The sequence below is a fragment of the Macaca thibetana genome, chromosome 11 (assembly GCF_024542745.1).
Source record: "Macaca thibetana thibetana isolate TM-01 chromosome 11, ASM2454274v1, whole genome shotgun sequence".
Classification (NCBI taxonomy): Eukaryota; Metazoa; Chordata; class Mammalia; order Primates; family Cercopithecidae; genus Macaca; species Macaca thibetana.
In genome coordinates, this window is record NC_065588.1 from 129,512,723 (window position 1) to 129,583,324 (window position 70,602).

Here is a 70,602-nt window from a genome sequence, read left to right on the forward strand (position 1 = left end):
CAAAGCTCACTAAACTGATATTTTCCAACTGGGCAATGCATGATGTTATGAAATCATGCATGATAAAAGAATCCATTCAAAGTGCAATGTAGACCAATGGATTTTATGTAATAGAGTAGAAAAAGTTCATCTGCATGGCTTAAGATTGTACACTAACAAACCTATCTCTTGTTCGACTTGTGTCTTTATATACTTTAACAAAAACAACATATGCAACAGATTAAACATAGAAGCAGATATGAGAATCCAGCTTTCTAGTAAGTCAGAAAAGACTTAAACATAAAACGAAGCCACTCCTTACTAAATTTTTTCTTTTGTAAAATATATGTAATCTTCATTAAAATATTATTTATGTTAACATGTAATGGGAATTTTATGAATCTGTTATTAAAATGTGAAGCAAAATAAGACTTTTACCATTTCAGTAAAGCATGGGTTAGAATACTTGTAACCTAATTTACATCCCTCTAACCGTTGAGCAATTGGTGTCAAGTATTTTGATTCCCTTTATAATTTAAAACTCCCAAGTATGGGAGCTCAGGGACTGGGCCAGGAGGGCCTGAGCTTTCAGGTCACCTTAGCACGCCCCCTCCCGGTGGCCCTTGGCCGGGGCCCTCCGGTGACGGAGTAACTCCTCGCAGAGGCCTCTGGGAGTTGTAGTTTTTCGCCTTCGACTCTCAATGACGCAATTCCTGTGCGACACACGTAACGGCCGCCATTGCTCTGCGCCCACGGTGAGACCCTTGTTCCGCAGATAGCGTTCATCACCCGTCGTGGTCACCGGGTTACCCGAGTCTGGAGTGGTTGCGAACCCTTCTGGCTGCAGATTCGGAGGTGGAGGCAGTACCCCGGACTCTATCCTGCCGCCCCTTCAGGGTTTGGAGGAACCGGAGGCGCGGAATTCCTCCAGTTACAAGGCGGCGGGACGGGACAGAACTAATCTGCCTTAACTCTCCTGCTGCAGACCCGGGGCGGTTGCCTGACCCTAACCTGTGTGTTGGTGAGGGGGTGGAGATGGTGAATCCCGTGGCTGTGGGCGGGAAGGAGCCTCAGCTCCGAGAATGGCAGGCAGCCCTGGTGCCTCGGACCCGCCTGGGTTTGGGGACTGCTGGGAGACCGCTTTCTTCACTGTGCTCTCTCTTCTAGTATCCCTTGCGTCCTGTCACCTCCAGCGAAGCACACAAAAGTGACCGTAGGGATGGCCACCAGGGTCCGAACAGCCTCTATTTGGGTGAGTAGGGGTTTTCTTTCATTCTTTTTTTTTTTTCTTTTGAGACGGACTCTGTGGCCCAGGCTGGAGTGCAGTGGCGCGATCTCGGCTCACTGCAAGCTCCGCCTCCCGGGTTCACGCCATTCTCCTGCCTCAGCCTCCCGAGTAGCTGGGACTACAGGCGCCCGCCACTGCGCCCGGCTAATTTTTTTGTATTTTTAGTAGAGACGGGGTTTCACCGTGTTAGCCAGGATGGTCTCGATCTCCTGACCTTGTGATCCGCCCTCCTCGGCCTCCCAAAGTGCTGGGATTACAGGCGTGAGCCACCGCGCCCGGCCTTCTTTCATTCTTGAAAAGCTCTCCCTGAATGCCAACGTGCGCGCACTCCATCTACTCCAAAGTCTGAATGTGCGGGGAGCTTTCGCACCCTACCGCTCTTTTAGGCAACTGGATTGTCGTTTAGAGCATGTTAGACTTTTCAGAAATGCTTCTTGTCATCCGACTTCCTTTTTTCCTCCTTTCCTCAGTCTCTTTTCTGACAACTTTGTACGTTGAACGTTTGAGTTAAACAAGGGATACTAACCTATCTTTCAGTTTTTTCAGCCTGCATTTACTGAGGGTCTTCTGTATCTGGGATCTTTGAACCTTATTTTGGAAATTACAGACTTTTTTATTCACTTGTTCAACATTTTTGTTTATTTTATTTTGTTTGCTGGACCCTGGGGCAGGTGCTAAAAATGTAAAGATGGGTAGCTCATTATTCCTGTCTTGAAGAACAGTGGTCTAGGAATGGCGCATAAGAAAGACACAATGACAAGTTAATGAGTGTTCTGGGAGCAGGCTGTGGAAATACACGGGGGCATGCAGGAATGAATCAATTTTGGAAGTAAGGACACCCCCTAACCCCTTACTCCCAGATGCTTCAATGATTCAGAGAGTCTTAAACTTGGGTTTGAAAGATGACATACCTAAAGTAGACAAAGGATTAAAACTAGCCTGGGAAAAAGAAGTAACATGCAAATTAGGCTTGAAATGACCTCATATGGTGAACTTTGGGCACTTAAGGGTTGCTGAAATGTAGAGTTTAATGGTGATAGTAGAAGTGTATATTAAAAAATGAGGCTAGAGCCGTAGGCCTAAGATCATAGAGGGCTTTGAGGACCCCATTAAAAACTTGGATTTTATCATATAGGGCAGGCGGTCCCTAACCCTCAGGCTTCAGACTAGTACCAGTCTGTGGCCTGTTAGGAACTGGGGTGCATGTCAGGAGGCCAGTGGCGGGTTAGCATGATCGCCTGAGCCCCGCCTCCTATCAGAGGTGAGTGGCGGGTTAGTGAGCATGACTGCCGGAGCCCCGCCTCCTATCAGAGGCTGCATTAACTTCTCATAGCACAAACTCTGTTGTGAACTGCACATGCGAAAGATCTAGGTTGCGCACTCCTTATGGGACTCTTAACTAATGCCTGATGATCTGAAGTGTAACAGTTTCATCCAGAAGCCATTGCCACTCCCTACTCCCTGTCCATGGCAAAATTGTCCTCTACAAAACCGGTCCCTCGTTGGGGACTGATGGTATAGGGGAAGGAGTTTACTTATTTAAGTGTTTTCACAAAGAGTTTGAGGGTAGAACAGTCTAGTCTGCAGCAGGTAAGAGAATATAAGGGTTTAAGTAAATTAGTGGTTTTGAGAAAAGAGAGGAGGTAGCTGGGTGCAGTGACTCACACCTGTAATCCCAGTTACTCGGGAGGCTGAGACAGGAGAATCACTTGAACCCAGGAGGCAGAGGTTGCAATCGGCCGAGATTGTGCCACTGCACTCCAGCCTGGGCGACAGAACAAGACTCTGTCCCAAAAAAAAAAAAAAAAAAAAAAAAAAAAGAGGTAAAGAGGCAGAAGAAATTAGATTTCATAACTAGTTGGGTGCAGTGGTAACAGAGGCAGAAAAGCCAGGGATGACAACTAGAGTTGTACTCTGGGGGCCTGGTTGGGAATGTCACCATTTGCTGAGTAAGGGAAGACTATCAGAATTGTGATTGATAGAGGGGGGAGATTTCAGTTTTATATGGATTGGCTCCTCTAGGTAGAGGTTGCTAGTGGGCAGGTGGGCAGGCATGTGTTTCAAGAGAAAGGTCTGGATGAGGTTGCACCAATTAGGTGTGGCCAAAGTAGCTCAGGGAGAATGTGTACCATAAGAAGATAACTGAGGACAGTGGTCAGGGAAATGACAAGAGAAAGCAGGGGAAGAGGTGTTGGAGACTGAGATGGAATCCAAGAAAAGTGAGACAAAATAGATTACATGTAATTCACACTTAAAGAAAAGGAAACCTCAAAAATGCTTGTCAAGTGACATGTATGAGGGAGATCAAGTAATATTAGATCATTGTCTTAGTCTGTGCTGCTGTAACAAAATATCACAGACTGGGCAACTTATAACAGATACTACTTTCTCATGATTCTGGAGGCTGAGAAGTTGAAGATCAAGGTGCTGGTAAATATGGTATCTGATGAGGTCTGCTGTCTGTTTTCTTTTTTCTTTTTTTGAGACAGAGTCTCTCTCTGTCCCCAGGCTGGAGTGCAGTGGTGCAATCTTGGCTCACTGCAACCTCCGCCTCCCGGGTTCAAGTGATTCTCCTGCCTCAGCCTCCCAAATGGCTAGGACTACAGATGTGCGCCACCACCCAGCTAATTTTTTTTTTTTTTGTATTTTTAGTAGAGACGGAGTTTCACCATGTTGGCCACAATGGCCTCGATCTCCTGACCTTGTGATCCACCCGTCTTGGCCTCCCAAAGTGCTGGGATTACAAGCATGAGCCACCACACCTGGCTCTGCTCTCTTCTTTTTTTTTTTTTTTTTTTTTTTTTTTGAGACGGAGTCTCGCTCTGTCGCCCAGGCTGGAGTGCAGTGGCGCGATCTCGGCTCACTGCAAGCTCCGCCTCCCGGGTTCACGCCATTCTCCTGCCTCAGCCTCCGGAGTAGCTGGGACTACAGGCGCCGCCACCACGCCCGGCTAATTTCTTTTTGTATTTTTAGTAGAGACGGGGTTTCACTGTGTTAGCCAGGATGGTCTCGATCTCCTGACCTCGTGATCCGCCCGCCTCGGCCTCCCAAAGTGCTGGGATTACAGGCTTGAGCCACTGCGCCCGGCCTGCTCTCTTCTTTCAAGATGGCACTTTCTTGCTACATCCTTACATGATGGCAGGGGGCAAAAAGAGAAGACTGCTGTGTCCTCACATGGCCAAAGAGATGGAAGGGCCAGACGGCTCTCTGAAACCTCTTTTAAGGGGTATTAATCCCATTCCTGAAGGAGAGCCCTCATGATTTAATCACTATTAAAAGTCCCCACCCCCCCCCTTTTTTTTTTTTTTTTTTGAGGCTGAGTCACTCTGTCGCCCAGGCTGGTGTGCAATGGCAATCTCTGCTCACCACAACCTCTGCTTCCCGAGTTCAAGTGATTCTCTTGCTTCAGCCTCCTGAGGAGCTGGGATTACAGGCACATGCCACCACACCCAGCTACTTGGCCCCACCTCTTAATACCATCACAATGGGGCTTAAGTTTCAACATGAATTTTGGTGGGATGCAATCATTCAAACCATAGCAGTCATAAAAACCTAAATTGAATTTAGTGGTGATGGGCTGTGTGTGGTGGGTCACGCCTGTAATCCCAGCACTTTAGGAGGCCGAGGTGAGCAGATCACCTGAGGTCAGGAGTTCGAGACCAGCCTGACCAACATGGCGAAACCCCGTCTCTACTAAAAATATGAAAATTAGCTGGGTGTGGTGTTGGGCACCTGTAATCCCAGCTGCACGGGAGGCTGAGGCAGAAAAATCGCTTGAACCTTGGGAATCGGAGGTTGCAGTGAGCTGAGATTGCGCCACTGCACTCCAACCTGGTGTCAGAGCGAGACTACGTCTCAAAAACAACAAAAAAGGAAATGACTGGTAGCTACTTTAGCTTGGGTTCTCAGGGAAGGCCCCCACTAAGGAAGTGACATCTAAGTCTGAGTTACAATAGCAAGCCAGCCTTGTTAAGAGCAGGTAGAAGATCATCCAGGATGGGAACAGCCAGGGCCAAGGCTGTAAGGCAGGAGAAGTTTGACGCCTTTGTAACCTGGAAGGAAGGTCTTTGTGGCTGGGGGTAGGGAGTGAGAGAGAGGAGAGCAGATGAACACAGGTGGCCAGAGGCCAGATCAGGCTAGGAAACCATGGGGTCCAGGAGAGGGTGTGGTGCTAAGAAAGGGAGCAACATGATCTGCTTAGGATTTCCAAAGACCCTTCTGAGTGCTGAGTAGAGAACAGGTTGTAGGTGGACAAGAGTAGACACAGAAAGGGGGAAACGAGACTGATTAGGTGACTACAGTGGTTCAGACAAGAGGTAGTAGGGATTTTGTGTAGTGTGGTAGAAATGGAGACACTAGTTAGAGTTGGGGGATGTTTGAAGGTGGAGTCCTCTTTTCTAAGAACCAGCATATGCTTTTCATCTTGGTGATTGTCATTTTGTAGTGTGGTTTATTTTCATTAAGTATTCCTGGTTTTTGGTTTTGTTTTCTTTTGCCATTTCAACCAAATGTTAATGCTCAGTGTCTACTACGTATGAGGTTCTGTGCTAAATCTTTTATTAGGTATTACCACGTTAAAACCTCACAGTGGCCAGGCGCGGTGGCTCACGCCTGTAATCCTAGCACTTTGGGAGGCTGAGGCGGGTGGATCACCAGGTCAGGAGATCAAGACCATCCTGGCTAACACAGTGAAACCCCATCTCTACTAAAAATACAAAAAAATCAGCTGGGCGTGGTGGTGGGCGCCTGTAGTCCCAGCTACTTGGGAGGCTGAGGCAGGAGAATGGCGTGAACCTGGGAGGCGGAGCTTGCAGTGAGCTGAGATCGTGGCACTACGCTCCAGCCTGGGCAACAGAGCAAGACTCCATCTCCAAAAAAATAAATAAAAAACAAAACCTCACAGCAGTCCTAGCCCCAGGTGGTGGTGAATACTGTTATTCTCCTTTGATGAGTAAGGATACTGAGGCCCAGAAAGGGCTAGTTGGAGACCAGGTGGCACCCCTGGTCAGTGTAGAGCCAGGACTTAAAACCAGATAGTCTGGCTCTATGTGCATTTTCCTGGCCTGTGTACTCTATTTAGTCTCTGGATACAGGTTGAGGATTTCTTAAGAGGCAGAGATTCTAGAATCCTCGATCTTGAAATGTAGAGCAAAATGTAGAGTGGGTGGATAGTGTCCAGTGTACCCAGAGAAGGCTCTGAGAGATAAGCTGTTGGTTTCCAGGGAATAATCTTTTTTTTTTTTTTTGGAGACGGAGTCTTGCTCTGTTGCCTAGGCTGGAGTGCAGTGGCACTCACTGCAACCTCTGCTTCCCAGGTTCAAGCAATTCTCCTGCCTTAGCCTCCCAAGTAGCTGGGACTACAGGTGTATGCTGTCACGCCTGGCTAATTTTTTTTTTTTTTTTTGTATTTTAGTAGAGATGGGGTTTTACTGTGTTGCCCAGGCTGGTCTCGAACTCCTGAGTTCAGGCAACTCACCCGCCTCAGCCTCCCAAAGTTCTAGGATTACAGGCATGAGCCACCACGCCCAGCCTCCAGGGAATAATCTTAATGTCCATTAACGGTGAATGATGAAATGTGATGGAATACTATTCAGCAACAAAAGGAACAAACTATCGATATGTGCTATGACAAGTATACACCTCATTATGCGAAGTGAAAGAAACCAGACACAAAAGACTAGATACTATGTTATCCCATTTCTATGGCAAACACATGCATATACATATACTAGCAATGCCCCTTCTTTTTTTAACACAAAAGCCAGCTTTCTGTATGTGGTATTCTTCCCCTTGTCGTCATCCCTCAGAGTATGTATTGATCATTGTATTATACCAATACTGGTGCATAGAGGTTGTTCTCTCTTCCCTGTCTCTGTCACCGTTTACTGCTGTATAGATGGCCATAGCATTTTCAACCAGTTATGTAGTTATAGATATTTGGGTTATAAAAATGCCTCGGTGAACAGCCTTTTCATGTCGTTTCATTGTTTCTTTTTCTAATTTTTTATTCCCTTTTTTTAGGCTTTCCCTACTTTTCACCTCTGCTGCCTTCTAGGTCATTGCTACTTTTTTGTGTTCCTCCTAATTTAATCTTCATTTCTGAATTTTATTTCCTAATTTATTCTGATATTTCTCATTTCACATTTTCCAGATGTCTAAGCATCTACCTTCTAGGCTCTTTTATTTTTTGTAAATCTGTCCTCTCAAAGTTTCGTTTTTCTGATTTCTTTTTTTTTTTTTTTTTTTGAGGCGGAGTCTCGCTCTGTCGCCCAGGCTGGAGTGCAGTGGCGCGATCTCGGCTCACTGCAAGCTCCACCTCCCGGGTTCCCGCCATTCTCCTGCCTCAGCCTCCCGAGTAGCTGGGACTACAGGCGCCGCCACCACGCCCGGCTAATTTTTTTGTATTTTTAGTGGAGACGGGGTTTCATTGTGTTAGCCAGGATGGTCTCGATCTCCTGACCTCGTGATCCGCCCGTCTCGGCCTCCCAAAGTGCTGGGATTACAGGCTTGTGCCACCGCGCCCGGCCTCGTTTTTCTGATTTCTTTTACTTCATTGTGAAGTGTTGTGTAACAGTTTTTATGTGGTCAGATATTTTGGTTATGTTTTTATTGTCTGTCAGAGCCTCATTTGGTTCCTTTTTCCCTCATAATAATGTTATATTCCCGCTGCCCTCCCAAACCAGCCTATTAAGATGCCATTTGGTTTGTGGCAGGAAGTCCCTGTTTGGAGCTAGGATGAGCCAGGATCTTTCTGTAGCTTTGCTGTTTGAGGGCCCTGCTTCTGTTTTTGTCATGAAGGGCTCAAAACACGGCCTGAACTCTTGGTGCTAAGCCTTGTCAGGAAGCCATTTCTTTTCTACCTCTAACCCTGCATTTCCTGAAGTTAAACCTGCCTTGTTTTCTAATGTGTTTCTCTCACGTTTATGTGATGTGACCCCTATTTCCTTTTTCCAGAAGTAAATTATGCTCCCTAAAGTAAATTTGCTCTTGAGTCCACAGGTCCCACCTCTCCAAGAACGAAACAGTTCATGGGATAGGATCAGAAAGCTCCAAGGTCAGGAATCCGTCTTGGGCCTGCAACACCTCCCTGGAGCACCCAGGCAGAAGCGGAAGAGTCGCAGAACAGAGAAAGTCCTAGAGTGGCTGTTTATTTCCCAAGAGCAGCCAAAAATCACCACGTCCTGGGTGAGCTTCTCATTTGTTTATTCCTAGTGTTTTCTTTATTACTTTTTTTTTTTTTTTTTTTGGTGTGGAGAGGGATGGAGATCCTTAGGTCAAAGGGTTAAGTTAATCACTCCTCAGTTCAGGTCAAGCCCCCCCCCCCAACTTTTTTTTTTGTGACAGGGTCCTGCTCTGTCGCCCAGACTGGAGCGCAGTGGTGCAGTCATAACTCGCTGCAGCCTCCAACTCCAGGCTCAGGTGATCCTCCAGCCTCAGCCTCTTGAGTAGCTGGGACAGCAGGCAAGTGCCACCATGCCTGGCTGAGGTTTTTTATTTTTAGTAGAGAGAAGGTCTCCCTATATTGCTCAGGCTGGTCATCAACTCCTGAGCTCAAGCGGTCCCCCTGCCTCAGTCTCCCAAGGTGCTGTGATTACAGTCATGAGCCACTGTGCCTGGCCTGTGGCCCTTTTATCATTGGTTCATGTAAGGTCCTTTCTGCCTTTATTTATATATTCTCTTATTTCCTCATCATCAATGTCCATCTCCTTCCCCATCCCTAAAAAGTTATTTTGTGTTTTATTTGTATCCTGTTTTCAAAAAAATGTGTGTTTACAAAATATGTATTGTTCTGGAAGCTTGTTAGAAATGCAGAATATCAGAGTTCACCTCAATGCTGTTAATATAAGACTCTTCATTTTAACAAGATTAAGTGATTCATGCACATTAAAGTTTAAAACAAACTTTATATGAAGCCTATATTCAAATTTTTACCTGGGGTGCTTGTTTTACTTCCAATATTGGCTTGCTTTTTTACTCTCTTAATGCTTACTTTTGATGAACAGGTATTTCTAACTTTTACTGAGTCTGTATTGCACATTTTTTTCTTTTATTGCTAATGACTTTTGTGTCCTATTTTTTTCTTATCCTAAGCTCATAAAGATCTTTTTTTTTGTTACTTTATTACCTTACCTTTAACTTTTAGATTTACCGTACGTTTGGGATTGAGTTCAAATCCATGAACACAGGGTCCTCCCATTATTTAGATCTTTGATTTTTTTTTTTTTTTTTTTTTTTGAGACGGAGTCTCGCTCTGTCACCCAGGCTGGAGTGCAGTGGCCGGATCTCAGCTCACTGCAAGCTCCGCCTCCCGGGTTCACGCCATTCTCCTGCCTCAGCCTCCCAAGTAGCTGGACTACAGGCGCCCACAACCGCGCCCGGCTAGTTTTTTGTATTATTTTTTTAGTAGAGACGGGGTTTCACCGTGTTAGCCAGGATGGTCTTGATCTCCTGATCTCGTGATCCGCCCGTCTCGGCCTCCCAAAGTGCTGGGATTACAGGCTTGAGCCACCGCGCCCGGCCTAGATCTTTGATTTTTAAAAGTCAGTGTTTATAGTTTTGAGCATACAGATCCTACACAGATATTTTAGATTTATATGTAAGTTCTTTCTGTTTCGTTGTTCCTGTTGTAAACAGTATCAGTATCTTAAATTTTTTTTTTTTTTTTTTTTTGAGGAGTCTTGCTCTGTCACTCAGGCTGGAGTGCAGTGGCACGATCTGGGCTCACTGCACCCTCCACCTCCTGGGTTCAAGCAGTTCTCCCGCCTCAGCCTCCTGAGTAGCTGGGACTACAGGTGCGCACTACCACACACGGCTAATTTTTGTATTTTTAGTAGAGACGGGGTTTCGCCATGTTGGCCAGGCTGGTTTCAAACTCCTGACCTCAAGTGATCCACCTCCCTCGGCCTCCTAAAATGCTGGGATTACAGGTGTGAGCCATGGCACCAGCCAGTTTCTTAATTACAAAATAAAATGATTTATTGCTGTTATATAGACATATAGCCAACTTTTATGTATTGACCATGTATCCTGTGACCTTGCTACATTCACTAGTTAGTTCTAGGAACTTTCTTAGATTTTTTGATATTTTCTTTGTAAACAGTCATGTCATCTTAATCTTTTTGTTGACATCGTCAGTTTCCTTCTTACTCTCTCTGTAAAAAAGGACAGTTTTGTTTCTTTCCAATCTGTATGATGTTAACTGCAAATTTTATTTCTTTTTTTTTTCTTTTTTTTGAGATGGAGTCTCACTCTGTCACCCAGGCTGGAGTGCAGTGGCACCATCTTGGCTCACTGCAAGCTCCGCCTCCCAAATTCACGCCATTCTCCTGCCTCAGCCTCCTGAGTAGCTGGGACTACAGGTGCCCACCACCATGCCTGGCTAATTTTTTATATTTTTAGTAGAGATGGGGTTTCACTGTGTTAGCCAGGATGGTCTCGATCTCCTGACCTCGTGATGCACCCGCCTCGGCCTCCCAAAGTGCTGGGATTACAGGTGTGAGCCACTGCGCCTGGCCCAGATTTTATTCCTTTAATAGATATGTAATTATTAATTAAGCTTATCTATTTGTTTGTTTGTTTGTTGTTTTGAGATGGTGTCTCACTCTGTCGCCTAGGCTGGAATACAGTAGCACGATCTTGGCTGACTGTAACCTCTGCTTCCCGGGTTCAAGTGAGTCTCCTGCCTTAGCCTCCTGAGTAGCTAGGACTACAGGTGTGTGCCACCATGCCCAGCTACTTTTTTGTAGTTTTAGTAGAGACGGGGTTTTACTGTGTTAGCCAGGATAGTCTTGTTCTCCTGACTTCGTGATCTGCCTGCCTTGGCCTCCCAAAGTGCTGGGATTACCGGCGTGAGCCATCCTGGCCCGTTTATCTGTTCTTGAGTAAGTTTGGTAATTTGTGTCTTCCAAGTAATATGTCCTTTTCATCTAACTTACCAAATTTATGTGCATAGAGTAGTTTGTCTTTTCATGTCTGTGGGTTCAGTAATGATAACTTCTTTTCATATATGATACTTGCCATGTATGTCTTCTCTTTTTGTTTTAACGTAAGTTTTCATTTCATTTGTATAAATACCTAGGGCGTAGTTGCTGGATTATATGGTAAGACTGTTTAGATTTGTGAGAAGTTGCCAAACTGGCTTCCAAAGAGACTCTGCCACTTTTCATTCCCACCAGCAATGAATAAGAGTTCCTGTTGCTCCACATCCTCTCCAGCATTTGGTGGTCAGTTTTTTGGATTTTGTCCATTCTCGTAGATGTGTAGTGGTGTCTTACTTTTGTCTAGATTTGCAATTCCCTAATGACATATGGCATTGAGCATGCCTTGTATGCTCATTTACCATCTGTATATTTTCATGTCTAGGTCTTTTATCCCACAGAGTGGCTGCTACTTACGGCAGTTACCTTTTTAGTCCATAAAGTTTTAATGTGTCTTTTCTTCTAGGTACCTATAGTACTCTTTCACAGATTCCACCTGGCCCTGTCAAATAGCATTGCTTACTTCTTCCTTTGTGCCCATGTTGTAATCTGTGTTCTTTTATTTTAACTTCGTTGACTTCCAGTTGCATTTGCATATGTAGCTTTCCTTCCTTGTGCAGTGCTGAATGCTTCTTGGGGGCAGGACTCTATTTCATTCATTTTTATATTCCCGGCACCTAGAGGTCGGTAACTGTATTGCAGATGTAGGAGTGATCATTCGAACTTCTTTGTCTGACTGTCCTGCCTTTAGTACTGAATGTCCCATGTCTGAGGACCCTTGTATAGATGGGTTCTAGGATAGCTTAAAACTTTAAAGAGAGTTTATTGCATTTGTTAAAGAGAGTTTATCTAGTTGTCAAATGTTAAATGAAAGATGACTGATTTACGGCCAGGCGCAGTGGTTCACACCTGTAATCCCAGCATTGTGGGAGGCCCAGGTGGGCAGATAATGAGGTCAGGAGATCGAGACCATCCTGGCTAACACGGTGAAACCCCATCTCTACTAAAAATACAAAAAATTAGCCAGGTGTGGTGGTGGGCACCTGTGGTCCCAGCTACTAAGGAGGCTGAGGCAGGAGAATGGCGTGAACCCAGGAGGCGGAGCTTGTAGTGAGCCAAGATCACACCACTGCACTCCAGGCTGGGCAACAGAGCAAGACTCCGTCTCAACGAAAGAAAAAAAAAAGAAAGATGACTGATTTCATGCACATTGATGCATGTTTTCAGTACAATTTTTGTTCTCACAAAGTTGAACATCAGTAATAGACACCCTAAGCAGCTAGTTTTCCACAAACCTAGTAAAATAACTTGAGATTGGATGAGAGTATTGTATTTCAGGGACCATTGTCATTCATGGATGTGTTTGTGGATTTTACCTGGGAGGAGTGGCAGCTGCTAGACCCAGCACAGAAGTGCCTGTACAGGAATGTGATGTTGGAGAACTATAGCAACCTGGTGTCCCTAGGTAAGTGCTGCCTCCCTGAGGAGGTGTGTGCTTGATCTCCAGGCTTCTTCTTGGTTGCTGAAAACTGGAGGCCTTCTGTGAAATACTTAGTGATTTTGGACTTAGATTTTAAGGCCAGATTTTCTTAGTTCCCTGTTGGCAGCAGAGTATGCCAGTTGAATGGTCTTTACTTTGCCAAATTGCAACAAGGCAGCTTCATCATGCTACCTCCAAACCAAATCTTCCCCATTCTTCAGAATCTCTGAATCCCAACCTGTTTGTTCCAGGTTGTCTGTGATTTTCTGTTTATAGGGTATCAACACACCAAACCTGATATCATCTTCAAGTTGGAACAAGGAGAAGAGCTGTGTGTGGTGCAGGCCCAAATTCCAAATCAGTCCTGTCCAAGTGAGTGATGGAGACAAATCTTTTCCTCTTTATTCAGAATTAGCATGAATTCTAATGTGATGTGCTCCTCTTGTTTGTACTGTGCCTCACGTAATACCATGCGCTCTTTTTTTTTTTCTTTTTTTTGAGACAGAGTTTCACTCTGTTTCCCAGGTTGGAGTGTAGTGACATGATCTCGGCTCGCTGCATCCTCTGCCTCCTGGGTTCAAGCAGTTCTTCTGCGTCAGCCTCCTGAGTAGCTGGGATTACAGTTGTGCGCCACCACGCCCAGCTAATTTTTGTATTTTTAGTTGAGACGGGGTTTTGCCATGTTGGCCAGGCTGGTCTCGAACTCCTGACCTCAAGTGATTTGCCTGCCTCAGCCTTCTGAAGTGCTGGGATTACAGGCATGAGCCACCATGCCCAGCCTTACCATCCACTCTTAATCTTCTGGTTGGCGTCCTTATTTCCCTCCTTACTCTGTCTTGGTGATAGACTCACTTCATTATGCATTTTAGCAAACCTTTCCTCTTTCCTTCACTTGATGTGACTCTCATACTCCTTCTCTTTCCTTTCTATAGTTTGAAAATTACGTTTAAATCCCTTACACATAAATTCAACAGCCACAGTCCCATCTTCCTTCTTTTTGAAACCTGTTAGTAGATTCTACCCCTTTTATGCTTCTCTATGCTAATGGCCATTTTTTTTTTTTTTTTTTTTTTTTTGAGACAGAGTGTCACTCTGTCGCCTAGGCTGGAGTGCAGTGGCACGATCTGGGCTCACTGCAAACTCTGCCTCCCGGGTTCACGCCATTCTCCTGCCTCAGCCTTCCGAGTAGCTGGAACTACAGGCGCCCGCCACCAAGCCTGGCTAATTTTTTGTCTTTTTAGTAGAGGCAGGGTTTCACCATGTTAGCCAGGATGGTCTCGATCTCCTGACTTCATGATCCACCCACCTCAGCCTTTCAAAGTGCTAGGATTACAGGCATCAGCCACCGCGCCCAGCCTTGCTAATGGCTTTAACATTAATCACTCTGTACCTTCTGAGCACATTCCTTTGTCATTTGATAGTGTCCATGATCCTGCAGTGACACCTGTTGATCCTGCTCTTGTGCTGCATGACCAAGCACTTTTTCCCTTCATGTTCTCCTGGGCTTCTCTTGCTCTTCTGAATCCAAGGGGTCTTTATTCTTCATTTCCCTCATATAGTGTAACTTTTAAAAGGCTCACATATTAGCTGAGCATGGTGGTGTGCACCTGTTGTCCCAGCTCCTTGGGAGGCTGAGGTAGGAGGATTGCTTGAGCCCAGGAAGTTGATGCTGCAGTGAACTATGATTGTGCCACTAGACTCTGGCCTGGGTGATAGCGAGATCTCATCTCAAAGAAGACTTCTGTCTGAGTCCATTTGTGTTGCTATAATAAAATACTACAGACTAGGTAATTTTATAAAGCACAGAAATTTATTTCTCACAGTTTTGAAGGCTGGAAAGTCCAAAGCCAAGGTGCTGGCAGGTTTGGTGTCTGGTGAGGGCCTGCTCTGTGCTTCCAAGATGACTCCTTGTTGCTGCATCCTCTGGAGGTGAGGAACACTGGGGGACAGAAAGAGGGCAAAACAGGCCTAAGATCGTTCCCTCAAGCCCTTTTAGAAACCACTAATCCATTCATTAGGGCAGGACTTTGTCTTCTTCTCTTAATACCACCACAATGGGGATTAAGGTTCAACATGAATTTTAGAGGGGACACATTCAGACCTTAACAACTTCCATTAGGAAGATTTAAGCTCTTTTCCTCTACTGGTAATTGATAGCCACAATGGTCTTTTATCTGCCCTTTGGTCCTGGTTTAGATTGATTCACTGGCATCTTCCTTGTACCACTCCCTGGCCTCATTTTCAGAAACTGAAATTGTCGCTCCCACTGCTCCATAGCCACCCACATACCACCTTCTTTTCATCTTTCTTCTTGTTCATCCTGCTGTTTCTTCCATTTTAAGGTTTTTTTCCTAACACTGGATAAGTCAGCTTGAATTTCCTTTCTGTGCAGGGCTCCCTTACTAGTTTTGGTACAGTCTGTTAGCATTTTGTTCCTTTAAAAAGAGGTCTTTTAAAACCCTCATTGTCTCAATTCCCACTCAAAAAGAGGCCAATATTGTCATGTCTGGATTGTTGTACTTAGCTAAATTTATTCATTTTACTCTTTTTATACTAATTCATCTTTGGTGTTACTGTCAGATATGTTTCCCTGAACACCCCATTTATTCTATCACTAGCTTGATAGCATAAATCAACAGTTAGTCCTTGTATTACTAGGATTGCTTCAGCTGCAGTTGTTGGTCAATCCCAGACCAACTAATTTAAGAAGTGATTTGTTATTACACATCACAAAAAGTCCTGAGGTGGGGCAGCTTCAGGATCAACTAAGTGATTGACTCACTCAATCACCAAGGGCCCATCTAGGTATGTTGGCATTTTCCTTAGGTTATCTTCTTTAATGATCCTCAAATGGCTCTTGCAGTTCTAGTTGATGCCTGTGGATATACCAGTGGCTAGTGAAATAAAAAGGGCTGTTTCTTCACACATGAGTCTGTCAGACAAGAAAACTCATCCCAGGAGGTCTCAAGCAGACTGATCGTGTTCAACAGGCTAAATTTTTGTCACATGCCCCTGTCTGAGGAAGGCTCTGGAAAGGCAAATGGGGCTATCTCTGTTGGCTTAGATAAATTATGCTTTACCTTTTGGAAGCCGGGCTGGGGATAGAAATGGGTCCTCACTTCCCTGACTGAAGCACATCACCGTAAGGATGGGGGTGGAAAAGAATCAGGTTACTGCCAGCCAGGAACAGGGCAGAAGAACCACTGGGTAAGCAGCACTGTCTGCCTTCACCTTCCTTGGCCAGGCAGCACCTGTCACACCCTTCTTCCCAACCATCCATCTTCAAATATTTGCTGCAACCCATATGTTTATTCTTATACTACATTAATACAAGTCTAGGATCCTGTTCCCATTCAGAGCTGGGAGTAGTTATCTATGGTCTATAGACCTATAATTAAAGATAAATTAAACACATCCAGTCATCCAAATGTAGCGGGATAGAGACAAGTCTAGGGTCGCCCAGTTCCAGGAGGGCAGCAGCAGTGAACACCACATGGTAGCCACTGGTTTACACTGTAGGCTTTGTCAGGATTTCTTTCTGTGGCAGTGAAATAAGCTACCTGAGGAACCTTTGTTTCTGCTCTGCAAGCATAATTTCCTTTTCCATCATCATCTGTGATTAAACTCAAGATGGTCACTGGGGAGACTGCTTTTCTGTAGCTTCAGAATCTCAATTCTCTTGGTGTTTATTTGGGTTCCCAGTGATTGCCTTTGGACCACAGCCAGGAACCATATTTAATATGGTCTTGAATCATATTTAAATAATTTTCAAGCTTTAGAATGCCTGGGCCGGGTGCAGTGGCATTTGTCTGTGATCCCAGCAGTTTGGGAGGCCAAGGTAGGAGGATCACTTGAGGCCAAGAGCTTAAGACCAGCTTGGGCAATATAGTGAAACCCCAGCTTTACCAAAAATTTTTAAAAATTAGCTGGTCATGATGGCTGTTGCCAGTGGTCCCAGTTACTTGGGATGTTGAAGTGGGAGGATCAATTGAGTCTGGGAGGTTGAAGATGCAGTGAGCAATGATTGCACCACTGCACTTGAGTCTGGGTGACAGAGAGGGATCCAGTCTCTTGTTTTGTTTTGTTTTGTTTTGTTTTGAGATGGAGTCTTGGTCTGTTGCCTAGGCTGGAGTGCAGTGGTGCAGTCTTGGCTCACTGCATCCTCCACCTCCCAGGTTCCAGCGATTCTCCTGCCTCACCTGAGTAGCAGGGATTACAGGTACGTGCCACCACACCTGGCTGATTTTTGTGTTTTTAGACAGGGTTTCACCATGTTGGTCAGGCTGGTCTCGAACTCCTGACCTCAGGTGATCTGCCCGCCTCAGCCTCCCAAGGCGTTGGGATTACAGACATGAGCCACTGTGCCTGGCAAACCCTGTCTCTTTAAAAAAAAAAAAAAAAGGCCAGACACTCTGGCTCATGCCTTTTGGGAGGCTGAGGCAGGTGGATCATGAGGTCAAGAGATCAAGACCATCCTGGCCAACATGGTGAAACCCCATCTCTACTAAAAATACAAAAATTAGCTGGATATGATGATGCATGCCTGTAATCCCAGCTACTCGGGAGGCTGAGTCAGGAGAATTGCTTGAACCTGGGAGGTGGAGATTGTAGTGAGCCTACATCACACCACTGCCCTCCAGCCTGGTGACAGAGTGAGATTCCATCTAAAGAAAAAAAAAAAAGCCTGTCTTTTAGTTACTGGGTTTGGTATTCCCTGATTTTTTAAATTCTTTGAACTCCACCTTGGGGTGTCAAGTATAATCCTATTTTTGCCATTATTGTTACAAAGAGCATGCTGTAGAGAAGATACATTAGATTTCAAATGATGAAAGCAGAGCTATAGGAACCAAGCAAAGATAAGGATGGGTATGTTACCAGCAACAGAAGGAATGGAAGGATAAAATATAGGATTTGATAGTTAGGATGGCTTCAGTATCAAACAGCTGTTTGCCTACCCTGTGCCCATTCTTTTCTATGACTGCTAGAGAAAACATCTTCAGTGTCTTTTTAACTCTTGTGGTAGTTGCCTCCATATTTCTAAATAACCAGCTTATTCTGCTACACCTTGGCTTTCTCCCCTAATGATTGCTCAGTATAGAAAGGTGATTTACTTCTCTTTCACTCTTCTCCATCCATACCTTCCCACCGTATGCACACTTATGATGGAGACATGTCTCTTCACGTGTTCCCATACCTCCATCATTCTGATACAGTTATTTCATGTTTTTGGTTAGATCTGTCTTCAATTTTTATGTTGGTATGACTGTAATTTCTGTTTATAGGTAAATCATGAAAGTATACAGTGATTTATTTTTGTTTCTAAATTTGTATTTTTTTCTGTAGTTAAGTTTTTGCTTGTTTAATTTTGTTATCATTACGGTATTAATCATATATTTAACTGCAGACTCTCCTTTCAGTATCTGAATATTCTTGGCTGATACTTTCAGCCAAATTATTAATTGTATTCCTTTTTTCTTCCTAGTGATACTGACTGCTAAGTTTTTCTGACTTCCTTCAGAGTAGCTTAGTTTTTCTTAAGACCTTCTGTGCAATTTTTATCCTAGGATCTCCTTTTTGATTTTATTTTCTATATCCTCTGTCATTTCTTTTCTTGGAGCAACTCGAGTAGCTTCCTGGAAAAGGGTGATAGAAACATTGAGACCTCTGTATCTGAAAATGTTTTGACTGTATTCCTCATTGCTCTGTTTTCTGTCCTCTAGTTTTCCTAATGAGAAGTCTGATGGCATTGTAATTTTTGTTACATTGTAGGAAGCTTTTTGTTTCGGTTTTGATTTCTCTGAATAGTTTTAAGAACTGCTACTTGTCCTGTTAGGGAATGATGTTCCCTCTCAGTTTATTTTTATCCATTTGCTAGGTATTGAGATGTTATTCCCAGGAGGACTGGGCAGTAATCTGCATTATTCTCTGCCATTTCTTTAGAAGGTAGCATAGTTTTTGGCACATAGTAGGCATTTAATAATTATTTTTTGAATAAATCTAATGTTCATAGATCCCTAATGACATCTTTATATTATCTTCATTGTTCCTTGTGCCTATTTTGCCTTCTTTATCCAATATGCAAAACTTTTTAACTTCTTATCAGTTTACTATGCCTCTCTTCAGTTTGGTTTTTTTTTAATTTTTCTCAGTATCCAGTAGTTTGAGTGTTTTTACACCTGAGAATTTATTTATATTCAGATCTGATATCTGAAACTAAAAAACCTCATGATATGGCATTTCATAGGCAACTTTCTAGTATACTACAATCATGTTGTTATTTATAACATATGACTAATTGTTCTCATTTCTAGACACAGTCTGGAAAATTGATGATCTTATGGAATGGCATCAGGAAAATAAAGACAAGCTGGGAAGTACGGCAAAAAGCTTTGAATGCACTACATTTGGAAAACTGTGTCTTCTTAGTACAAATTATCTTTCAAGACAAAAGCCTCATAAATGTGGCACGCATGGAAAGGGTTTGAAATATATAGATTTCACTAGTAATTATGCTGGAAAAAATCCTAATGGGTTTCAGGTACATGGAAAATCATTCTTCCATTCTAAACAGGAGCAAAGTGTTATAGGAATAAAATACTGTGAAAGTAATGAATCTGGAAAAGCTGTCAATAAGAAATCGCAACTTATGTGCCAACAAGTGTATATGGGCGAAAAACCCTTTGGATGTAGCTATTGTAAGAAAGCCTTCAGCAGCAAGTCATACCTTGTAGTGCATCAGCGAACTCATGCAGAAGAGAAACCCTATGGGTGTAATGAATGTGGGAAAGACTTCAGTAGTAAATCATACCTCATTGTACATCAGAGAGTTCATACAGGAGAGAAACTGCATGAATGTGGTGAATGTGGGAAAACATTCAGTTTCAATTCACAACTTGTTATACATCAGAGAATCCACACAGGTGAGAATCCCTATGAGTGCTGTGAATGTGGGAAAGTCTTCAGTAGGAAAGACCAGCTTGTTTCACACCAGAAAACTCATTCAGGACGGAAACCATATGTGTGTAATGAATGTGGGAAAGCTTTTGGTTTAAAATCACAGCTCATTATACATGAAAGAATTCATACAGGAGAGAAACCATATGAATGCAATGAATGTCAGAAAGCCTTTAATACAAAGTCCAACCTTATGGTACATCAGAGAACCCATACAGGGGAGAAACCTTATGTTTGTAGTGATTGTGGAAAAGCCTTTACATTCAAATCACAGCTCATTGTACATCAGGGGATTCACACAGGAGTAAAGCCCTATGGGTGTATTCAGTGTGGGAAAGCATTCAGTTTGAAATCACAGCTCATTGTACATCAGAGAAGTCACACAGGAATGAAACCTTATGTATGCAACGAATGCGGCAAAGCCTTCAGGAGCAAGTCTTACCTTATTATACATACAAGGACTCATACAGGAGAAAAACTCCATGAATGCAACAATTGTGGGAAAGCCTTCAGTTTTAAATCACAGCTCATTATACATCAGAGGATTCATACAGGAGAGAACCCCTATGAATGCCACGAATGTGGGAAAGCCTTCAGTCGGAAATACCAGCTTATTTCACACCAGAGAATTCATGCAGGAGAGAAGCCTTATGAATGCACTGACTGTGGAAAAGCTTTTGGTTTAAAGTCACAGCTTATTATACACCAGAGAACTCACACAGGGGAGAAACCATTTGAATGTAGTGAGTGTCCAAAAGCCTTTAATACAAAGTCAAACCTGATTGTACATCAGAGAACTCATACAGGAGAGAAACCCTATGGTTGTAATGAATGTGGAAAAGCCTTTACGTTCAAATCGCAGCTCATTGTACATCAAGGAGTGCACACTGGAGTAAAGCCCTATGGATGCAGTCAATGTGAAAAAACCTTTAGTTTGAAGTCCCAGCTCATTGTACATCAGAGAAGTCACACAGGAGTAAAACCATATGGATGCAGTGAGTGTGGGAAAGCCTTCAGGAGCAAGTCATACCTTATTATACATACGAGAACTCATACAGGAGAGAAACCACATGAGTGCAGGGAATGCGGGAAATCCTTTAGTTTCAATTCACAACTCATTGTGCATCAGAGAATTCACACTGGAGAAAATCCCTATGAATGCAGTGAATGTGGAAAAGCCTTTAATAGGAAAGACCAGCTCATTTCACATCAGCGAACTCATGTGGGGGAAAAGCCTTATGGGTGCAGTGAATGTGGGAAAGCTTTTAGCAGCAAGTCATACCTAATTATACACATGAGAACTCATTCAGGTGAGAAACCATATGAATGTAATGAATGTGGGAAAGCCTTCATTTGGAAGTCACTACTCATTGTACATGAGCGAACTCATGCAAGGGTAAACCCTTATAAATGCAGTCAATGTGAGAAATCCTTCAGTGGGAAGCTACGCCTTCTTGTACACCAGAGAATGCACACAAGAGAGAAACCATATGAATGCAGTGAGTGTGGAAAAGCCTTCATTAGGAATTCTCAGCTCATTGTACATCAGAGAACTCATTCAGGAGAGAAACCCTATGGGTGCAATGAATGTGGGAAAACCTTCTCTCAAAAATCAATTCTCAGTGCACATCAGAGAACACATACAGGAGAGAAGCCTTGTAAGTGCACTGAGTGTGGGAAAGCCTTTTGTTGGAAGTCACAGCTCATTATGCATCAGAGAACTCATGTAGATGACAAACATTGATAATTTTATGAAACTCCAGAAAGTGAATTCACAAGAAATCACAAAGTCATATATAAAGAGAAACTCTGTAAGTGGAATCATCTTGTCATCTTCCAGAAAACTCATACCGAATAGAAACTTCATGAATACACAGCATATGGAAAGGCATCTACAGAAAGCTGTTCTTTACATACAGAAAAAATAGTAGAAAATACACAGAAAACTGAATTTAGTAACCACTCTGAAAATTCTCAGCAGCAAGTCATACCTTTTTTTAAAAAGTTCATACAGGTGAGGAACCATGTTAAACAAATGTTGTAAAGTCATTTATTAACATAAGATTCACAAAGAGGAAACTTCATGAACCAGATGAATATATAATAGACTTCTTTGAAATTCATAGTTTACAGGATTTTAATGAGAGAAATTATTGAGCTAATGAATAGCAGAATTAACAAAAGTACAAACATTTTATGTATCGGAAGCATATACCTTGGAGGAACCATGCTGTAAGGGAAAGTTTAAATCTGGAAATGACAGACCCCTAGGGAAAAAATATAGGAGTGAACATCTATGAATGTATCATATAAGCCACAGCTGGACTGTTAACCTCACCTTATATCAGAAGCTTCATTCTAAAAAAAAAACCCCCAACCTATTATTATATTTTAATATTAATTTTGAAGAATGATTTCCTTTTGGAATCATTTTAAGAGAAATTTTATTCCAGGTGTTCCAAATTTTCAGGAAAAGATTTGAGTAAATTATAAATAAGATACAGATTATTTCATTGTACAAGTGAATCTAGTAAGGTGGTTAACAAGAAGAAGTTACATACCAGAGCCTGCAGGGATATTTAGATATCTTCCTATGTGTACTACATAATATGAATTTGGCAGTTTGGCATTTTACTTGTGAATGCCGTATGTGAGACAAAAGTAAATATCTTCCAGAGATTTCTACTCTGCATACCAACATTGTTTCTTTGTGGCTTACCAAATACAACTTGTTACTAGAATGACTTAGTAAAAATGCATTTCCACACTGCAAACATTTTGTTGTGTATCTTCTTTTTTTTTTTTTTTTTTTTTTTTTTTTTTTTTTTTTTTTTTTTTTTTTGAGACGGAGTCTAGCTCTGTTGCCCAGGCTGGAGTGCAATGGCCGGATCTCAGCTCACTGCAAGCCCCGCCTCCCGGGTTCACGCCATTCTCCTGCCTCAGCCTCCCGAGTAGCTGGGAGTACAGGCGCCCGCCACCTCGCCCGGCTAATTTTTTTTGTATTTTTTAGTAGAGACGGAGTTTCACCGTGTTAGCCAGGATGGTCTCGATCTCCTGAACTTGTGATCCGCCCGTCTCGGCCTCCCAAAGTGCTGGGATTACAGGCTTGAGCCACCGCGCCCGGCCTTGTTGTGTATCTTCTGCCCTTTGGAAGCAGCCTTGGCAGCAACGTCTTCATGTGTTTGTGTAGCCTGGAATGTATTCTACTGTCACTGGTTAGAACATCTTGATTTCCTCTTAGAGAAACATTCCCTCACAGTATATGCAGTCATGATGGAACCACCATTCAAGATGCCCTGCCAGGGACTTGGCATGAGCACTGTTGTCAGCTGAGGCTCAGAACTGTACATGGTTAACAGGTTTTTCAGGTTCAGAAAAAGCAACATGAGCTTTTGTTCTATGGTGGTATCTTGATGTAATAAGTAGCTATTTCAGTAGAGGTTCCTAGAACAGCTTTTGTTACTGTCATTTTCTTAACCTTGTTCACTTGTCTTTTATTTTGAGCTATTGGGTGTGCTTTTAATACATTCCTTGTTGGATTGCATTAGCCATTGTGTATCTGTGTATGTAGCTTACTAAATCAGACTGCTTCAGAAATGGGTGGTAGAGAGAGGTGTAGGCAGAAGCTTGCAAGGATATGTGGATATTTGGAAACGGCTGTTTCCCAAGACAGGATGGAAGTCCTTCAGGTCTCCATTTATATTCCACAGCAGAAACTTGGCCCATGCTATGAAGTCATGAAATGAATTGTTGGCATCATGTGCTCACTGAGGCTCTGGGGAAATGGATAAGTTGTCACTGAAAAAATTTAAACAATTCTGGAGTGTGGTCAAGAGGGACTGCTTTTGATACCCATGTATATAATGATCTTAAAACTTCAATTTAAAATTGCGTGTCGTCAGTGACACTACTTAGTTATGTGTAGCTGTAGAGTCAGAGTGGTGAAAAATTCTGCCAGTTGCTTACTCACAAAATTAGTTTTATTCACTACCTCATCAGGTTTGTTAGGTGAGTGGGCATTAATCTGTGAATAGTGCGACCCTGGCAGTTAGATTAGGGCTATCTTGGAGGAATATGAGGATTCAACACTGCAAATATTTCTGAAACACCTTCTGCTTTGTACTCTATTAGAGGAGGGAACCCTGTCTCTTGCCCAAAGAAATTTTCATCCTTGAAGGTGAGGAATTTTAATGGTTTCTGAATACCTAACTATTGTTGTGTTCTGCTTATACAGAATCCAACTTCAAGATACCTTGGGTGAAGAATGATGATTCACAGAAGGGAAGAGAAATCTTACATAAACAAATAATTGCAGATATTTGCTAAAGTGTATCCCCCAATCCGGGAAATACTGTAAAGGTGTATATTATTATTGATGTACCAAAGAAGACAGAATAAATTCATAAGAGAAAATTTATATTCAGCTTACTACTACCTAGGGTTAGATTTTAGTTTGTTGCTAGTCTACACGCAGCCTTGCTTGGTAGAAGCCAGAAGTGTTGACAGTATTGAGGACAGCACTCAGATACTGTGGGAAAGAATAATACTTGATTAGGACTTAATACTGTTCAATGAAATGAAAATTTTACAAAATAGAAATTGAGTCACTGGTTTGTAAATCTACCTACTCTTTCTACCCCAGTCCCAGAAAAAAAAAAAAAAGACATTCCAGAGACTTTTCAGGAATAATTATTAGTTACAAGAAAAATCCAAGGAAAAGATAACCCCAGTATTTTACAACTTCCCCATCAAATAGGAATTTAGGAGAAAAAATGACTTGCAAACCATATTTGTAAACATAGATTTGAAAATTCTAAGTGGAATTATAGCAAAGCAATGTACAGCTAACAACAAGAAAGTCATGATATTATTAGGTTTAACAGACTATTAGTGATCCAACTTCCTTTGTTCATTACCAGCAGAATCACTATTATTTATAATGGCAGTATGCCCACTTAAAAAGAGAGATAGGGCCAGGCACAGTGGCTCACACCTGTAATCCCAGCACTTTGGGAGGCTGAAGTGGGCGGATCACCTGAGGTCAGGAGTTCGAGACCAGCCTGGCCAACACAGTGAAACCATCTCTACTAAAAATACAAAAATTAGCCATGTGTGGTGGCAGTGTGTGTGTGTGTAAGTATGTGTGTGTGTATATATACTGCATATGTATGTGTTATATACATACTGCATATATGTGTGTATATACACTGTATATATTTGTGTATATATACTGCATATATATATATATATATTATTTTTTTTACTGTCTTTGCTGCCAAGTGTGGCCATGCTACTAAGTTTTGAATAATGGAAGTTGTTGAGAAGATCTAATGGGAAGGTCCCTTAAAAAGGTAAGCAGACAACTGGGGAAAGCCCCTTCGTGCCTTTTAACATTTTTTCTTTTTTATCTGCATTATTTAATCTCCGATGGTGTAGGAGATTCAGCAATTATCATAGCACTTAAACTCATCCTGAAGATTTAGGCCATCTGCTGGAATGTATAGCAGAAAAAGTGATGTGACTCTGATAAACAGGATGCTATTTTGCCAGCTTTAGACTACCTACATCTTGGTATCTTTTACATGAAAGAGAAATGAACTATCTTAAGGCACCTTTTCTCTTTGGGATTGGAGGGGAGTTGGTTCTGTTAAATTGGGCTGAACCTGATCTTAATGGAAACAAAGTAGTATGTTTGGGCTGGGTGTGGTGGCTCACGGCGGTAATCCCAACACTTTAGGAGGCCAAGGTGAGTGGATCATTTGAGGTCAGGAGTTTGAGACCAGCCTGGCCAACATGGTGAAACCCCTGTCTACTAAAAATACAAAAAAATAGCAGGATGGTAACAGGTGCCTATAATCCCAGCTACTTGGGAGGCTGGGGCAAGAGAATCACTTGAATCCAGGAAGCGGAAGTTGCAGTGAGCCAAGATCATACCACTACTCCACCTTAGGTGACAGAGCGAGACCCTGTCTCAAAAAATAAGAGAGTAGGTTTGGAAGATTTAATATTAGAAAATATTTTAATTAACTTCATTACCAGATAAAACTCATAGGGATTGTCTCAGTATATGCTGATAAATCACTTGATGGAATTTAATACCCATAGATGACTTTCAAATACTATTAAATTGGGAATAAAAATTCCTGTAACTTGGTAGGGAATATATGTTTCAAAACACATGTTTGGAACATACGTTCTGAAAACACAAGTCATACTTAATGATAAAATAGTAGAAAGATTTCATTTAAAGTAAAATTAGCCAGGTGCAGTTCCTCATCCCTGTAAGCCCAGCACTTGGGGAGGCTGAGGCTGGAGGATTGCTGGAGCCCAGGAGTTCGACACCAGCCTGGCCAACATAGGGAGACCCTGTCTGTACAAAAACTTTTTAAAAAGATTAGCCAGGTGTGGCCAGGCACCGTGGCTCACACCTGTAATCCCAGCACTTTGGGAAGCCAAGGTGGGCAGATCACTTGAGGTCAGGATTTCAAGACCAGCCTGGCTAACATGGTGAAACCCTGTCTCTACTAAAAATACAAAACTCAGCCAGGTGAGGTGGCATGTGCCTGTAATCCCATAAACTTGGGAGGCTGAGGCAGGAGAATTGCTTGAACCCAGGAGGTGGAAGTTGCAGTGAGCCAAGATTGTGCCATTGCACTCCAGCCTGGCCGACAGAGCAAGACTCCATCTCAAAAAAAAGATTAGCCAGATGTAGTGACATGTGCCTGTAGTCCCAGCTACTGAGGAGGCTGAGGCAGGAGGTTAGCTTGAGTCCAGTAGTTCAAGGCTACAGTGAGCTATGAGCATGCCCCTTGTACTCCATCCTGGGCAACAAAGTGAGACCCTGTCTGTAAAAAAACAAAACAAAAACAAAACAAAATTACAAGAGTGTGCATCACTTTTATGAAATGAGTAACATCTAGCCAATGTGTGAAAACAAGGAATGTAAGGAATTAGGGATGGGTGCAGAAACAAAACTGCCATGAATTGGAGATGCAATTGTGTAATTAGGAAACCCAAAGTAAACCACAAACAAATGTTTAGAACTGCCAGTAGAAGAGCAAGTATGCCATTGTCACTCAGCATCCATGGAGGATTAGTTCCAGGACCCACCCCCCAACCACATGGATGCTCAGGTTCCTTATATGGCATAGTATTTTCATTGTGTGTGTATGTGTGTGTGTGTGTGTGTGTGTGTGTGTGTGTGTGTTTGAGATGGAGTCTCACTCTGTTGCCAGGCTGGAGTGCAGTGGCACGGTCTTGGCTCACTGCAACCTCTGCCTCCTGGGTTCAAGCGATTCTCCTGCCTCAGCCTCCCAAGTAGCTGGAATTACAGGCATATGCCACCATGCTCAGCTAATTTTTGTATTTTTAGTAGAGATGGGGTTTCACCATGTTGGCCAGGCTGGTCTTTAACTCCTGACCTCGTGATCCACCCACCTCGGCCTTCCAAAGTGCTGAGATTATAGGCGTGAGCCACCAGCCTGGCCAGTATTTGCATATTTTCTATGCACATTGTTCTGTATACTTTAAATCATCCCTACCGATAGTACCTAATCCAATGTAAATGCTATATGTAAATAGTTCTTATACTGTATTGGTATTTATGTTTTCATTGTTGTTAATTATTTATTGGTTTTTCAAATATTATTGAGCCAAGGTTGGTTGAATCCATGAATATAGAGCCCATGGATTTGGAGGTCCCTCTGTGTGTGTGTGTATGTGTGTGTCTTAAATAATACCACTGTGTCCTGCAAAAGACATCTTACTAAGCAGAAATTAATGTCACATCATTTAAGATTGTCACTGTGTCATGAAAGATTTTGTCAAACATGACAATTATGTCAATTGAAAACAAGGTAAGTATACTTTTAAAATATCGTTGACAAAAATTAGCAAAAGTACATAGGATTAACAATTTTATGTAATCCCAGCACTTTGGGAGGCTGAAGTGGGAAGATTGTTTCAGCGTATGAGTTTGAGATCGTCTGGGCAACATTGCAAGACCCTATCTCTACAAAAAAATAAAAAATTAGCTGGGTGTGGTGGCATGTGTCTGTAGTCCCAGCTATGCGAGAGGCTGAGGTGGGAGGATCACATGGGCCTGGGAGGTTGAGGGTGCAGTGAGCTGTGATTGCAGCACTGCACTCTAGCTTGGGCAACAGAGTGAGACCCTGCCCCTAAAAAAGAATTGTGTAAAATTTAGAAAAAGGAAAAATTAAAAGTCAAATAAGAGAAACCTATTGCATCAAAGTGGAAACCTAGAGGAAATGGTTGATTTCCTAGTACAAATACACATGTTAGGACCTTGAAGGAAAGTATTAAAAAAATAGCATAGAAAAGCTTAGAATACTGCTTCGAGAGTGCCCATTGAAAAAGTCCCCAGGGTCATACAGGTTCACAGCTGAGTGTTAACTAACCTTTAAGAAATTGATTTTATTTAAAATGGTAAAGCCCTGGGGGAAAAAAAGGGTTGACTTCAATTAATTTTATGGCATAATATCAATTTTATTTTATATATTTTTCTGAGACGGAGTTTCACTCTGTTGCCAGGCTGGAGTGCAGTGGCACAATCTTGGCTCACTGCAACCTCCGCCTCCCAGGCTGAAGTGACTCTCCTGCCTCAGCCTCCTGAGTAGCTGGGACTACAGACGTGCACCACTACGCCCAGCTAATTTTTGTATTTTTAGTAGAGATGGGGTTTCATCATGTTGGCCAGGTGGTCTCGACCCTCGTGATCTGCTCCCATCAGCCTCCCAAACTGAGGATTACAGGCATGAGCTACTGCACCTGGCCTAATATATTTCTAATGTATGATGTCAGTGTTTGTAAAACAATCTTTTATGCATGAGTATAGCTATAGAACCAATTAACTGTGACTTTCTCAGGAAAAGAAGGAAAAATGATGAGTTAACATCTGTTAAAGCCACAAACTCATTTTTTTTTTTTTTTTTTTTTGAGACAGAGTCACTCTGTTGCCCAGGCTGGAATGCAGTGGTGTGATCATGGCGCACTGTAGCCTCAACCTCCCCTGGCTCAGGTAATCCTCCCACCTCAGCCTCTGGAGTATCTGGGACCCACAGGCAAGTGCCACCATACCTGGCAAATTTTGTGTATTTATTTATTTTTGAGATGGAGGCTTGTACTGTCGCTTGGGCTAGAGTGCAGTGGCGTGATCTTGGCTCACTGCAACCTCCTCCTCCCAGGTTCAAGCGATTCCCCTGCCTAAGCCTCCCAAGTAGCTGGCTTACAAGCACCCGTCACCATTCCTGGCTGATTTTTTGTATTTTTAGTAGAGATGGGGTTTCACTATGTTGGCCAGGTGGTCTCAAACTCCTGACCTCGTGATCTGCTCTCCTTAGCCTCCCAAAGTGCTGGGATTACAGGCGTGAGCCACCAGCCTGTACTTATTTTTCTTAATTCTTTGCTAAAGGGCCAGGTAGAATTATTGATTGATTGATTGATGTAGAGATGGGGTTTGCCATGTTTTCCAGTCTGGTTTCAAACTCCTGGGCTCAAGCAGTCCACCTGCCTTGGCCTCCCAAAGTGCTAGGACTACAGGCGTGAGGCACTGCACCCAGCCATAGATCTTAAATAAATTCTGATTTTGGTATAAATGATATATTTAAACTTAAAGTTGCAAGTTTTAACATGTCTATTCTTTAATTTTCAATATTGTTTCAACTGCTTGTTAGAAACACCATTAAAACATTAATAAAAAGGCTGGGCGGGAGGCTGAGACAGGAGAATGGCATGAACCCGGGAAGGTGGAGGTTGCAGTGAGCCAAGATCGCACCACTGCACTCCAGCCTGGGCGACAGAGCGAGACTCCATCTCAAAAAATACATAAATAAATAAAATAAATAAATAAATAATAATAATAAAAAGGCTGGGCATGGTGGCTCATGCCTGTAATTTCAGCACTTTGTGAGGCTGAGGCAGATTGATGTCTTGAGGTCAGGAGTTCGAGACCAGCCTGGCCAATAGGGTGAAAGCCCGTCTCTACTAAAAATACAAAAATTAGCCAGCTGTGGTGGCACACACCTGTAATCCCAGCTACTCAGGAGAACTGCTTGAACTGGAGAGGCAGAGGTTGCAGTGAGCCGAGATTGTGCCATTGCACTCCAGCCTGGGCGGCAGAGTGAGACTCCGTCAGGAAAAAATTGATAAAAGCAAGTACATAGGGTGCACATTTGCCCTTCCCTGTTGGGATCCAGGGTGGCCCCACAGGTGCTTGTTCATCCCCAGCTTTGACCTGGACTGTTCTAGTGTTTTGTCTCAGTGTTTCTCCCTTTTTTGTACCAGGATTTCTCCCCAGAAACAAACACACATGTATAAAAAGTAGTTTGGCTTGCTATAAAAATGACTAGTGGAAACCTCAATAGAAGTATGATTTCCTAAAATAAATCTTGTTCAAATATTACAGGACAAAGTAAAACACACAGCAAAGCTCCCTCCCCAGCACTCAGGGTGCAGGCCCCGCTTTTCCTCATCTTTTCCTCCTGTGGCCCCCATGTATCCCAAAGGTGAGGTGACATCTCCCCAGATGGGTCTGGAAAATGCTGTGGGTGTACCCACAGGAGTCTTCAGATATGTAAGCTCTGGATCTCACTGTGATGTGCCCCCTGGGGGCTCCGCAGGTTGGGAGGAAAAGGAAGCTTTAGTCCTCACTGTGGTTGCATCCCCCACCAGTGGCCCTCAGGTTGGTCCTGAGAAGGAAGTTCCGGTGCTCAGTGTGATGTACCCCCACCCAGAGGTCCCCAGGTCCTGAGGAGAAGGAAGCTCTGTTCCTCACTGTGGACGCAGCCCCCAGGGGTCCCCGGATCAGTCCTGAGGAGGATACTCTGGTCATCGCTATGATCTACCTCCCAGGGGTCCCCAGGTTGGACCTGAGGAGAAGGAAGCTCAGAACCTCACTGTGGATGTGCCCCACGAGGGTCTCTAGGTCAATCTTGAAGAGAAACAAACTCCGGTCTTCGTTGTGGTTGTGCCCCACAGTGGTCCCCAGGTTGGCCAGTGGAGAAGGAAGCTCTGGTTCTCAGTGTGATGCACCCCCCAGGTTGGTCCTGAGATGAGGTAAATTCTGGTCATCACTGTGAAGTGCCCCTCGGGGGTCTCTGGGTGCTGAGGAGAAGGAAGGTTTGTCACTGTGGATTCCCCCCTGCCAAGGGTCCCCAGGTCAGTCCTGAGGAGAAGGCAGCTCTGGTCTTTACTGTGATGATGCAACCCCAAGGATCCCCAGGTCCTGAGTAGAGGGAAGGTCTGGTCCTCTGGATTCAGCCCCGAGGTCTGTGAGCAGAATGCAGGTGCTGCAAGCAGGCTAGACAAGGTGTGTGTTTGCACCCTTCCTAATACCTAGGCACAGTCTCGGATGGTCAGTGTTTCCTGTTGGTGATGGCCATGTGCCCCCTCTTGCAGTCCCAGTGAACCCCTGAAATTCAATCTTATGATTTTCCATGCCATAATTTTGGAAAATGAAACTGAAATAGAGCCCACCATTCCATGCCTTAATTGGAATGGATAGAGATAATAAAAGGCCAATAGACAAAAGTCAAGTGATTTCCTATATATTAGAAATAATGTATAGGAATAATTGGAATTTGTTTTTTCTTTTTTTTTTTTTTTTTTTTTTTTTTTTGAGACGGAGTCTGGCTCTGTCACCCAGGCTGGAGTGCAGTGGCGCGATCTCGGCTCACTGCAAGCTCCGCCTCCCGGGTTTACGCCATTCTCCTGCCTCAGCCTCCCCAGTAGCTGGGACTACAGGCGCCGCCACCTCGCCCGGCTAGTTTTTTGTATTTTTTTTTTTTTAGTAGAGACGGGGTTTCACCGTGTTAGCCAGGATGGTCTCGATCTCCTGACCTCGTGATCCGCCCGTCTCGGCCTCCCAAAGTGCTGGGATTACAGGCTTGAGCCACCGCGCCCGGCCGAATAATTGGAATTTGTAATGAAAAAAATCATTCAAAAAAATCTGAAAAAGTGTATGCCAAATGTACCAAAAAACCTAAAATTGAACAAGAAGACAACCCAATTAAAAATGGGGGCAAATCCAAATATATACTTTCCAAAGAAGATATACGGATGGCAAATAAGCATACCAAATAATGCTCAATGACACTTGTCATGAGGGAAAAGCAAAATAACAATGAGAGCACTGCACATCTATGAAAGTGACTACGATCTAAAAAGTAAATTTGCAATTGCAACAGAAACTGTCATTCATTGCTGGTGCAATGCATAATAGTATAGCCACTTTGGAAGACAGTTTGACTTTTCCCCAAAGCTAAACAAAGCTTCACAATATGAGCCAACAATCACACTCCTAGATATATAGATAACTGCTTTGAAAACGTAGGAGTCTGATCTAAACAAAACCCAGCCTGTACTTATGTACAGCAGCTCTTTTCATAACAGACAAATACTTTAAGGAGTCAGGATAACCTTCAATAGTTGAATGAATCACTAGGCTGGGGGTACGTCCATGCAATGGAATCCTGTTCACAAGAGCAAACTGTGAGGCCATGCAGGACATGGATGAATCTGATAGGGATATTGTTAAGTGAGAGAGGCCAGTGTGAAAAGGCTGTATGATCCTATTTCTATGGTGTTACAGAAGAGCAGAAACTACAGAGATAGCAAACATATCTGTGATTGATGGTGGTTTGTAGAGGGCAGGGAGTGAGTTAAATAGAATAGGATATAATGATAGAAACAGGCACAAATGGGCCTTTGGAGAACGTACTCCCTCTGCTTGGTGAAATCATGCTGGGTGTGTGTGGAAGAGCCTGGGATGTATAATGCCAGCATGAACAAAAAGGCCACTTATCACTCCAGGAGGGAAGGGTCTTCTTTCATCACACATGAAATTATTTCAGGACCAGTTCCAAGGAAGACTTGTGTGTGTGATTTTATATATATATAAATAAATATAATATAAACATATATATAAAATAAGAAAATTTACCGTTTTAACTATTTTTAAGTGTACACTTCAGTGGCATGAAGTACATTCCCATTATTGTGCAACTATCATTTTACATTCCACCAGCACTGCACAAGGCTTACAATTTTTCCATATACTTGCCAATATTAATTAGTTTATGTTTGTCTCTCATTTCATAGGCATGATCATGGCTCACTGTAGCCCCAGCCTCCTGGGCTCAAGGGATCCTTCCACCTCAGCTTTCTGGGTAGCTGGAACTACAGGTGCATGCCACTACACCCAGATAGTTATTTGTTGTTTTTTGAAATGGAGTTTCACTCTGTCACCCAGGCTGGAGTGCAGTGGCACCATCTCAGCTCACTGCAAGCTCCGCCTCCTAGGTTCAAGTGATTCTCCTTCCTCAGCCTCCTGAGTAGCTGGGATTATAGGCATGTGCCACCATGTCCGGCTATTTTTTTCGTATTTTTAGTTGAGACGGGGTTTCACCATCTTGGCCAGGCCAGGCTAGTCTCAAACTCCTGTCCTCAAGTGATCCACTCACCTTGACCTCCCAAAGTGCTGGGATTACAGGCTTGAACCACTGCACCTGGCCTACATATTTTATATAATATACACTCTAATGGGTATGAAATGGTATCTCACTGTGGTTTTGATTTTCATGTTCCTAACGGCTAGTGATGTTGAAAATCTTTTCATCTACTTGTTGGCATTGGATTTGGCAATGATTTCTTGGATGTGACACTAGAAGCATGGGAAACAAAATTAAAAATAGATAAATTGGACTTCATCAAAATTGAAATCTTTTGACATCAATGGACACTATCAAGAAAGTGAAAAGAGGCTGGGTGCGGTGGCTCATGCCTGTAATCCCAGCACTTTGGGAGGCCAAGGTGGGAGGATCACTTGAGGTCAGGAGTGCGAGACCAGCCTGGACGACTTGGCAAAACCCCATCTCTACTAAAAAAAAAAAAAAAAAAAAAAAAAAAAAAATTAGCTGAGTGTGGTGGCATGTACCTGTAATCCCAGGTACTCCAGAAGCTGAGGCAGGAAGATCACTTGAAGCTGCAAGTGGAGGCTGCAGTCAGCCAAGATCATGCCACTGCACTGCAGCCCAGTGACAGAGCAAGAAAGCAAGATTCCGTCTCAAAAAAAAAAAAAGGCCAGGTGCGGTGGCTCACGCCTGTAATCCCAGCACTTTGGGAGGCCAAGGCGGGCAGATCACGAGGTCAGGAGATTGAGACCATCCTGGCTAACATGGTGAAACCCCATCTCTACTAAAAAATACAAAAAATTAACCAGGTATGGTGGCAGGCACCTGTAGTCCCAGCTACTCGTGAGGCTGAGGTAGGAGAATGGTGTGAACCTGGGAGGCGGAGCTTGCAGTGAGCCCAGATCTCACCACTGCACTCCAGCCTGGGCGACAGAGCGAGACTCTGTCTCAAAAAAAAAAAAAAAAAAAAGTGAATATGGGAGAAAAGACACTGTAAAATAATATACCTGATGAGGGTCTAGTATCCAGAATATATAAAGAACCTTTACAACCCAACAACAAAAAGCCCAAGATCAAAATGAAGAGACTTTTCTGTAAATAAGATACGCAAATAGCATATGAAACAATGCTCAACATAACTAGCCATCATGGAAATATAAATAAAAAATATAATGAGATAACATTCCATACCCATCAGAATGGCTATTATTTTAAAAGCAAACCAGAAACAAGTGCTGACAAAGAAGTGGAGAAACATGAACACCGCTGTAAAATGGCAAAGCTGCTGTGGCTGACCCTTGCTACAATATGGAGGAAAAACATTGTGCTGAGAACCCAGCACAGGGCCACACACCTTAATCCCAGCTACTTGGGAGGTTGAGGTGGGAGGTCGCTTGAGCCTGAGAGTTCAAGTCCAGTCTGGGCAGCAGAGCAAGACTCCATCTCTACAAAGATAAAAACAATGTGTAGAAAGAAGCTGGACACAAAAAGGTCACATAATGTATGATACCACTTACATGAAATACCCATAATGGGTAAATCCAGAGACAACAGGCTGTCGGGTCGGAGGGAGGATGGAATGTGTGACAGCTGCTTAATGGAGAGAGGATTTCCTTTGGAGTGATAAAGCTATCTTGGAACGAAGAGGTGGTGGCTGCACAATGTTGTACATGAACTAAATGTCACAGAAGTGTACATTTTTAAAAGTTAATTTTATGTGTAAATTTTACCTCAATAAAAAAATCTAGTCCGCAGCATTCCCTCACCAGGGTGAGCCCTCTTAGCCTCGCGTTTAAGCCCCTCCACAGCCCAGTGCTGCCTGGGCCTGGCCAACCACATTTCAGACATGTGCTCCAGCCACACCATCTGCCAGCTCCTAAACCTGTGGCCGTTTCGTCATTCCAGGTCCAGGTCACCTTCTCTCTGATGCCGTCACAGACACTGAGTGATCAGCAATGCCTCCTTAGGGCACACGGGGTCTTCTATAACTTGCTTTGCTGTAATTCATACCTCAGCACATGATCTCCCAGGGTTGTCCCGTTTCAACAAGGAGAAATCAGTGTTTTCTGACCACCACCATGCAGGTGTCTTGCTCAGGTGACTCACGGCAATCTGCTACGTATGGCTAGTTCCTTTTGCAGAGGGGAGGGCCAGGCTCAGGTGACTGAATGATTCACCTGCAATCACACAGCCTCCAAGTGGCTTCACATTCAGGTTCCAGCCCAGAACCCAGTCTCCAGGTGCCACTCAAATTTGTGAGTCATATGAACCTGTGTCCAGGCCACACAGGAGAGGTAACCCAGCTGTGGGGGCGCTTGTCTGGTCATGAGATGGCTCAGGCTCCGCATGAAGCCTCATGAGCCACACAGACCCTATCATAAATACACCAGCCTGGGGCTCCCCAGAGGTCAGCTCCAGGAAGGGGAATCATGCTAGTATTGTAATATTTAGTTAGAACTGACGCCACCTGCACCTCGCTGCCATCCACACCCCTTCCACTCTCTGTATGCTAAAGATCAACTCTAGGGCCTGCCTCAACCCTGATGATTCAGCTCCACTGAGGTCCCCTAGAAAACCTCAGGGGCTCTGCAGGCAAGCAGAGTGGGAGGGATGCCATCTGAGTCAGAAGGGGCTTTTGCCTTTGGGGGCCTGGGACTGTAAATACTTTCAGCCTACGCCACAGGAGGCATGGGAGCCCCCAGGAGAGGTCCCCTGCTGTGGCTCAGCATCCAGAGAAGGACCAGCCTCTGGATTTTCCTGCCTTCAAAACACCAGCACCTCAGCCCCAGAACAGTCTGAGTCCAGCCTTTACTGGGCAAGGGATCCCAATGCCAGCCCCAAATCCAGCAGTTAGGCCCTCCAGTGAACTGCCTGGAGCACCAGGTACAAGGATGGGGCACCCTGGGAGGGGCCATGGTTACCTGGCACCAGCAGGGATGTGGAGATCACCGGCAGAGACAGAGACACTGCTGGGATTGAATTATATCCCCCAAATTCATATGTTCAAGTACTGACCCCCAGTAGCTGTGAATGTGGCCTTACATGGAAATAGGGTCTTTGCAGATGATAAATGTGAGATGAAGTAATTACAACCAGCCTTAATCCACTATGATTGTGTCCTTATAAAAAAGGGGGAATTTGGACACAGACATGCATACAAGGAGGAAGGCTTGTAAGACTGAAGCTTCGATGTCACAAGCCAAGAAACAAGCAGAACTGGGGAGAGGCCTGGGGGCGATCCTTCCCACTCTTCAGAGAGAGCATGACTCGGTCTCCTGGATTTCCCAACTCGGAGACGACAAATCTCCATTGCTCTAAGCCTCTCAGTTTGTGGTGCTTTGTTACAGCAGCCCTAGGAAAGGAACACAGGCATGCTCCATCCACCACTCTCTCCAGACCACAGCTGCCTCCTAAGCCCACCCGAGAGGGCGAGTCAGGGAAGTAGGGCTCTTCATGGGCCACCACTGCTATTGGGTGGTCATTTCCACTCTGTCTGGAAGTCCTGGTATCAGTTCTCAGTCTCCTGGAGCTGTTTTAGCTTCCACCCCACTGTCCCTGGGGCTGTCCTGAGCCTCCACCCCGCTGTCCCTGGGACTGTCCTGAGCCTCTACCTTGCTGTCGCTGGGGCTGCACCTGAGCCTCTACCTTGCTGTCACTGGAGCTGCCCTGAGCCCCCACCTTGCTGTCCCTGGAGTCCAGAAAGCCCAGGGCTGGTCAAACCCCACCCCTCATACCTCTCTCGGCCCCTCCTCCCAGCCGTCAATCCACTGGAACAGCCATTATGTCTCTTCATTCTCTAGACAGATGCCTCAGGAAGGCACAGAAAGGGGTCACACCACTTGGTTATGGTGCCTCACCTGTGTCCACTGGACTCAAGCTGGTCCTTTAATGGGGTGAGGGCAGAACAGGCTGTGGGGCCACATGCCATTGTCACAGAGGCCAGGGATAAAGCCAGAAAGGAGACGGGAAGGAAGGGCCTGTGGGTAGCAGCTCCTCCTCACAGGTGAACAGAGACAGTGAGGAGCGTCCAGCTTCCATCCTGGCAGGACCTGCAGCCACTGCTAGGGATCCCCTTTCAGGAGGTCCAGTCCTAGCCAAGGGCTGGCTCCAGAGACTTTAGTCCATTTTCTCTAGAATGGACATGATACAGCTGAGTCAGGACTCTAGAACGTTCAGGATAGACCTGCTGAGGACAGGAGGGAACAACATGCCCTGGAGATCCTTGTGCAGCCTGGGCCTCTGGCTGTGACCAGCTAGCACCCAGTGCCTCTTTGCTGGGTCTCTGGGCCCTGCTGGTTGCAGGAAAGGCCCCAGCCCAGGGCTGGGTTAGGCCCAGGCTCTGTGTTTCCTGGGAGGGCCAAAGGGTGGTGCCTCCCATAGCAGCCCAAGGCACAGTAGTCACTGCCGCCGCTTCTGCCCTCTGAGTCTGGGGGAGCCGGCCTGTGGGGAACATGGGGGCCGGTTCTCCTGCGACAGGTAGGCAAGCAGCTGTGCCCTCCACTCCACACCACCCTGCTGGCAGCACATTCTTCAAACTCAGGATGGCTGGGAAGCTGGTCCCAGTGCTCTCCTGCTTCTCCAGGCCTGGGGATTGCCAGGGATGCATGGGGCCACAGGTGAGCAATGCAATGGTCGCCAGATACCAAAGCTCCTGTTCTCTTTGCCACACTACCCCATTCCCTTCCTATCACAATACCCTTCTCCAACCTCCGTCAAGATTCTCCTGTTCCCCCGACCCCCACCGTCAGATCTCCCAGCCATGGCTCCTCCTCCTGTTCCACCCATGACCCCACAGGAAGGTTGGTATTTGTGCTCCTGTCTCTCACAGAGCAGCCTGGGAGCTCCTGAGAGCAGGGCCAGAGTCTGAATTCTCTGGGTTAAGGGCTATTGACCTCAGCCCAGACCACTTGTGGCTCTCCCCTGAGATGTGCACGTGGTCAGGTGAGCACAAGGTCAGTCACAGACACTCCAAAACCCACAGTCCACACCTAGGGCTACCATAACCGACCCAGCAATTCAGCTTCCAGGAATTTATCCTAATAATAACCAGGTGAAGGGCAAAGGGCAGAGGACAGGGTTGCCCACCCAAATGCTGCATATAAAACAGACACTGGAAACCATCCAGATGTCCATCTGTCGGACACTGCTGCATGATTAATGTACACCCACATCATGAAACGCTGGCCCCGGGTGGAAAGGCTGATGTTCATCTCTGTACTTTGGCATGGACAGATGCCCAGGATACATGGTTAAGTGAATACAAGGGAGTTCAAAACATTAAACTTTAATTGACAACATTTGTGTCATAGACACAGTGAATTACAACCTGAAGGGAAAACCCAGCCTGGGCCATTCGCAGACAGGTCTGCCTCCCAGTACTCGAAGTCCCTACACACAGAAATCTCAGGACACTCCTCATACCTCACTCAGTTAACTTGGTGGAGAAGTCCGGCCTTGTGCATGGGCAGATGGCAAGGCAGCCAGCAGCGGAACACTCCCCTCTCTAGAATGGCCTTCTCTGCCCACAAGTGCCCCGGAGCCTGACTGATCCAGAGCTGCCTGAGTGGGACACCTTTGACTTCTGATCCCATGAACATTTCTCAACTACAGGAAATTGCCAACCAAACTATCAAACATGGCAGTGGGAAAGAATCAATGCTTTTCAGCAGAGCCCCCAGGGGAACTCTAGGGACCTTCATTTTGTATTCAGGATAAAGCTCTGCAACTCCTTGTGTTGACCAGCCAGACCATCCACACCTGCTCCTCCTGGGGTGCCGCCTGGCTCCTGAGGATAGTTCAGCCCAGGCTGCTCCCTGAAAACTCAAGGAGCATCCTGGCTCCCCAGAAGGCATCACCAGAGGCCTGGCTGTTGGAACACTGCACCTGGAAGAAAACACAATGTTAAACAGAGGCTTCCTTTCCAGGCTCAAGATCGGCCTTCCCACCTGGGCACCTCCTGACCTTGGGAAGACCCCCCCAAGTCTGGGCTCAGGAGGGAACGTTGCCCCACAGCATCCCTCACCCCAGCTCCCAGTCCAGTAATGTCTAGCCACAAATCATCCTTGTCCCTTGTTCATCTTTGCCTGGTGTATTCCCTCCAGTGGCACGAGCTGAACCCTCCTCAGCACCATGAGCTGCAGATCCAGGAGTAAAGAGGGAATCCTTTAGTGCTCACAGGGAAGCCTCACCTGGCTGGAGGGCAGGGCCTGGCTCAGCTCCATGGCAGACACAGGGCCAGGGAAGGCAGATGGGGCTGGGGCCAGCTCCAGAGGGCTGGAAAAGAGACAGCGTAAGGATAGGCCCTGTCTCAAGGGGACACTGGGTGACAAAATCCACCCAGCTGTGCTTTCTTCCTCAACAGGAGCCATTCTAATACTTGACTTATCAGAACACTCTCTTCCTGCAGGGTTGTAATGTATGTAGGGTGTTAGGAGGGGAATGTTACACGGAGAGCAGGGTCACCTGGTGGGTCATAGGGGCAACTGCATAGAGGGCTCAGAGCAGGCTCATGGAAGAGCCAGTGAGCAGAAATGTGGAGGAAACAGAGACCTCAAAGGAGGAACAGGCCTGGGCTGTGGAGACAAGACTTCAGGCAGCAGGAGGGAGAGCAGGGATGCACGGCACAGTCACTCAGGGCAAGGGTCAGTGGTTCCTCAGCAAGGTCAACGCATACCTAGCACGTGACATGGCCACAGCTCTCCTGGGCATGCACCATGAGAAATGAAAGCAGGTGTGCAGACTATACACATACAGGATGTTCACAGCAGCCTTATCTGTGATGCCCCCAAATCCCCATCCATAGGATGAGGGTGAAGAAGCTATAGCACATCCATGCCGTGGCACGTCGCTCCACAGAGAGGAATGAACTGTTCATGCATCCACAACACAGTGACTCTCAAAGTTGTCATGCAGAGTGAAGGAAGCCAGACCAGACCAAAACAAAGACCCGAAAGTATACCATATTTACGTGAAATTCTATAAAATGCAGCTAATCCTTAGTGACAGAAGCAGATCCATGGTCCTGGGTGGCCAGGGAGAGGCGAAGGGCAGAAGGGTACACTGAAGACCTTCATCACAGTGGTGGCCTCGTGTGGATGCGAAAGTCACACTGAGAAAATTCAAGTGCTCCGTCTACACATGTACAGCCAATCACACCACAACGAAGCCACTTTGAACGAAGGAACTGATGTTCTCAGGTTGAAGCATGGCCTTCAGATCGGAGTGGGGAGGCATGGGAGTTGGGGGAGCAAGAGGAGGGGTCGAGATGGCCACGTGGAGAGGTCAGGCAAGACACAGGGGACACCGTGGCCATGGCAGACTCTGCCTGGTGTCAGCTCTTAGCCATGAATGGAAAAGTGAGTCCATCTGTGTGGTGTACATTTTCTCACAATCTGGCTGTTTCAGCAAGCAGACCATGTGATTTAGGGGCCGTTCCCCCTTTTCTCCTCTGTCCCCCTGTAATTCTGCCCTCACTAGCACGAGCCTTGAGTCAACCTGGTTTCAGCTCCCTGATGAGGGAGACCCCACACCCTCGGGACCTGCTCTGCTCCTGGTGGCCCTCCTGTAGAGAAGATGGGGCGTCTGCTAGAACAGGAGTGGTGGGGGTGATCGCCTCCCCACCAGAGGACCCCAGGCCACCCTGCCACACTCCTCCATCCCTCCTGTCTCTGCAGGATCCCACCTGCTGTGCTGGCCCCGAAGGCCCTGGTCATCTTCTGTTCTGAAGTCTACAGCACTAACACTATCAACAGCAAGTGTCAGGGAGGCTGTTCCAGACCCCCCAAGTCCCTTTAAAACTACAATTCGGAATAGAAAATCGGGATCTTGATTCTGCTCAAAAACTGACAGTGTTTGCTCAGGGAAAAGGAAACCCTAGCAAGAGGCTGCTGGGGTCCAGGGTGATTTGTGGGGAAGGGTGAACCCTGATTATGACCAATAAATGGGATGCCCACATCTGCTCTGATGTTTTGGGGTGCTCTTTTGAGAGAAAAACTACCCTTTTCTTCGTAGATGTAGGCTGGGGGGGACTGTTAGTTTTCAGCAATCCAAAGGAAAGGGCCCTATCTGCACAGTCTGGGATGGTGAGTCTATAAATTGGGCATTACCATACCTTGTGGCCCGTGGTAAGTATTGTCCAGGCCTGTGGCTCTTCAGGGCTTACCTCTGGGTGAGGATGAATTCAGGAGCTTGCAGTGGGGGCTGTGTCACCAGGAAGCTGCCCACCCGTAGCTCTGTCTGTCCACCGCTTGTGCCCAGACCCTCCTCCAACTGCACGCTCTGGGGATAGCCACTGGGGGGGCCAGCAAACCCTGCATGTAATGAGATTCCACAGCACACTGGCAGGAGAAAGGAGCACAGCCCACGTGTGACGCAACCAAGACCTCAAAGCAGATGCAGCCTGCGGCCCCACCAGCCCGGGCCACGTGAACCAGACTCACGGTCCCCGGGCCTCAGTCTCCCTCTCTGAGGAAGGAACTGTCGCAACCATCGATCTCAACAGCCTTTCCAGGCTTCCAGAGACCAAGATGCGGTTGCATTCTGCTGACTTTAAACGCTGCTGTCATCACAGACCTCATGTGCCTTCAGTGCCAGAGTCAGAGTCTGCAGCTTGCTCCGCCCTGCTGGTGCAGAAGAATGTGCTAGGAGCCCTCAGTCTCCTTTTGTGGCTGGTTCACGGAGTGCTCGGCCACCAGCCCTTGGTGGTTTCCACTGTTACCTCCTACCAAGGTTACCAAGATGCCACTGAGGTATAAGCTGTCACCAGTTTCCACTCCCGGTGACTTTCCAGAGTGTATCTCAGAACATCACCCGCTCTTAGACAAGCTACTGTGGATTTGGTCAATTCTGGGTGGACATTTAGGAGAGCTGTGGCCTGAAAAGGCAGGATTTTTTCCTGCCCTGAGTCTATTAGGCTGTAAAACAAGCATTAAGATAGCCCTGATCTAAAGACACAGAACAACAGGCCTCGGGGTGAGGCTCATGTGGTCCTCCTTCCTGTACAGCAGGGTGACCACCTATCCTGGTGCCCAGCTGCCCAGGGCCTCCTTAGGTCACAGGGACCTTCCTGACCATGTGCCCGCTTTCTGCTATTTCTTCTTTCATGCAGACCTGACAGGCACTCCGGAGAGAAGAAATAATGTTCAAGCACCAGTTTGGACATTCTGCTTCCATCCATCATAGTACAGCAATAGATTACACATTCTCTTTCCAAGAGAAAGGGAAAGCCATGAGCACAACGTCCACTTTGTGCAGCCCATGGGGATGGGGTGTCTGGCAGGGAGCTGGGGTGTGGGGCAGGGGCTGAGATTCCCAAGGAGCTCAAGAGAGGGAGAACATCCAGGTGCCCAGGCAGCAGCAGGGAACCTGAAGGCAGGGGTTTCAAGAGACAGAACAAAGGACTTCGCTGATTCCCACACAACATCCCCCCTCACTTGTGCAGGCCCCAGGTTTGAAGACCAGCTCCTCTTGTCCCAGTGTGAACACATCCAGTGACCGTCCCTACTCCAGCCTCGTTAAGTATAGACAGGCACATGTGAGTCTCCAACAGTTAAATAAAAAGGACAGCAAAAAAGGCAAGGTCAGTATGATCAAACTGACAAGTCCTCTCCAGAGCAGCGAGCCCTAAGATCCCTTCCTCTTTCTGGCCCTGCATCAAGGAAGGGCCAGAATCCACAGTCCCAACAGTCCTGCGTTCAGTCAATGAAGCACATTAAAAAAAATTATTATTAGGAACCTCAGAGAAGTATAAGATATTGCATCCATAGACAGTAACATAATCTATGAAGGAAGAAGAGTTCAGATATCTGTAAAGAAGGATTGAAATTCTCTTGAGATATACAACTGTTGGCCGGGCACGGAGGCTCACGCCTGTAATCCCACACTTTGGGAGGCTGAGACAGGTGGATCACTGGAGGTCAGGAGTTCGAGACCAGCCTGACCAACATGGTGAAACCCCATCTCAACTAAAAATACAAAATTAGCCAGCATGGTGGCACATGCCTGTAATCCCAGGTACTTGGGAGGCTGAGGCAGAAGAATCGCTTGAACCTGGGAGGCAGACGTTTCAGTGAGCCGAGATCGCACCATTGCACTCCAGCCTGGGCAACAAGATCGAAACTCCGTCTCAAAAAAAAAAAAAAAGGCCGGGCGCGGTGGCTCAAGCCTGTAATCCCAGCACTTTGGGAGGCCGAGACGGGCGGATCACGAGGTCAGGAGATCGAGACCATCCTGGCTGACACGGTGAAACCCCGTCTCTACTAAAAATACAAAAAAAACTTAGCCGGGCGAGGTGGCAGGCGCCTGTAGTCCCAGCTACTCGGGAGGCTGAGGCAGGAGAATGGCGTGAACCCGGGAGGCGGAGCTTGCAGTGAGCTGAGATCCGGCCACTGCACTCCAGCCTGGGCGACAGAGCGAGACTCCGCCTCAAAAAAAAAAAAAAAAAAAAAAAAAAAAAAAAAAAAAAGATATACAACTGTTAAAAAAAAAAAATCAGATAACAGAATTTAAGAAATACCCAAAACACACATGCAATTAAAAAGATACAAGATAAAAGGTAAATTCTCTGGGAGACTGGTCCCAGAGTTCCAACATCCAAATAACACTTGTGCTTTAAAGAGAGAGCTGAAAACATGGAAGCAGGAACTTATCAAAGATACTATCAAAGGATATTAGAAAAAAATGCCCAGAGCTTACAGGAGACCTTATTATTATTATTTTTTGAGACAGAGCCTCACTCTGTCACCCAGGCTGGAGTGCAGCGGTCCAATCTCGGCTCACTGCAACCTCCACCTCCCGGGTTCAAGTGATTATCCTGCCTCAGCCTCCCATGTAGCTGGGACTACAGGCGCACGCCACCATGCCCAGCTAATTTTTTTATATTTTTGAGTACAGATGGGGTTTCAGCATATTGGCCAGGTTGGTCTCGATGTCTTGACCTCATGATCCGCCTGCCTCGGCCTCCCAAAGTGCTGGGATTACAGGCGTGAGCCACTGCGCCCAGTCAGGAGACCTTATTTTTTAAGATTAAAGTCTTAACAGCAAGATGAAGTAAAAAGACCCACACCTCGGACCCTCAGTGTGAAATTTCAGAACTTTAAGACCAAAAAAAAGAAAAAAAGAAAAGAAAAAAAGAATCTAAAAGCTCCAAGAAATTATGAGGGGTAAAAAGTATTTCAACTCAGAATTCCGTCCTTGCAAAATTGTTAACCAAACTTGAGAACAGACTAAAGACATTTTTCGAACAAATGAGGACTCGGATAATTTATCTTGCAGGCACTCTTTCTCGCAAAGTTAACTGAAACCGTTGGCAAACGAAACAAGGGAGTCAAATAAAGAAAGAACCAGACCTGAAATTCAGGACACCCTGGAGTAAACCCAGGGACGCAGCATGGGAGCACTGTGGACAGTGGCTTCACTCCAGGCCTAGGGAGCTGCCACTTGGATGGGAAAAGGAAAATGGAGGGCCCCCAACAGTGAGTTTTTAGATGGGATGCTTCAAATGCTGGAAGATGTTAAAAATGTGATAAAAACAGACAATGTAAAAAGAAAAAGGAAAGGCATGGAAAAGCTCCAAGAAGAAAAAAAAGCTGAAGAGAAAAGATGTATATACCCATAGAATATTAAATATAGGTGAATTTGGCTGGGCACAGTGGCTCACACCTATAATCCCAGCATTTCGGGAGGCTGAGGTGAGTGGATCACTTGAGGTCAGGAGTTTGAGACCAGTCTGGCTAACATGGTGAAACCCCATCTCTACTGAAAATACAAAAATGTTGCCGGGTGTGGTGGCAGGTGCCTGTAGTTCCACCTACTCAGGAGGCTGAGGCAGGAGAATTGCTTGAACCTTGGAGGCAGAGGTTTCAGTGAGCCAAGATTGTGCCACTGTACTCTAGCCTGGGCGACAGACTAAGACTCCATCTCAGAAAAAAAAAAAAAAGAAATTTCATAGAGCCAATTTCCTCCTTACAAAGTGAGAAATCACACGATTCTGGACAAAATATACATCTAAATACATATTCTTTAAATGATTTTACAGCTTCAGTAACTTAGAAACTAAAATCATGGGATCTCTACTACAGGTAAGGGGGGTGGACAAGTGGGGAGTCTAAGGAGCTCAGCCTCCTGTGCTGCACCCGGTGTTAACAGATAAATCAAGTGGACTGCAGTGGAGAGCAGAGGATGGCAGCTCCTTCCTTTCAACTTAACTCTTCCTCTCCAGTGATATGCATACACACATACACACCCACCCACACACACACACACACACTAAAATAGATGAGAAATAATCTGGGATGTTTGTGGGAAGAGTCTTTGTTCTGGCTACATTGGTTCCAGGTCTAATGAAATACCATGGGTTCAAGCCATGTGGCCCTACCCACACTTCTATCCCCTCAAACAGGACCTGAGTAGTCACAGTGTCTGGTGCTGAAACTCATGGTCTGTCTGCAGTGGACCCACCTGTAGGGCTGGGATCTCCAAGGGTGGCAATGGACACAGCCACAGCGGTGTCTGCAGGGCCCATCATGAAGTCCAGCCCATGGCTGTGGACCAGCTGCCCAGTCTGGAAGGAAACTTCCTTGGAGGACGCCAGTGCAAGAGACATCAGCCAAGATTCAGGGGCAGCCAGAGAGGGGTCCAGCATGTCATTGCCAGCAGCCAGAGGGCAGAGGCCAGGGCCAGGGCAGAAGACGGGGAGGGTGGCAGGATCATGGCCAGGCCCCTCCTGGTACATCTCGCCACCCGGCAGAGACCTGGGGGACATGGAGAACACTGTCTCTTGGTGGGCAGAGCCTCCCTCAGGGCAGGGCAGGAGGGAGCATAGGGTGCACAATGGTGCTCAAACAGCACTGGTGTGCAGTAGGAACTCAACTGGCTAGTATTAACTCAATGAAAATCAAAACGGACGAAGTACTAGAAACAAACCACAGGGACAGCTGGGTTTGTCTTTAGGTGGCCGGCCTGCATGTGTTTCTTTCTAAGTCTGTCCCCACATTATCCAAGACAGACATGAACTCAGGAGATGAGTCAGGCGGCAGGAGCACATGTGGGGTCAGAAGAAGCTGTCCCCCACCCTAGTCCCTGACATGGGCTCCTTGCTGGTGGCTTCCCTCTCCCTGGGGTCTGACCTGATCCCAGTGTGGGGGTCCTGTCACCCCTATGCCTACTCCATGCCCCAGTCTCCACTTGAGGAAAGGGAACTGAATAAGTGAGATGATTCCATGGCTGTGGAGATGATAGTACCTGACATCCACTGGCTTTGAGACTGTCTCATCTGCAGGAAAGGCTGTGGCTAAGGCCAGTGGCTCCCATGGTCCTTGGGTGGTCTGTGGGGACTGTGGAGGCCCCTTTTCCTCACGTTCCTCTGAAAGTAATGAGATGGGAGGGGAGGCTTAGTGAGGCCCTGGTTCCCAGCCTCCTTCCCAGCAGGTATGAGCAGCCCTGCCGATGGAAAAGGTTGTTGCCATGGGGCCATCCCAATATTTTTGCTTCTTGTCCTATCTTTGGTGTGAACCAACGATCCCTAATTGCCAACCCAGGACACCCCAAATCCTGGTGCTTGGTTCACTTCTCAAACTGACTCACCAACTCCTCCTCTGGCCACATGATACCCTCCTCCCCAGCCCAGCTCCTGGCCCGGCCACACAGTGACCTCGAAATGCAGAGGGGCAGCCACAGCCCAGCCTGTGCCAGTCTTGAGCCTCAGACCCTCAGACCCTGTGATCTTGCTCCCACAGAGGGACACCTGGAACCTACTGATTGGGGGAGGGCTACCCCTGTAACCAGCGTGGCTACCTAGGCCCGGCCCATCAGAAATCAGCTCCCCAACTACCAGGAGACTGGGGCCCTCGGGCCACTCACCTGACCACTGAGGCCTGTCCACAAACCCAGAGTCAACATGGGGGTTGCCTGAGGGCTGCAGGAGGTCAGGACCCCTCTCCCTTGCACCAGGGTCTTCAGCTGTGGCCTGCTGGGCTGGCTCCATGTGCTGGGGAAGGGCTCTTTGGCGGCGCCGGTAATTGGCAAACCAGTTGTACACCTGCTCAGGGGTCAAGCTTGTCTCCAATGCCAAGTTCTCCTGCCCCCAAACAACAACACTTCTAGCCCTGCTTCCATTCCCTGAGGACAGGGGGTGTGTAGAAGTGGCTCTGACAGCTCATTTACACCAAGAAAGGGGCTGAGAGTCCAGCTTAACCTCTCCAAGGACAGCAGGGAGCAGCGAGCATGAGCAGAACATGCAGGCCTCACCTCCCTGGGCTGATCCCCATGCCCTGAGCAGTGAGGCCAGGTCAGGCTGTCTGCACAGCCACACGTGCACGTCCCCCTGAGTGGGGCCCTTGCTAGGTCCACCCAGAAAACATGCCCGGGGCCACCCCAAGCCAGTGGAGGGAACCACACTGCCTGTGCCTGGCACAAACCCACTGTGCAGTGGAGAGCATGTCGGCCGGTGGATGCCTCGACCCATCGTCCCGGTGCCTGGCACACAGTGGGTGCTGAGTGAGCAGCCGTGGGGCCACAGACACGATGTTATGACTCCATGTGAGAAAATGAAACCTTTCATGTGGCAGACAGGACAGTCTGCAGGGGCTGCCTCTCAACAAGGTCCCTGTCCAGAGGAGCGGCTGAAGCCAACAGCACCCTGGGGGATGGGGCCACCGAGGAGCCTGGGGTGGGGGTATCCCCTTGGGGGAGGGGGAGGCACCAGGCGGGGACCCCCTGGGTCCTGGTGTCTTCTATTCTTACCCTCTCAGTCTTGCTGGGGTTGGTGTTCACCCTCACAGCGAAATCGTGCAGCTTCTCACGCACCTCTCTGGGGAAGTTCCGGCTCTTCAGCCCCTCCGGGCAGAGGGAGGGGGGCGGAGGGTTCCTGGGTGAGGACAGCGAGGAGGTGGTAACAGACAGGACCCCTCCAAATCTGTTCCCTTCTCCAGGCCTGGCCCTTTGCAGAAGGTGTCACTTCCTTCCCTGTGCCTCCTCCTGGGGGTGCCTCTCTGCCTCCAGTTAGTGGAAACTAGTCTCTCCCACAGACATGTACAAGCCCTGACATACACTGTTCCAGAACATCTATAGGCGGCTGTGAGGAGCACCCTCTGTGGGCCCTTGCAGTGCTCCTGGGCCCACGGAGCTCCCGTGGATGGCCCTCCCGGACATACACACAGGCATCCTCACCCATGGAGGCCTCGTGCACGGCCTTCCTGGACGTACTCACACACAGGTGTCCTCAGCCCACGGAGCTCCCGTGGATGGCCCTCCCGGACACACACACACACACTGTTGTCCTCAGGACTTGGCTGCCACCCTGTGTGTGCTTTCCCATGCAGTGCTTTCTGTTCATCGCTGGTTTCCAGGTATCAGCCCCATTCTTGCATGAGTCCTCTGAGGCTTGCAGCACTCACACCCCTGCCACCCTGCATGGCCACGTCAGCTTTTTCCCTTCTTCTCTCACCCCCAACACCTCCTCCCAAGACTCACTGTCCTTGGGTGATCTGGTTGTCATTTCACCAACATGTTCTCAGAAGAGAAGCATCACCTGTGCCCCCACCAAACCTGCCAGCCCTTCTGCACTCCCCAAATGCCTGTGGGGCCCCTGGTGAGGGGGGGCTCCAGCCGTGGCACCTGCTCATCCCTCACATCACTAAGAACGCTCCCCTGAACTAACTCCCTGCTTCCCACCATCAGAATTTCTTCTAGTAAGTCATTCTCATGAGCTACTAAGCTCTGTAAATTTCTCACCTCCAGTGGTTACCCCATGACTCTGCTCCCGTCCCAGCTGAACTTCTCAAACAATGATCTTGGATCACTGCCACTGTCTCCTTGTCTCTGTGACACGCCTGGATCCCTGCACCTTACCACTAAAAGCACTTGCCCAGTTCACAAAATCCAAAGTTCATTTCTCAGCTCTCCTCTTAACTGGCACCTCCTCAGCCTCACTGGTTTCTGAACTCTGTGTACTTCTGGATTTCCTCTTCCTCTCACTGGCCATGTCTCAGCTAAATCTTCCTTATCCTCCTCTGGGCTGCAAAGTCCCAGAGGTCTGTCCCCTGAGCATAGAGGACCCCTCCTTTCTCTGTGCCCTACCAGGGTATCAGTGTCACTCACAGAGATGACAAAGGGACACATGTCTGAGAAGTGCTGGAGCTGGACACCGGGGGTGTTCCAGCTGGTTATGCTCCTCTCTAGTGCTGAGCTGATTTGAATATTTCATAAGAAAAAGATGACATATGCACCAATATTACTTGTCTATAGAAGACGTGTCATCCCAGTGCCTACTTGGACATCTAAAATGCGTCTCACACATCACGAATCCCAAAAGAACTCCATCCCCCTTCTCCAAACTTTTCCCCAGACCCTGTGCACCTCAGTGAAGGAACCCTCATGCCCCTGGTGGTTCCCACACAGGCCAAGAGCCCTGGAGTCTACTTCAGTCCTCTCTTTACCTCCTTCAATGTGTTCAGCCCACCAGCAAACCCCCCAGCTCCACCTCCAAAATCTACCCTGACACAACCCTGTCCACTTTCCCCAGCCACTATCCCAGCCCTGTGCCATGCCTGGAACCTCTTAGAAACTCCAGCATCTACTCCGGATCCCTGTATCTGCATCTGGTGTGACTCAGATGCCATCCCTTCCTGACACCCCCCGGGGACCATCAGCATGGTCATAACCCAAACCAGCAGCTACCATGGCTGCAGGCCCAATGTCCTCCTGCTGCTCATCAGCCTCTAAGGCAGGGTGGGTGAATCCATTCCACCACCTGCTTCTACAGTCACAAGCTAAGAATTGTTTTCACATGTTTCAAGGGCTGTGAACACATACACCCCGAAATATTTCCCATCTGGCCCTGAACACCAAGCTTCTCTGACCCCAAGTCTTTGAATGTGCTGCCCCTTCCTGGAAACTTCTGTGCACGTGGCTGGCATGTCACCACACTCAAGACTCTCCTCCAAGACTAGGACCAGCCTGCACTGACCACCCCATCTAAAGCAGCCAACCTCGCACAGCCCTCTTCTGAACCTATTCTCTGCATAGCACTTCTCACTCTCTGAATTATGTGATCTACTCTATTTCCTCGTCTGTCGGCCATTGTCCACATCCCAATGTCAGTTCCATGGAGGCAGAGCCTGGCCTTCATCCCCAGCACCTCCCAGAACCCAGCAGGCAGGGGACACTTAACAAACATGTCGACAAGATGACAAGATGATACCACTGCACTCTGGAGGGCTGCCAGCATGCCCACGGAGGGCTACAGTCACATCCCCTGAAGACCCCACAGCTGATTTACTGCAGGGCTTCTGACGACTTGTCTTACTCCGTCACTCTGTTTGATGGGTACCACACAAGAACATTCTCTGGGCCAAAAAGGTACCCAGGTCTTCTTCCTCCAGCGACCAGTGTTCTTACCGACCAGGCCCTGTGGCTCAGGAATCTTTCATGACTTGGGCTGTCAGGAGTCCACAGCAAGATCTACAGCCCTTTCCTGACCAGTGGAGAGCACCTGAGATGAAGAGTAAAGGCTACCAGGAGTTTGAGACCAGCCTGGGAAACACAGCAAGACCCTGTCTCTACAAAAAATTAAAACTTAGCCGGTCATGGTGGTCACAGCTACTTGGGGGGCTGAGGTGGGAGGATCGCTTGAGCCCGGGAAGTTGAGGCTGCAGTGAGTTGTGACGGTGCCACTGCATGCTCGTCTGGGCAATGGAGCAAGACCCTGTTTGAATTTTTTTTAAAGGCTCCAATTTCTCAGTGTCTGGGCTAGAGTCCTGGCTTTGCACCTCTCTCGTGTGGAACCTCAGGTTACCCTTTCTGTGCCTCCGTTTCCTCATCCGTAAGTGGTGATGATGGCGATAATAATAATTACTGGTAGTAACATAGATTTAGTGCTGATAATGGTGGCGATGACAAGGACTACCACTTATTTAGTGCCTATCATGTGCCTGGTACTGTTCTGAGCACCTGGCGTGTAACTCGTGCTAACACTGGCAACATTCTCACTCTCACTTCTTTGAAAGCCCTTGCAGCCCCTCAGTGGCCACCCAGAGCCCAGATGTGGGGATTAGATGACCTGGGGACACATGCTGTGCCGCTCCCACCTGCCTTCCACCTCCACTGTTCCTGGCCCGAGGGCCCCCTTTCTGGCCAGTCCCTGGGTGGATGCTGGGCGGAGATGATCAGGATGCCCACCTCCTGGCCTTAGCCTCAGTCACCCTGCGGTCAGCCATCCATTTCCAGCCAGCAGCTGACTGAAGCAGCTGGTGGAGAGTGCAGCTCAGTGACCAGCATCCAGCACAGGTGTGACCCACACTGAAGCCATGTTATGCTGACTACACTGTGACTATTACTGCTCTGCTGGACACTTCCCGTCCGCACCTCCTCACCTCTACTTTGCTTCAGCCCCTCTGGGGTTTGCACGGTCCGTCTAATCCCTCGGGATCCCCATGAAATATGCACAAGTAAAGGCTTCTGGGTTACCTCTTCCTGCAGCGGAACTTCTGCACCGGGGTGAGCGCAGCCACGCCCAGCCTCCTCATGACCAGATGGTAGTGGATGTCGTTCCAGAGCTGCACCAGCTCCTGGCTGCCTCCTGGCACCTGGCACCCCTGCCAAGAAGAGTGTACTGAGCCCTGGCCACCTGCCCATCCTGGAACACTGCTGGGACCTGCGTCTGCCATCCCAAACCGACTCAGCCTTGGGGAAGGCAGTGATGGGAAGAGCAGGGTTCTGGGTTCAAATCCACTGATTTTGCAAAGTGCCAGTGTGGCCACGCAATGCAGGCGTGAGTCAGACGGCCCCTGCTCCATTCTCAGCAGGCTCAGCGGTATGACCCTAGGCCTGCCAGGTCACCTCACAGACTTTGGGCAGATGCACTCACATCAGTCTGCCTTTAAACCTTCAACCCTCCCCAAAACACAAGATGAGCACAGCTCCCAGCTGTACCTCAAAGGTAAGGCACACGTGGCAAGGGAAAGTCCAGTAATTCTCTTTTGGCCAACAGCAAAGGAGAGGTGGAGCAGTGGTTATAACCACATGGTGTGATCTGAGGGCCTGATGTGTGATTCAAGTCTTATGTGAATGACCTTTGTCTCCCAGCAGTAGTACTGGCCCCTCAGGTACTTGGCACATTCTAAGGTGAGGGGGATGAAGGGGTCCCGTCCATGTAACCAGACTTTGCTGATGATGGAAGATGCCTGGTGCTGGTCTCCCGTGATTCCTGTGTGGCTCCCATAATTTCCTCAATTCCAATCATCTGCCACAGGAGTGATCCCTGTGGCCCCACACTGGCCTTTAACTACAGTGTTGCCTGGACCGTCCTGGCAAGGGAGGTGCTGAGAATCATTCAGCTTTCTCTCTGAGGCATCAGAGAGGCCCAGTCTTGCTCAGCAGTGACCCCACAGAGCCGATGGCTCTGTGCCCCCATCTCCTCTCAGCACGCAGCCTTCAGGGAACCTGCATGGGAACCTCCCCCTGCCCTGACTTGGGGGCAGGACTGGGCAGGAACACCCTGCACAGGCTGGGGTTGCTGCCCGTTCTTGACGTGGTGGTCCCTTCATGCCTCCCAGGTCTCAGCCACAAGTCACCTCCTCAGACATACTCATGGGTCACCCTGACTGAGCTTCTAATTCCTCTCCAGGGGGTTTTCATCACTGATGCCAGCGGTTGCCTTCACCGCAGTTGTTACAACTCTAACTCTGCACTCCCTCGTTTGTTTACTTCATTTATTTTGACAGATTTGAAAGACCTTGAGCCCTGCTAGGTTCTAGGTGTCATGCTGTGTGTTAGCCAATCTTGCAGTGAGAAACGCTGTGGCGGCCCTGCCTTGTGGGCCTTCAGTGCAGTAAGGGAGGCAGATGGAAGGCACAGTGACAAACCACCTTCTTTTTTTTTTTTTTTTGAGACGGAGTCTCGCTCTGTCGCCCAGGCTGGAGTGCAGTGGCTGGATCTCAGCTCACTGCAAGCTCCGCCTCCCCTCAGCCTCCCAAGTAGCTGGGACTAAAGGCGCCCACCACCTCGCCCAGCTAGTTTTTTGTATTTTTTAGTAGAGACGGGGTTTCACCGTGTTAGCCAGGATGGTCTCGATCTCCTGACCTCGTGATCCACCTGTCTCAGCCTCCCAAAGTGCTGGGATTACAGGCTTGAGCCACCGCCCCCAGCCGACAAACCACCTTCTAGTTACAAACACAAGAAGGGACAGAAAAGGATAATGAGGGGGCAATACTGGAGCGTGAGGGAGACACCACCTCCATGGGCTGCCATTTAAAGTAGAAACCAGAAGGGTAGGAAGGCACCAGCCACACGGAGAGCCAGGCGCCAGCCTCTAACAGAGGGAAAGACACCTGCAAAGGCCTTGGGACAGGGAAATATCTCGGGAGTTGGAATGGCAAGGAGACTGGTATGGCCACTGCAGAGGAGGCTGGGAGGAGCCAGAGGTGAGAGGACGGCAGCAGGCTCAGGCCCCGGCTCTGGGAGCCACTGCTCAGGGGCACACCATGACACCATCTGCATTGTAAAAACTCCCTCTGGCTGCTGTGTGAACAGGTGGAGGAGCAGGAGGACACCACACTAGCTTGGTGGGGGGGGGGGGGGTGGGGTTGGAAGGAACTGAGTATCTTGAAGGTAAACTCACAATGAATTATGCATGAACTGTATTACAGGGTCAAAGAAAGGAAAAATAGGCATTCAAATTCCTTTTTGGAAACCCTTTGGGCCACACGTTTTCTGCAATTCAGAATTTTTCAGATTTCAGCAAGTAACACAGGCATCCGGCACATGACATGCACCACTCAGCACCACCTGGGGCAGTGTCCTGTCATCAAGCATACAAAACGTTCAGTGGTCACATTAGTTGGAATAATAAACACTGTAAATAGCTTCAGATCAGCACAGGTCAGGTTCAATGCCTAATGCGTTGAGGTTGAAGGTACCAGCAGGTGAGTGACAAAGATACTTTTGTTTTTCAGAGTTCTCCAATGCAGCCAGGGAATGAGAGGGGGTCTGTCTGAATGCCTTGCCAAGATGTTGGCTCTCCAAAGGCAGGACTTCATTTTATTCACTCACTTTGTTGGCATCATGCCTGTCACAGATCACCACTCAATAGGGATTTGACAAATGAGTAGTTTTAACTCAGATTACCAAACTAGTTAGAGTTCAGTAACATGAGAGTGGACTAAGCTTATATGAAATCCGCCTCCCACGTTTTTCCAAGGCCTGGGGTTGGACCTCCAGCCAACGGGTTCCTACTAACTCCCGGGTATTACTGCAGTGCCTGGCATGGGTGGAGGCTGCCTGGAGAAGTTGCTACTTCTCTCTGTACCCCACGCCTGTAGCCCAGGCCTACCTCCAGGAGCCGGCAAGCTGCCTGCTGCTGCTCCTGCTGGTCCAGGACACGAGCACACGCCAGGGCCACATCTGCATTGTCCAGCAGGTGCAGGCGGAGGGGGCTGTCCAGAATGGCTGCGACCAAAGGCTGCACTTGGGCAAGGTCATCCTGGAAATCTCGGCACAGTCTGCCTGCAAGGGTTACCAGCTCTGCTGGGGGTGCGCGGGTGTCCTCATGCTCCTTCAGCAGAGTCAGGAAGCTCTGCATCCTGTGCTGGGTCGTGGCCACTCTGCCAACACAGAGAACAGTCACAGGAATGGCCAACACTGACCATGTCCTTTCCATCAATCGCCCAACCCACTCTGCAAAGCAGGTGATGCCACGGCTCGTGAGCCATGGACACTTGTAGAGTAGGAATAAGACCTCACACATTCCGAGAGAGGGCACCACCATAGCAGACATCCTCTAGAATTTCCTTCTAATCCCCAAAATACTTTAGTCCTTAACAAACACGGCTGTGCACCAAGCACTGGGCTGGGTACTGTCTGCAACAGCTCCTCCACTTCTCTGAACCTTCCACCTGGCACCCTGGTCCACAGCCCACCCTGTTCCTCTCAGCTCTGCTTGCCCTTCCTTTCCTCCACGCTGTCATACACGTCATGATTATGTTTCATCTCACTCCTTCTCTGGGCTCAGTGGGGTAGGGACCTTGTGTGCAGGGGTCACCAGTAGATGCCAAGGCCTTCCATCTGAATCCACATACATGCACTTGTTTTAACAGCAGAAACTGCTTATGCCAATACTTAATCCAAACAGTGTCAAAGACACACTTCGCAATCACACGCTTGGTCCTGCATCCACACAAGAGGAACCTTGACTTGTTCTAACGGGGCCTCACCTGAGGACATTTAGGCAGCTGCCAGTGACTGCTTTTCCCAACATAAAACCTTTCCCAATCGATCTTACTTCTGCGGAATACACTGTTATTCCAAAAAGTTTGTAAACCCTCACGCCTCAAAGAACCAGCTAGGCTGTGCGCTCCCTGGCGAGGGGTTCTTTCTGCCTGCATCATCTCCCGTGCCCCGCCAAGGGACACGACCTCGTCTACTCCACCCTTCCTGAGCTCTAGCGCCATCTCACCCAGGTCCCGAGTCAGGGCTCTGCGTTTCCAGCTGCCACAGTCGGCAGGAGGCCCTGGAGCCGGGGTCCCTTGGGGCAACAGAGGCTGCAGAGGCCTTGGAGGAGGGCAGAGGAGGCTCCCAGGCCTGGGTTTCCTGCAACGCCAACCCCCACCGGCTCTGGGAGGGGCGGGGTTCCTGCCATTTCAGGAAGGAAAAAGGTTCCCGTGGGGTACCTTGGCCTGTCCGCCCAGTGCCCTGAGGGGCACCCGGCTCCGGCTGAATGGAGGGGAAGGGTCGCGGGAGGTGGCTCTGCGTGGCTCCCCGACTGTGGCGGGACCCCCCCTCCATGGCCCCCGCCTCCCTACCTTTCTGGCGCGCGGCTCCCTGAGGCCGAAACTGCTGCCTGGGGCTCCAGCCCGGGAGGCTCCGCCCTCAGCCTCACCCCGGCCCCCGCGCCCCCCTCACCCTCCGGGGGCCCCCTTACCCTCAGGGACTCCTGCCCTCGTGCCCCTCACCCTCCAGGACCCCTCCGCCCGCGCGTCCCTCACCCTCCCGGACCCTCCCCTGCCCGAGCGCCCCTCACCCTCCGGGACCCCTTCAGCCCTGGCGCACGTGCTTGGCGCGCACCCGGGGCTGGCGAGGAGGCGCGGGGCAGCGCAGAAGGTGCGGGTGCTACAAAGTATCCAGGCCGCGGCCAATCCCCGCGAGGCCCCGCCCACAAGCCGTCCCGGGGACCCGCGCCCCTCAGCCTCCCGGGCAACCGCGGAAGCCGGGGGAGCTGAGGGGTCTGTGGGAGATCTGGTGTACGTGGCATCTGCGGGTCCGAGGAGTCCCGGGCGTCCCGGGGGACCTGGGGTTTCTGGGGTGCGCAGTGCGGGGTCAGAAAGGCCTGGAGCTTTGCGTTCTCGAGCGCTGGAAGGAGCAGGCCTGCGGATCGCGGGGTGCGGGGTGGGTGGGGGAGGGCGCCGTGACCCCCGCCCTGCAGCGGAGCCGAGGGAGTCGTGACCCACGGGTGACCCTGCGCTGCCCGCCCTGGTGCTGGCGCCGGCGCAGGCGCAGCCGAGTCAAGCTGGGGTCGCGGCTCAGCGGGGCGCAGCGCTTTCCCCGCGCGGGGGAGGAGGGCGCCGCTGGAACAGACCCCCAGGGGACGCGCCCGGGTCCAGGCGGAGTTCGGACCTCAGCCTTGGCGGGGGCTCCACCCGGGTGGGCCCTGCGGGCGGTTCCCTCAGGGGAAGCCTAGAGCAGCCTGACCACGGCTGACCTCCGTGACCCCCGGCGCTCCGGGCACAACTGGGCGATCCGGCGGCGGGGGTGGGATCCTCGCAGATCTGGTCAAAAGGTGGCTGGGAGATGACTGAACACCCCAAGTCCTGGCACGGGCACAGTCCAGCCTCTGCCGTTGTGGAGTTTATAGTTTTTTTGTGTGTGTGGGTTTGTGGTTTTTTTTTTGTTTGTTTGTTTTTTGGGGGGAGGGGTTGATGTTTTATACAGTAAGTTCGGAAGGTACCCGGCAATGCAAGACCAAAGACCTTGAGTTGTTTGTTTAGAGGCGCGGCCTCGCTGTGTGGCCCAGGCTGGAGTACGGCGGTGCAATCAGAGCTCACTTCAGCCTTAACCTCTTGGGGTCAAGTGATCCTCCCGCCTCAGCCTCCCAAACCACAGGTGCGCGCCACTGTGCCCGGCCTTGAGTTGGTTTTCAAAGGTAGTCAAGGTCTAACTGGAAGGAAAAAAGTCAGTAAATGCATAAGACACGCAGGATAAACATTTCAGTGTTTGTTCCAGTGAAGATGTGAAAACAATCCAAGTCTCTGGCGGAAGATTTGAGAAATAAACCAGGTTCAGACAGGGGATGGGTTCCTGGAAGGTTATTAGTAGCGATGCTGAGGTCGCTTGGGCCCAGCTGATGATCGTGATACATTGTACAGCAGAATGCTGTGTTCTAAGACAGATGTAGGAGTCCACGTGGAAAGCGGAGATAAAATGATGCATGCCACATCCTAAACCCTGGTGGCTCTGGAGTGATTCAATTACCACTTTGTTTCAGTATCTTCTTTAGGCATTTTAATTTTCTTCTTTTTGCTTATTCACATTTTCTAATTTTTATAAAATACTTCTGTGGTGTTCTATTTTTTTTTTTTTTTTGAGACGGAGTCTGGCTGTGTCATCCAGGCGGGAGTGCAGTGGCGGGATTTCAGCTCACTGCAAGCTCCGCCTCCCGGGTTTACGCCATTCTCCTGCCTCAGCCTCCCGAGTAGCTGGGACTACAGGCGCCCGCCACCTCACCTGGCTAGTTTTTTGTATTTTTTTAGTAGAGACGGGGTTTCACCATGTTAGCCAGGATGGTCTCGATCTCCTGACCTCGTGATCCGCCCGTCTCGGCCTCCCAAAGTGCTGGGATTACAGGCTTGAGCCACCGCGCCCGGCCGGTTTTCTATTTTTAAAGTTCGTTTTAAGGAGTGGAAAGAACAGGACAAGGTTGTGGAGAAGCAGCATTGACTGACCGAGTCTCTTGGGACTGGAGACCCCTGAGGGGGTGGAGAACAGACTGCAGCTGTCTGAGGTGCAGAACAGAGGAGAGCAATAGTCCCGATTGCTCACTACCGTTAAGCACCAACGAATGTAAAACAATGGGGCCAAAAATGTCGAAGTATCTACATTGTTCGATTTAAATGAATTCAACACACTTTTAATGTATTTTTATTTTTTTAGGCAGATGACCTTGCTGTGTTGCCCAGGCTGGCCTCTCTTAATTGTCAGACTCGAAAGTCTACCTTCTTTTTAATTTATTTTATTATTTTTTGAGATGGAGTCTTGCTCTGCACCCAGGCTGGAGTGCAGTGGCACAGTCTCTGCTCACTGCAACCTCTGCCTCCCAGGTTTAAGTGATTCTCCAGCCTCAGCCTCCCAAGTAGCTGGGATTACAGGTGCGCACCACCATGTCCAGCTCATTTTTGTATTTTTAGTAGAGATGGGGTTTCACCTTGTTGGCCAGGCTGGTCTTGAACTCCCGACGTCACGTGATCTGCCTGCCTCAGCCTCCCAAAGTGCTGGGATTACAGGCGTGAGTCACTGTGCCTGGCCAAGAATGAACCCTTATTTATTTATTTATCTTTTAAATGTATTTATTTATTTTTTTGACACGGAGTCTCAGTCTCTGTTGCTGAGGCTGGAGTGCAGTGGCATGATCTTGGCTCACTGCAAGCTCCGCCTCCCGGTTTCACGCCATCCTCCTGCCTCAGCCTCCCAAGTAGTTGGGACTACAGGTGCCCGCCACCACACCTGGCTAACTTTTTGTATTTTTAGTAGAGATGGGGTTTCACCGTGTTAGCCAAGATGGTCTCGGATCTCCTGACCTCGTGATCCATCCACCTCGGCCTCTCAAGGCCAGGATTACAGGCATGAGCCACTGCACCCGGCTGATGAACCCTTTTTAAGCATTACTTTTAATAAAGGGTAGTGCAAAAATTTGAGTTACCAGTGCCTATTGTAAATATACACTGTCTCCCCTTTCCCTCCATGCTCTCTAATGTGAAATACAATTGGTAACACATCATACATTCTAAGGCATACTTACTCACTATTTCTAGATTTTCTCTTCCTTCCTGGACCCATGCTTCCTGGGGTAGACTGTCAGTTTAGTTACTTAATAGCTGTGTGACCTTGAGCAAGTTACTGATCCTCTCTGTACCTTTTCTCCTCTTTGGCATAATGGGGATAACAATAGGGCCTCTTCCTTGGTGGGACTGAGGTAATTAGAGTCAATATTCAATAAGTGCTATTTTTGTCATCATTTTGTCTTCTATATACACTATCTTTAGCACATTCAAAATCTGGTAAGTTTTCTATCGTTATGTGTCTTTTTAACAAATTTCCTGGGAATTCCTGCATTTCTTCCATCGTAATTAGCTGAACCACAAAAGGCTGGAAGATGATTTAGGTCAACCTCGTAAGAACCTCTGTTTCATCCTGAGCTGCTGTCTTCTGTCCCAGGAACGCGCACCATCACCGGTGCTCCCCTGAGGGAGCCCTGCCCTATCCATATCTTGAAGTTGCTGGATGGCCCTGGGTTGAGTGCCTCTTAGGAGAACTGTCCAATGTCTGCCTGCTAATTAGGGGGCTCATAGCTGTTGGGGATCAGTCTTCAGGCCCCTTATGTGGGCTCACAGAATTATAGAGAGCCAGTCTTCTGGGGAACACCAAGGGAGATATGCGGGCAGGAAAAGAGAGGGCGTGTCTGGCGTCCTGGGTAGAAATTTGTAGAAGGACAGAGGGAGCCTAGGGCTTCGGAGAGTGATTCATCAGCCCTTCCTTTCTTCTTGGAATTTGAGCCCTTATAAAGCAGATGTGGACAGGGCCAGAGAATAGGAAAACAGGATCATCCATTTAAAGCACCCCCCAACATATGACCCAGAGAGGATTAGGAATGACCCCTTCTTTGGTGTGACAGCCCTGCTCAGAGGGCCAGAAGCTGTTCTTTCACAAGCTCAGAAGGGGCCGGCTGCAGCCCTGCAGTTCCTTCCTCTGGGTCATGGTCAAGGCTGCTCCAATCACCTGAGTTGTAATCTCACCCCTCAGCATAATAACCCAGCAGGTGGGGAACATGACACCCCCTGGATTGTGGATCTATAAGCACCACCCAGGTGTCCCAGATGACTTTTCTTCCAAATAAGGCTGAGAATGGGATGAAAGCAAGTGAAGTATCAAAAAACTCAGTAATCAATATAAATAATATTGCAATGCAGTGTTTTTATTTTATTTTATTTTTTTGAGATGGAGTCTTGCTCTGTCACCCAGGCTGGAGTGCAGTGGCTCGATCTTGGCTCACTGCAAACTCCGCCTCCTGGGTTCACGCCATTCTCCTGCCTCAGCCTCCTAAGTAACTGGGACTACAGGCACCCGCCACCACGCCTGGCTAATTTTTTGTATTTTTTAGTAGAGTCGGGGTTTCACCGTGTTAGCCAGGATGGTCTTGATCTCCTGACCTTGTGATCCGCCCGCCTCGGCTTCCCAAAGTGCTGGGATTACAGGTGTGAGCCACATCACCAGACCAATGCAGTGTTTTTTTTTTTTTTTTTTTTTTTTTTTTTTTTTTTTTGAGACAGAGTCTCACACTGTTGCCCAGGCTGGAGTGCAGTGGCGCGATCTCGGCTCACTGCAAGCTCCGCCTCCCGGGTTCCCGCCATTCTCCTGCCTCAGCCTCCTGAGTAGCTGGGACTACAGGCGCCCGCCACCGCGCCCAGCTAATTTTTTGTATTTTTTTAGTAGAGACGGGGTTTCACTGTGGTCTCGATCTCCTGACCTTGTGATCCGCCCGCCTCGGCCTCCCAAAGTGCTGGGATTACAGGCTTGAGCCACCGCGCCCGGCCCCAATGCAGTGTTTTTAAAAAACCAAAATATATGTTAAAGAATCTATGATGAACAGAATATCAAAATTTAGGATAAGACAATGTATATTATTGAGTTTTCCTTTACCTGAAGCTTCAAAGAAGCAATAGTTGCTTCTTTCCCTCGTAAGTCAGGTACAGGATGGGGAGTGGTGTTGGAAAGTTCAGAAGTATTTTTGGAGCATATGTGCCAGGTCATCAAATGCTCCCATGACACTGCCATAACTGCGACATGACAAAATGCCCACCTGAGGTAAGTCATGGGTCTGCAGTCACAGAAATGGTACAGGGGTGGTTTGATTAAACCAAAGCATTTTAAGTTACCAGAATATTTCCTGTGAACAGTGGTTTAGAGATAAAAGCCAACGAAAATAAAAGTACATCGTGAAAGGACAGAATGATAAAGATTTTTAAATCTGTCTTTTCTCTATGGAAGTAGATATTCGTCAAAACAACTGATTCTTAAAAATGTACATGTTTCTATAATCACAATTTCTAAAAAGGGTTAGTGTTAGAGTGAGAATTTAGGGATTAGGCATCGGTTAAGGGTTAGGTGTTACAGAGAAGAATTAGAGGTTATGGTTTAGGAGTTAGGTGTTATGGTTAAGAATTACAGGTTAGGCCAGGTGTGGTGGCTCACGCCTGTAATCCCAGCACTTTGGGAGGCCAAGGTGGTTGGATCACGAGGTTCAGAGATCGAGACCATCCTGGCTAACATGGTGAAACCCCGTCTCCACTAAAAATACAAAAAAATTAGCTGGGCGTAGGGGATGCATGCCTATAGTCCCAGCTACTCGGGAGCCTGAGCTGGGATAATGGCATAAAACCCGGGAGGTGAAGCGTGAAGTGACCCGACATTGCGCCACTGCACTTCAGCCTGGGAGAAGAAGCAAGACTGTGCCTCAAAAACAAAACAAAACAAAACAAAAAAAGAATTACAGGTTAAAGTTTAGGGGTTAGTGTTAGAATTTGGGATAGGGATAGGGTTCGGGTTGGCTTTGAGTTTAGGGTTAGGGTTTAGGGTTAGGGTTAAGCTTAGGGCTAACATTAGTGCTAGGGTTAGTGGTTAGGGTTAGTGTTGCGGTAGTGTTGGGGTTAGGGGTTGGGGTCAGAGTCAAGGGTCGTGGTAGGGTTAGGGTTAAGGTTAGGTTAGGGTTAGGGTAGGGTTAGGGTTGGGGTTGGGTTAGGGTTTAGGGTTAGGGTTAGGGTTGGGGTTGGGGTTGGGTTTAGGGTTGGGGTTTGGGTTAGCTTTGGGTTATGGTTAAGTTTGGGGTTGGGGTTGGGGTTGGGGTTAGGGTTATGGTTAGCAAATTTCTCTACTTGTCGATCTTTGTTTTTAACTGAGCGGGAATTAGGAGAGGAGCCTGGTCCTCTCCACACAGCTCAGCAGGTACACCGCCCATGTCCCTGTGCAGAACAGCGGTTCCTGTAGGGCTGACAAGTGTGGTCCAAGTAGCTGTGAAATTTCTTGTGAAGAAAACGCACAAGGAGAACATGAATGAGCTCAGTGGAGGAGGGCACTACCCCAGGGGACGTCCACATACATGGACTTGTGAACCCCGAATATCTGAGATAGTCTCAGTCAATTTAGAAAGTTTATTTTGCGAAGGTTGAGGATGCATGCCTGGGACACAGCCTCTGGAGGTCTTGACGACATGTGCCCAAGGTGGTCGGGACACAGCTTGGTTTTATACATTTTAGGGAGACAGGAGACATCAATATATGTAAGATGAACGTTGGTTCCGTCGGGAAAGGCGGGACAACTCGAAGCAGGGAGTGGGCTTCCAGGTCACAGGTAGGTGAGAGACAAACTGTTGTATTCTTTTGCGTTTCTGAATAGCCTCCCCAAAGGAGGCTATCAGATATGCACTTATCTCAGTGAGTAGAGGGGTGACTTTGAATAGAAGGGGAGGCAGGTTTGCCCTAAGCTGTTCCCAGCTTTTTTCCCTTTAGATTAGTGATTTTTGGGCCCTCAGTTTCATTTTCCTTTCACAGGCTAAACAGCTTTAGGAACTGAAAGGTTCATGAGGCTGTAAGGAAGAGTCGAGTTGCTCCAGGTGAGTCTTGGCCACAACAGCATGCAGGACCTGGGCACACACGAGGGGCTCCTGGGAGGGTTCGGGAAAGGGAGCTGTGAACCCTGACTATCTGAGATGGTTTCAGGTGATTTAGAAAGTTCATTTTGCCAAGGTTGAGGGTGTGCACCCGTGACAGCCTCAGGAGATCCTGACAAGTGCCCAAGGTGGTCAGGGCACAGCTTGGTTTTAGGGAGACATGAGACGTCAGTCAATACATGTCTGAAGGGCCGGGCGTGGTGGCTCAAGCCTGTAATCCCAGCACTTTGGGAGGCCGAGACGGGCGGATCACGAGGTCAGGAGATCGAGACCATCCTGGCTAACATGGTGAAACCCCGTCTCTACTAAAAAAATACAAAAAACTAGCCAGGCGAGGTGGCGAGCGCCTGTAGTCCCAGCTACTTGGGAGGCTGAGGCAGGAGAATGGCGTGAACCCGGGAGGCAGAGCTTGCAGTGAGCTGAGATCCGGCCACTGCACTCCAGCCTGGGCAACAGAGCGAGACTCCGTCTCAAAAAAAAAAAAAAAAAAAAAAACATGTCAGAAGTACCTTGGTTCCATCCAGAAAGGTGGGGACAACTGGAAGCAGGGAGGGGGCTTCCAAGGTCACAGGTAGGTGAGAGACAAATGTTGCGTTGTTTTGAGTTTCTGGTTAGCCTCTCCAAAGGAGGCGATCGGATGTGCACCTATCTTAGTGAGGAGATACGTGATTTGGAATAGAATGGGAGGCAGGTTTGCCCTGAGCAGTTCCCAGCTTGACTTTTTCCTTTAGCTTAGTAATCTTGGGGCCCCAAGATTTTCTTTTCACAAAGCCTATGACTGGATTTGCATTTTTAGATCCTGTGAGGAGGCGGCTACACACATGCAGAAGTCATGCTGGTGGCCTGGACTCCGAAGGGAGAGAAGTGGATTTGAGAGACATTTAGGAGGTAGGATTGCCGGGGCCTTGGTGATAGCTTGGATGTGGAGGGCGGAGCAGGAGGGGTGTCAAGCAGATATTGCTGTTAGATTACCACCTGGGATATTAGGGAGAGTGAGTGGGCTGTTTTTTCTTTGTTAGGCAGAACTTGGTTTTGTGGTGCAGTGGGGCGCCTCAAACCAAAGGCCTGACTTCCTCGCACAGGCCAGACCCCACATGGCCGTTCCTGTGACTGCCAGGCCACTTTGAAGCTGAGAGAGGTGGTTTTGTCTGGCCTCTGCCCTGCACGTGTTTACGAATGACTTCTCTGTGTTGGCAGATTTGGGGGTCCACCATATAGGATCCTGTGAAGACACCGCAAAGGTCTTTAGTCCAATTTATAAAACATCTTTTTGTTCATTATATCATTTCCACAATCAAAGACGAATAAAATATACAGAGGTTTATTTAGTGAATAAGGTTGATGGTGCACCTGTGCTAGGCAGTGTTTTAGTTCGTTGAGACACCAAGGGGTTGAGACAATCCTTTACCTTGGAGTTTTGTGTCTGTAAGTCCTGCTGTTGAGAGCTGTGTGTGTTAAAATGTCTGATTTGGGCAGGTGAGATCTGGGCCGTCTGTAAGGTTAGGTGAGAGGAGGTTGGTGTCCAGCAAGTATCCAGTGCCCCATCAACATCCCAGTTCTTGTCCACCAATCTTCCAGTTCTGGGACTGATGCGGAGGCCCTCAGAGCGACTTCAGAGGAGAAGTACTGTGCTCTGTGGCTGTCTGTTTTGGAGTGTAAATTGTAAATCCTCTGCAAACAAGAAGTTGGAAACAAGTAGCGTTTCAGCTTGAGTTTCTTGTAAATGGCTTGCAGTCGTATGAACCAGAGCATGTAATACCACAGGGCAACACGAGGGTCCCTCTATCACCATTTCTCCCAGTGGCCTAGGTGGGGATTTAAACAGAATAATGTGTGCAGCCTCATTGTGTGAAAGTCCAGTACTTTGTGCTTGGAGTGTCATCAGGGAAGGGCCCCTGACTTTGAAGGCTGCTATGTCTCGGTCTGTGATAGGAGGCACAATGTGGCCTTGGTCTTACGAAGACCTTGGGTGCCACAGCTCACTTCATCCCTGATCAGCCTGACGCAGGCGCTGGGCCCTGGTTCTGGAGGTGAGAATACACCCTGGGCTTCCACTGCATGGCTGCCCTGTGAGCATTCAGGTGCTTATTTGGGGACTGATACGAGTCCTGTGCCAGATGCAGTGATGCACACCTGGGAACCAAGGGTCCCTGCTTCTACTGAAGAATCTGGACAGATGTAAAAGGTAAGATAGGCTGGGGGTAGGGGTTAGGGTTAAGGTTAGGCTTGGGGCTGGGGTTGGGATTGTGGCTAGGGTTGGGGTTGTGTTTAGGGTTATGATTAGGGTTTAGTGTTAGGGGTTAGGGTTTTAGTGTTAGCATTTTAGGGTTATGGTTAGGGGTTAGGGTTGGGGTTATGGTAAGGTGTTAAAGGTTAGGGTTAAGGTTTAGGGTTAGGGTTGGGGTTAAGGGTAAGGATTACAGCTTTTAGGGTTAGGGTGCTTGGCAAAATGGGTCCACCCTCTTCCAGGTAACCCTGGCTCTAGGCTCTCTTTTATGTCCTGGCCTGCCCCACCAGTCCCCTGGAGCCCTCTGCTGACCTAAACTCCACGCTGTATATTCTTACTTATAAGTGGGACATAAGCTATGATGATGATTCCAAGGCCTAAGAATGATAAGTGGGCTTTGGGGACTTAGGGGGAAAGGTGAGAGGGAGGTGAGGGATAAAACCCTACACATTGGGTACATTATACTTTGCTTGGGCTATGGGTGCACCAAAATCTGAGAAACCATCAATAAAGAACTTTAGCATTTAACCAAAACCACCTGTTCCCCAAAACTATTGAAATAAAATAAAATAAAATAATAACAACAGATATCTTATTCCTTTGGTAGACCACATGGCCTAGCTCAAGAATTGACTAAATACTTGTAAAATATAAGAATAAATGGAACAACTGGGTAAGCACAGCTCATGCAGAGATGTCCAGCCATTTCAGAAGTGTTAAGGTTCAAAGCAGTGTTCCCTGCGCAGGCCTTGGGGTATCGCATTTTTGGGGAGGCACTGCCATCTCAAGCCTCCTTGTTTCTGGCTCATGTTCTAACCCTCACACAGCACATGCTTGTCTTTAAAAACATCAAGGTGAAATAAACCACATGTTAATCAAGGTAGAATAAGTGGGCAATTAGAGAACCCACATAATTTAGTTGTATAATAGTAAGCTTCTGCTGCATATTTAAAGGAAAATAGATAAGATAATCTTTTTTATAAAAAGTGTAAATTATTCCACTGTTTCTGAATACTGACTGCTAAAACTCCACACTGAAGCACTGCCCAGAATGGTGGCCCGTGAAGCATTCTCAGTCTGGGACACGTTATTCCTCTTCTGTAAAAACTGCACCACATGGCCGGGCGCGGTGGCTCAAGCCTGTAATCCCAGCACTTTAGGAGGCCGAGACGGGCGGATCACGAGGTCAGGAGATCGAGACCATCCTGGCTAACACGGTGAAACCCCGTCTCTACTAAAAAATACAAAAAACTAGCCGGGCGCAGTGGCGGGCGCCTGTAGTCCCAACTACTCGGGAGGCTGAGGCAGGAGAATGGCGTGAACCCGGGAGGCGGAGCTTGCAGTGAGCTGAGATCTGGCCACTGCACTCCAGCCTGGGCGGTAGAGCGAGACTCCGTCTCAAAAAAAAAAAAAAAAAAAAAAAAAAAAAAAAACTGCACCACTTTCAGACACTCTCAGGCAAAGACACAGAAAATTATCTCATTATTAGATTCATGATCTTTTAGAAGTTTCCTATCGCTGAGGTCATCTGAGCCAGTAGTTTTCAAAATGAGTTGATGGCTTCATATCCTAAAATGTTGCATTTAAATTCTAGTTAAAAATAGTTTACTGTATTTTTCCATTCTAAGACAGATTTTTTTTTATGCTTTACTTTTTCTGGAATTAGCATGCATCTTACAATTGATCCACTGCATTAAATATGATGAGATCTCTTCTGTTCTTCTAAAAAATTATCAATACATTTGTGATGAATATCGATTTAATAGCATCTCAGAATTTAAAACATCCAGGTTACAATCATTAACTCTTCTACAAGATTTAGATACAAGAAGGTCATATTTCTTTCATTTTATAAGTCAAATTATATCTAGCAGAAACTCACATGTGTGAAGATATGGAAGATTCCAATTCACGGAGGTTCCTCGTCATATTCTGTGCCAGACACTGGAGGCGGGTATGGTGGCACTTCATGCTCCTCACCTTCCTGTCTCACTACTTGTCCTGTGACTGCCGACTGCTGGCCCTTTACTCTGAAGGGGGTGAGAGGACCACTGCCCTGGCACTGGGGAGGGGATGCTCCTTACAGCACAGGAAGTGCCAGGAAGGCAGCCGTCACATGCCGGAACCTTGGCCACACCAACCACCTCTGGGGAATTGCATGTGACTAGGGCCTAGCCCATTAGGAATGCTACTGTTCTGGGAATATCTCGCTGGTATCTTCATTTTGTTTTTCCATTGGCTAGTCCAGCTTAACCCCTTAGATGATTCTAGATCTCCCCTGAAAATACCTAGGTGAGAGTTATCCAGGCAAATTCTCTTTTTCTCCTTTAAAACCATAAAGGCCATATGCATGTGTGTATGTGTGTGTGTGTGTGTGTGTGTGTGTGTGTGTGTGTGTTACAGAGAGGCTTAATCTGCAAAAGCACAGCTTGGCCTTCAGGAAATAGATGGGAAAAGGGAAAAGGGCCGGGCGCGGTGGCTCAAGCCTGTAATCCCAGCACTTTGGGAGGCCGAGATGGGCGGATCACGAGGTCAGGAGATCGAGACCATCCTGGCGAACATGGTGAAACCCCGTCTCTACTAAAAAGTACAAAAAAACTAGCCGGGCGAGGTGGCGGGTGCCTGTAGTCCCAGCTACTTGGGAGGCTGAGGCAGGAGAATGGCGTAAACCTGGGAGGCAGAGCTTGCAGTGAGCTGAGATCCGGCCACTGCACTCCAGCCTGGGTGACAGAGCGAGACTCCGTCTCAAAAAAAAAAAAAAAAAAGGAAAAGGGCTGCTTTATGATTTCCTTGTGCCTTCAAAGCACACACAAAGAAAATATCAGTTAGTAGTTTCTCTAGTAATTCCATCTGTAACATTGAGCATTTAAAAGTTGTTATAATACATTTAAATACCATGCCCATACAAGCACATTATAAACTGTAGCATTAATGAAACAATTAAATATCCCAACTTAACCTGTCTTCTTGTAAGCCATGAAATAAATTTCTCCCACTATCTCTATGAATATGTTTACCATTTGTGTAAATATACCACTGAATAGAGATAGTAGACAATTTTTATTTTGACAGCAATCCACTAGTAAAATTACACACAAAAAGTCTGCTATAACCTATGTGCATTGGCAGATGCAATTAAATGTGAGCCAAGGCACATTTGTTCATGCATGTGTTTTTATGATTTTGTCTGTTCGGTTTTTGACTGACATATTTATAATACAGAATGTGAGAAGAGTTAGCTCTTTGTAGTTATTTAGCTGTAAGACATAGAAAACTGTTCTAGAACCTTTAAAAAGCAGTTGCAGGAATTTTTTTAAAGTCCCTGAAATTATAAGTCAAGATATTATTTTAAATTATTATCCTTTGAAACTACTTTTCTGTATACATCAAGATTTATCAATAACATATAAACAAAGTAGGAAAGTATGGTTACCATATTGTATAATGGCACCTCATGTTGCTTATTTCTTTTATAATTAAGTCATAAATTGAGCTCACAAAAATATTTACATTAATAAAATGATTATCATTGGTAATGTTTGAGTTTTTCTTGTACATTTTTATGTAACAACAAAAAAAGTTTTTACTATTAAAAATGGTTTTAAAAAAATTGGAGCAAGCCTAACCTTCATTTTATAAATACAATAACCTGAGGCTCATCAGGGCTGGTGACTCTCACAGGCGCACACCCAGCATTGCTGGATATCGGCTCAGGATCCAGAATGACTTTTAACAATTCATGCTAAATTAATAAATGCACTTTAAAATAGGCCCATATTAATCCCAAAGTAACTAAACCTGTGGAATTTGTAAAAGAAGGTGTTTATGAATGAGGATGTGGCCTTTCAACATTAGTTCGGATTCTCCCCTTTCTAAAAGAATCTACAGTCTCTATTTTCCCATTACGAGATTTCAGAGGAGAGCCTGGTGGCGGCACTTACAGCAGACATCACAGATGTCTGAGTGTTTCGGTTGAGGACGGTAAAGGCTTTGTTTGTTTCATAAAACCTTTGTTTTCCAGGGGAGAAAACACAGGTTGAGTCTAAAGTCAATCCTCCCATCGAAATATTTTAATGACTCTGAAAAAAGTTGTTGTGTTTCACAGATGCAAGCGGAGCCGTGCAGTCCTGACTTCTGAGTGGAGCTAGAGGAGAATGATGTTAACGTGTTTGCACTCCTTGCTCAATTTTTAAATATAAATATACTTAAGCACTGCTTTTTAATGAGAATAAAATAGTTTAACAATGTTTACGCACCTATTTTAGTTATTACATTCTGTAAGCTATTTTTATCTTCACAACCATGGAAGCACTCCACCGTCTCCATTTCAGAAAGTAGACAGTAACTGAACAAAACTGTCCACTTTTAAAAAACATGATTTATTTCATTATGAAAGTTCATAGTTGATGTAATTAATACCTTTTTGTGGTCTTAATTCAATGGGTGTGGGCATCTGCACGCTGTCGTGGGTCCACCATTGTGGTGAAATCGCACACAGTGGTCTCACTTCCCTAAACAGCCAGGGCTCTCTGCCCATCCATCCTTTCTTCTCCTCAACCCCTGTCAACCATTGATTGTTTTTTCCCTTTTCCAAAATGTCACGTAATTGGAATCATACAGTATGTAGCCTTTTTGGCTTCTTTCACTTAGTGGTATGCATTTTGGGTCCCTGTGTGCCTTTTCATGATTAGATAGCTCGTTTATTTTCTCACTGAATGATATTCCATGGTCTGTAGGTACCAGAATTTATTTATCCATTCACCTACTAAAGGACAGGTTGGTTGCCTCCAGTTTCTGGTAATCCTGAATAAAGCTCTGAACATTTCTGTGCAAGTTTCTGTGTCGACATAACTCTTGATAGAATGACAAGGAAAGGTGTATTTGCCTGATCCCAGGAATCAATATAAACATCCACGATAACCCCACCTTTTTTAAAAATGTATGATTTGGATGAAACAAGAGAAAGAGACTGACTGTTGCTGAGTCCCTGCTGCAGTCCTGACACAGCTGGAGACACCCTGCTCTCCTGCTTTCCTTATTTTGTTGATGCTTATGAGGACCATGTTGTCTGAGGAAGACGGTTCCCATCCAACTCTGCCCCTGGTGTGTCACGTGCCAGCCTTGTCAACACACACGAGAACCTGACAGGGCGAGTGTTATAACCCCATCTATAGAAAAGGAAACGTCTCTAAAGTCTTTAGCATTTTGCCCAAGTTCGGACACTTAGCAGAGGCCTGAGTTTAGATGCAGCCCCATCTTGCTCTTTGACAGCCTCAGCACCACATGCCCTGGGTGACCCACGCAGTGAGTCACTGACAGCCCTCGTGGTTGGCCTGTGGCACAT

General features: G+C 47.2%; 2 protein-coding genes across 14 annotated transcripts; one reads left to right on the top strand and one right to left on the bottom strand.

Annotated features, from left to right (window-relative positions):
* Positions 1–680: 680 nt before the first annotated feature.
* On the top strand, positions 681–24,819 carry ZNF268 (zinc finger protein 268). Of its 12 annotated transcripts, XM_050747745.1 has the most exons (8): positions 707–734; positions 1,147–1,231; positions 8,267–8,452; positions 12,583–12,709; positions 13,001–13,096; positions 14,548–14,653; positions 19,036–19,098; positions 23,913–24,015. In XM_050747745.1, the coding sequence occupies exons 2-7, from the start codon at positions 1,199–1,201 to the stop codon at positions 19,052–19,054; spliced, it is 567 nt and encodes a 188-aa protein (XP_050603702.1). In that variant the 5' UTR covers positions 707–734; positions 1,147–1,198; the 3' UTR covers positions 19,055–19,098; positions 23,913–24,015. The 12 variants fall into 12 exon arrangements, 11 of the variants coding, with proteins under 11 accessions (XP_050603693.1, XP_050603702.1, XP_050603700.1 ...); XR_007717624.1 differs by lacking the exon at positions 14,548–14,653 and having other exon boundaries at positions 19,036–21,692; positions 23,913–24,005; XM_050747743.1 differs by lacking the exon at positions 19,036–19,098 and having other exon boundaries at positions 23,913–24,819.
* A 13,540-nt stretch (positions 24,820–38,359) lies between these two features.
* ANHX (anomalous homeobox) lies at positions 38,360–56,193 on the bottom strand. 2 transcript variants are annotated; one of them, XM_050747130.1, is made up of 10 exons: positions 56,117–56,193; positions 54,431–54,701; positions 51,568–51,695; positions 47,845–47,968; positions 46,963–47,140; positions 46,345–46,465; positions 45,562–45,854; positions 41,267–41,414; positions 39,294–39,378; positions 38,360–38,988 (listed from the first exon to the last, which is right to left on the bottom strand). In XM_050747130.1, exons 2-10 carry the CDS (start codon positions 54,677–54,679, stop codon positions 38,902–38,904), a joined length of 1,413 nt encoding a protein of 470 aa, XP_050603087.1. In that variant the 5' UTR covers positions 54,680–54,701; positions 56,117–56,193; the 3' UTR covers positions 38,360–38,901. The 2 variants fall into 2 exon arrangements, with proteins under 2 accessions (XP_050603087.1, XP_050603086.1); XM_050747129.1 differs by having other exon boundaries at positions 46,963–47,179.
* Between the last annotated feature and the right edge of the window lie 14,409 nt (positions 56,194–70,602).

Coding starts and splice junctions, on each gene's coding strand:
- ZNF268 (XM_050747736.1), top strand. CDS start 1,199: ATGGCCACCAGGGTCCGAACAGCCTCTATTTGG. Junction 12,710..13,000: donor TAGCAACCTGGTGTCCCTAG/GTAAGTGCTGCC, acceptor TTCTGTTTATAG/GGTATCAACACACCAAACCT. Junction 13,097..19,035: donor TCCAAATCAGTCCTGTCCAA/GTGAGTGATGGA, acceptor TCTCATTTCTAG/ACACAGTCTGGAAAATTGAT.
- ANHX (XM_050747129.1), bottom strand. CDS start 54,679: ATGCAGAGCTTCCTGACTCTGCTGAAGGAGCATGAGGACACCCGCGCA. Junction 51,696..54,430: donor CAGCTTGCCGGCTCCTGGAG/GTAGGCCTGGGC, acceptor TCTTCTTGGCAG/GGGTGCCAGGTGCCAGGAGG. Junction 47,969..51,567: donor AAGTTCCGCTGCAGGAAGAG/GTAACCCAGAAG, acceptor GTCCTCACCCAG/GAACCCTCCGCCCCCCTCCC.